The sequence below is a fragment of the Pagrus pagrus genome (assembly GCF_965226575.1).
Source record: "Pagrus pagrus genome assembly, chromosome: 10".
NCBI classification, from domain to species: domain Eukaryota; kingdom Metazoa; phylum Chordata; class Actinopteri; order Spariformes; family Sparidae; genus Pagrus; species Pagrus pagrus.
The window spans coordinates 34,399,793-34,460,740 of NC_140194.1; the positions used below are offsets into that span (position 1 = coordinate 34,399,793).

Sequence of the window (60,948 nt, forward strand, 5' to 3'; positions counted from 1 at the left end):
ATGTTTCCAACAGAGTACAGCGAATCAGGAAGTCCACCAAACCTGAGCAGTGGCACTATGTCTGCACCACGCAAAATCCAGCAGATCACGCCACTCGATCTGTATCTGCAGCTGAGCTCCCTAACACGACTTGGCTCACTGGGCCCCCTTTCTTGTCCCTACCGGAAGGAGTGTCCACTTCAGAAGAGGAGTCATATGACCTTGTCATACATAGAGTTGATAGAGGCAATGGACACCTCAAGTTTCATTAACGCCTTGCGTCGCTTCTTTGCTCTGCGGGGACCCGCTAAGCAAATCCGTTCCGACTGCGGAACCAACTTTACAGGGGCCTGCAAGGAATTGCAAGTACTCCTCATGGATCCTGAAGAGCCCAATGTTAGGAAGTACTTGAGTGAAGAAGGCTGCGCCTGGGTTTTCAATCCTCCCCATTCCTCCCATATGGGGGGAGTTTGGGAGCGGATGATTGGCATCTCCAGACGGATATTAAACTCCATGCTCATGCAAACCAGCCATCCACGCCTCACTCGTGAGGTGTTGTCAACTTTAATGGCAGAGGTCACGGCGATCATTAATGCCAGGCCGCTTGTGCCTATCTCTTCAGACCCAGACTCGCCTTTTCTTTTGACCCCTGCTTCACTCCTGACACAGAAGGTGTGTACTTACCCTCCTCCTCCGGGAACCTTTGACAGCAAAGATCTCCACCACCAGCTGTGGAGACAGGTCCAACATCTGGCCAATACTTTTTGGAACAGATGGAGACGCGAATACTTACCAACACTTCAAAGCCGTAGTAAGTGGCAGGACGTGCGTCCTAATCTGAAGAAAGGTGACTTGGTTCTTCTTAAGGATAGCCAGGTGAAGAGGAATGAGTGGCCGATGGCTCTGGTCACGAAAACATTCCCAGACCAAGATGGTAAAGTCAGGAAGATTGAACTCAAGGTCACGAGATCTGGGTCAGCTAAGACTTTCTTGAGACCCATCTCTGAGACGATTCTTCTCAAGAGTGCAGAAGACACGGAGTGACTTTAGTTTCTCTGTTGAGACATGTTCGAGTTATTCTGATAGTGGTATTTGTATAATACCAGGCGGGGAGTGTCATGTTCTATGTGAGCTTTGCCTGTATTTGTATTGAGAGTAGCTCATTACCTTGTGTTTAATTCAAGCTTTTATTTTGAAAGGTAGATTTAGTCACATTACAGCATGCAGAGTCTGATCAGGAAAAGCATAGCTTCTACATGCCATGCGGTCTGCTTGCAGCTCCAGCTATCACCTCTTTTCCTCCCGCTGTTTGTGCCTAGGAAATTATCGTTTGTGAGTTGTGTTCACATTTTCAGTTAATTCTGTTCTTACACAGATTCCTGTAGTGCATTTTGAAATATTGCATAAATGTTTACTTTCTTTACGTGTAAATTGTGCTAATGCTAAATTAACAGTAGACTACAACTACAGCTATTTGCATTCTCATTTCTGTGAATATATTATGTTATTTTAGTGACAATACAGTAATTGGTAATTATTTCTTTGTATCATTTCAGTTTTACAAAAAAGTGTTTCATGAGAACGAAGACCTCAGTAAAGGCCATTCAACTTTATTCCTGCCTCTGAGTTTCTCTTGGAGCTTGTTCGCTATCTGTCAATTTGTGTAAAGACACACACTGAGGACAGAATACTATTGGCTTCTCTCAGTGTGTACATAAACAAACTCACTGTTTTGACCACACCCTTGACCTTGTTCTAGCTTATGGTATCGAGATTGAAAATCTAACAGTTTCTCCACAGAATCCTCTTTTATCAGACCATCACTCATCTTGTTGATAGCACTGCAGGCTCATTGCGAACAACACTGGACTCTATTGCCCCTCTTGAAAGGAAATGGCGTTCCACTAATTTGGAAGAATCCCGCTTAGCCTGGAAAGATAGCCTTAAAATATATAGGAAGGCCCTCCGCAATGCCAGAGCAAGCTATTACTCGTCATTAATAGAGGAAAACAAAAACAACACCAGGTTTCTTTTCAGCACTGTAGCCAGGCTGACAGAAAGTCACAGCTCTACTGAACCATGTATTCCTACAACGCTCAGTAGTAATGACTTCATGAGCTTCTTTAATGATAAAATTTTAACTATTAGAGACAAAATCCATCATCGCTTGCCCTCAACTGGCACTATTGTATCTTTAAACACAGGAACCTCAGAAACAGTTGTAAATTCTGACTTATATTTAGACTGCTTCTCTCCCATTGACCTCCACCAACTAACTTCGATGGTTTCTTCATCTAGACCAACAAATTGTCTCCTAGACCCCATCCCAACTAGGTCGCTGAAAGAAACTTTACCTTTAATTAGCACATCTCTACTAGAAATGATCAACGTGTCTCTATTAACAGGATACATACGCTCCTTAAAAAGCCTAATCTTGATCCAGAAGCTTTAGCCAACTATAGACCTATATCCAACCTCCCTTTCCTCTCCAAGATCCTTGAGAAAGCAGTCGCCAACCAGCTATGTGACTTTCTTCATAACAATAGTTTATATGAGGATTTTCAATCAGGTTTTAGAGCACATCATAGCACAGAGACGGCACTGGTGAAAGTTACAAATGACCTCCTAATCGCCTCTGACAAAGGACTTATCTCTGTCCTGGTCTTACTAGATCTTAGTGCTGCATTTGATACCATTGATCATCACATTCTACTACAGAGACTGGAACACTTAATTGGCATTAAAGGACCCGCATTAAACTGGTTTAAGTCCTATTTATCGGATCAATTTCAGTTTGTACATGTTAATGATGAGTCATCCCTGTATACCAAGGTTAGTCATGGTGTTCCTCAAGGCTCCGTGCTTGGACCCATACTAATCACCTTATATATGCTCCCTCTAGGAAATATAATTCGGAAACATCCATAAACTTTCATTGTTACGCAGATGATGCCCAGTTATACCTATCAATAAAGCCAGATGAAACTAATCAGCTTACTAAACTCCATGCATGTCTCAAGGACATTAAGACCTGGATGACCTGCAATTTTCTGCTGTTAAATTCAGATAAAACCGAAGTTATAGTACTTAGTCCTAAACACCGTAGAGATGCATTATCTAATGATATAGCTAGTTTTGCTGGCATTAACTTGGCTTCCAGCACCACCGTCAGGAATCTGGGAGTTATCTTTGATCAAGATATGTCCTTCAACTCCCACATAAAACAAATTTCAAGGTCTGCATTTTTTCATCTACGTAACATTGCAAAAATCAGGCCCATCCTGTCTCAAAAAGACGCAGAAAAGCTAGTCCATGCATTTGTTACTTCCAGGCTGGACTATTGTAATTCTCTATTATCAGGCTGCCCTAACAAGTCTCTAAAGAGTCTCCAGCTGGTCCAGAATGCTGCAGCACGTGTTCTGACAGGAACTAAGAAAAGAGATCATACCGTAGCCTCTCTTCACTGGCTCCCTGTAAAATCAAGAATAGAGTTTAAAATCCTTCTCCTCACTTACAAAGCTGTTAATGGTCAGGCACCATCATATCTCCAGGAGCTCATACTACCCTATCACCCAACTAGAGCATTACGCTCCCAGAACGCAGGATTACCTGTAGTTCCTAAAGTCTCCAAAAGCAGAATGGGAGCCAGAGCCTTCAGTTATCAAGCTCCTCTTCTGTGGAACCATCTTCCTGTTTTGGTCCCGGAGGCGGACACCCTCTCTACCTTTAAGAGTAGACTTAAGACCTTCCTTTTCGATAGAGCTTATAGTTAGGGCTGGCCCAGGCCTGTCTTGGACCAGCTCTTAGTTATGCTGCTATAGGCCTAGTCCGGGGGACAAATGACACACCGAGCTTCTCTCTCCTCCTCTCCTCTCCATCTGTATACATTATGCCTGTATACATGCCCCATCTCCGCATGTCACTGACTTCACTTCTTCCCCGGAGTCCTTGTGCTTTCTAGTCCTACAGGCTCCCATGGATCCTGGCCGCACCCGGGTCTTGGATGCGCCTACTGCTATGGCCCTGCCTGATCATGGATGCGCCTACTGCCATGGCCCTGCCTGACACCCACCACTACTGTCGCTAATATTAGTCATATCTCTGTTACATACGTTCCACTACTATTATTGTAATGCATTACTACATGCTATCCTTACCGTTAACCACTACTACTGTTATCACTAGTAATCACATTTCCATGTGCATTTCACTATTATTGCTGTAATACCTCTTTATATACTTTCATTCCTGTGAACCATCCATTATAATTGTATACATTGTGATCTCGTTGATCTGCTCTGTACATGCGACATCTATTGCACGTCTGTCCGTCCTGGGAGAGGGATCCCTCCTCTGTGGCTCTTCCTGAGGTTTCTTCCGCATTTTTTTTTTCCCTGTTAAAAGGGCTTTTTTTTGGGGCAAGTTTTTCCTCACTCGAATCGAGGGTCGAAGGACAGAGGGTGTCGTCTCTGTACAGATTGTAAAGCCCTCTGAGGCAAACTGTGATTTGTGAATTTGGGCTATACAAATAAAATTTGATTTGATTTGACCTTATTTGTGATTAAAAACTTGTTAGGAAGCATCCAAGTTTTTTTCCAATCAATATGATCTGTGAAACGATTCCAAATAAACAGTAATATTAGGGGTAGCAACAATATCTTTTTGGAATAAGGCACGCACTTTTTTATTATTATTCTTTTGGGTCAGTGAGAAACATATTTTTCCTTCTGGAGAGTCAGTTGAATATGGGACAGATGCATGTCTAGATGAGGATGTACAACTGTTTTTAAAAAGCATTAAAGTGCCTGATGGAATAGCATTAGTGACAACTGAAAATTCTTCAGGAGTGACTTGGAGGTTATGTTGTGACAAAAAGTCTCTGTAAGACAGCAATACTCCTTCCTCATTTAGCAGCTGACTCACCAGCCAAATCCGGTTCTGAAACCAGGTTTCAAAAAAAGGGGACTTATTTCTAACTATGATATCTCTATTGTTCGAAATAATATATCGATGGGGTGAAAAGTTGTGCTTATAGATCAGAGTCCAGGCAAGGAGGACCTGTTAATGAAATACAGATAGTTTAACCGGGAGTTTTTCTACGTTATAGTTACAAGACAGTATAAAATGAAAGCCTCCAAAACGAGAGAAAATATGGTGGGGAATAAAATTCCAGATTGAGGTGGGATTTTTTATTAAAAAAAATGTGCCCAATTAATTTTAAATGTATTGTTTAAAGTTTTAGAATCCAGGAAGTTAAGCCCTCCAGACTCATAATTATTCATGACGATACCTTTTCTAATGTAATGTGTACGATTTTTCCATATGAAATTAAAGAGCATTTGGTCAACAGCTTTGCTAATTTTATTATCTAAATGTAGTGAGATAGCAGCATAAGTTAATCGAGAGATTCCCTCTGCTTTAGTTATCAAGACTCTACCCTTTAAGGATAAGTCCCTCTGTAACCATTGATTTAGTTTTTTTTGAGTATTTTGAATAATTGGAGTAAAATTTAGGGTGGATCTTGTCTTTTGACTCTTGGTGATTATAAGGCCTAGATATTTGACTTCATCTTTTACTGTTATGTTGCAGATAGAGCAAACATTGCAGTTTTTAACAGCTAGCAGTTCACATTTATTAATATTTAAGCATAGACCAGAAGCCTTGGAAAACTCATTAATAATGTTGAGGGCAATAGGTATTTGGCTGGCATCTTTTAAAAAAAGCATAGTATCATCAGGCAGCTGACTAATGAAAATATCCCTACCAGCTATATTGATTCCTTTAATGTTGCTATTAATAATGTGTGTAGTAAGAATTTGTGTACAGAGCAAAAACAAATAGGGCAAAATTGGGCATCCCAGTCGAATACCTCGCTTGAGGTCGAATCGTGGGGTTGCGTCATGTTTTAATTTAATTGAGCTATTGCTGTGACCGTACAAGGTTTTAATAGCCTTCCAAAAGAAGCCACCAAATCCGAATTTTTCTAATGAGTGAAAGATAAATTTATGTTCTATTGTATCAAAGGCCTTATAGAAGTCCAGGAAGAGAATAAAGCTGTCATCAGATACCAGGTCAGAGTAATGAAGGATGTCCAATACGAGTCTGATATTATTTGAGATGTGGCTATTTCTCATAAAACCTGTCTGTGTCTCGTCGATAATTGTATCAAGGACTACTTTAAGTCTATTAGCAAGCATAATAGCAAAAATCTTATAGTCATTGTTAAGTAGACATATAGGCCTCCAATTGTCTGTAAAAAGCACATCTTTATTAGGTTTAGGGATCAGTGTAATGATACCTTGAGTGAGGCTTGGAGGAAGTGTATTGTTTTCAACACTTTCTATAAATACCTGTAATAAAAACGTGGCTAACTGATTTGAAAAGCACTTGTAAAAAATCGGCAGTTAGGCCGTCTGTGCCAGGGGATTTATTGTTTTTATTATTATTGAGAGTCAATAGAATCAAGAGCCTCTTTCAGAGTGAAGGGGACATCACAGTAAGCATTTGCATCAATTATTTTCAAGTTCTTTATAGAAGTTAGGTATGAAGTTGCAACTGCCTCATCATATTTAGAACTATATAAATTACCATAGAAGTTATGGCAGAAGTCAGAAATTAGTTTCATGTTTTCAGAGACGACACCATTAATATTCAACTGGTGGATAGAGTTGATTTTGGAGCAATGTTTTTCAAGTTTAAAAAAATAAGCAGAATTTTGCTCACCTTCCTCTAGCCAATTCTTTCTCGATCTCACAAAGGCTCCTTCTGCCTTGCGTATATCGTCAAGTTTACCCTGAAGGTCTAGCAAAATCAGCCTATCTTCCTGTGAAACATCCTCGGGAGATCTCTGATAATACAAAGCAATTTTAGAGATTAACTCTTCTTCTTCAATTCTCCTAGACTTGGCAATATTACTTCCATACCTTCTCAGGAACTTGCATACTTCAAACTTACATAGCTCCCAGTTAGAATTATAAGCTTTCTCTCTATTAGCTTTATCCCAGAACTGGCAAATTAATTTGTTTATTTCTTTTATAACCGGTTTATGCTCAAGCAGAGAGTTGTTTAATTTCTAATAAGAGGATCTACAGTGGGTAAAATCGGTTGCAGATAATTGTACATTAATATATATTGCTCTGTGGTCAGTTAAAGGCGTGGTAAGGATATTAACTGTAATGTTATTTTCATTAATGGAGTTAGATATTAGCCAGAAATCGCTGCGGGATTGTGTAGTTCCCATTTTATTACTCCATGTGAAGGATTTTTCATTTGGGAATTTTTTCCTCCATACATCTGTAATGTCAAATTTCTCCATCAACATTTTTAATCTTGTATTAGGAGGAGAGGATTGAGTTGGGGGCCACCTGTCAATTGTATTATCAAAAGTTATATTAAAATCCCCACCAAGGATAACAAGAGAGTTGGGATATTTGGAAAGCCAATTAACAATTCTGTTTTCTATCAGGACAAGTAAATTGTCATTCTCTAATTTAGAATTATATCCATACATATTAACAATGATGATGGTAGTATTAACAGATCTAATTACCAATAGAATGTAGTGACCCAAAGGGTCACAATCTGAATGCAGGACATTTCCATTAAAGGTATTTTTAGCTGTAGTGACTCCAGCAGAGCGCTCAGAGCCATGTGAAAACCAGACCTCGTTGCCCCATTGTGACCTCCAAAAATTTACATCAGCAGATGTAGAATGGGATTCTTGAAACAAAAATAAGGCTTTACGCTTGCAATTCTGTCTTAACCCCCTGGCATTAAGGGAAACTAAACACAAAGACAAAGTTGTCAAAGAACAGAAAAAAAGTTATACAAAGAGAAACCACTCACTTAGATGGAGTATATCACTCATAAGGGGAACCAAGTGCTGCATTATTAGCATAAAATATGAGTAGAGTTAAGGTAAGGCCTAATAACAGACCAGCAAAATAAATAAAATAAAATAAAAACACAGCATATTTAACTTACTGTTTGTAAGATCTGCCATCATAATAAAATAAGGTATGTGCAATTAAGGAAGGGGAGATATTAAATGGTTTGAGCCTTTTTCTTTCTTTTTCATCTCCTATATACAGTATATAAAAAAATATATTGAAAAATAAATAGATAAAATAAAATGATAAATATGAATCTGAAAATGAGAACGAAAGAGCTGCCTCTGAGTCGTGTTAAAATAAAAAATAAAAATTCAGATTACAGATTTTAAGGTGTTCGAGTTAAAGAATAAAGGGAACAGCCTATCACAATACTTAGCTATAACTGACAGGATAGTCCTAGGGAGGGAGATTCACTTCGGATCCATTGATGAAGGCACGGCCTCCAATGAAGTGGGCTGCTTTCCCCTCCTTTCGAGCCTTCTCGATCATTGGCCTCTTTTGAGAGATCCTCTGCGAATCTCAAGCCGTTGTCCCGTAGAAAGCGGGATGTCTTCGCAGCTTTCCACACTGCATCTCTATGTACTCGCGATGAGAACTGGATGATCACTCCTCTTGGTTTGGGGGTTGTTTGTTGCCGAGACGGTGCACCACATCAATGTTGTCTACAAGCTTGTTTTTTTGTTCTGGCAAAACATCTTGACAGATTTGAATGGCTTTTTGCCGCACATCTTCCTTCTCCGTCTCTTCTACACCATGGAGTCGCAAGTTCCACCGTCGAGAGTATCTCTCCAAGTAAGAGATCTTTTGTTGACAGACATCCACTCGCTTTTCCTCATAAGAGGCTCGTTTCTCAATCGTAGATATTTTGACTTTCATATCTTTAATTTCCGCACAAGCAACGTCAATAGTTTTTTTTAGCCCTTCTATTTTCATTGCGTTTTCACCGACCATCTTCTCAATGCTGTCAGATCTTGTGTTTATCAATGCAGATAGAGAAGTAACAATGTCACTGGAGTAACCGTGCTCGGTACTTTCGCGTGCATACATAGTCTTTTTCCGAGCCGGTGATTTGCTTGGGGTCACAGGGAGAGGAGGAAACTCTCCAAGTCAACTGTACCGGCAAAAGTCATGGCAGTGGCGTAGTCGTGACAATTGTCTATTAGCACAATACCTCCTTTAGCATTAGCTCCAGGCAATGTTGTTTTGAAGCCTTCCGTGAGTCGACGTCTCGTTTTGGTGGCATTTATGTAGTCTCTTCTGTGTCCGCCGTGCTAGACTTTCTTAATGAAATTTGTTTGCCTGGAAAAAAAGAGAAAAAAAGCTGTAACTCTACTGTTGTAAAAACTAACTTAGCAGAACTCGGTGAAAGCGTGTGCTCACTCGGCCATCTTGGCATGCCCCCCCACGGAGTTGCTCGCCTGGCGCATACACTGAAAAAGTTTCTGACTTCCGGGTTTACTTCCGCGGGCATAGAGCATGCGCAGTTGAGTCACCCCCCATGATGCTCTGGGGCCTCCCATCATGCTCTGGGGCAATGAGAACGAGCAAATTGTGTTCTGGACAAGCGCTGCGCACTCATGAGTGCTTGTGGATGAGTTTGACCAGTAACGACAGATCTACACAATCAAATGATGGATTTATAGCGCACATCAACCGATGATGTTCTCAAAGTCATGGTTATAGACTATCGTATGCATTTGTTTCAGCGAAGTCAATCGGTGATCAATGGATTATCATATACAGGTTATGCTATGTGTATTTGTGTAGTCTGATCTGTCATAAACAACAGATTACATGTTACGGGGCGCGTTTGTGTCGCGGACTCACGGTGCCACAGAGATGGGAGCTTTTCTTTTTTTTTTCACCGAGACGAGAGAGCTGAGCCTGTGGCCAGAGCGACTGTCTGTTTAGTGTTTCATACTGTACACAATGACTCAACTAAATCACACACTTATGGCACTATATTGTACACATGTAAACCACAGTAATTATGGCACATGTTCCACCAAATACTAACAAAGTGATACACCATGTCCAATCTCCCTCTATTCAGGGTCCTGACGCTCCCTTTCAGGTGGAGCTGGTGTGATGTGTAAACAATGTTGTGTGCGAATCCAATGAAGTGCAAATATCTCTACCGAAGTGCAAGTGCCATTATTCATGTGCATTGTTAAGTTGATTGTGCATATATGTATAAAAAATAATCGTAAAATATTTCCAAGGCTCAAACAAATCTCTCCCAAGTAAAAATTGTTTAATTTGTGATTACAGTCTGCAAAACTGAGAAAAATAGTTTGTAAAAGCCAAGTGAGAGTATAACAGATGTAACTGCATGTTGACTGTTGTTTCTTACTTTCTTTAATAGAGAATGCTTTGACATTACGTAAGTAAAATGTGCATTTCTTAATTCATTTTATCTTATATTTTTCTATTTTATTCATCTTTATTATTTATTGCGTTGTAGTTTATACTTGCATCATCATCAGTATGCTCTGCTGCAGATTACATAATTCCAGGCCATCAGACTGAGACGGTTCAAACCGTAATAAAAGTTCGTTATGATAGGATGAAAAGGATATTGAACATCAGTCATCAGACCCTGGTGACACACATCACCGAAACTATCACATGCATGGTAAATAACTTTTCGACTTTTACACAGCAGTGGCACTGGCAGTAAGTGAAAATACGGTCATTAAGCGGGTAATTTAACGCCAAAATACCTTTAGAATTGCATTTAAAAATACATGCCATTAAAATATGAAACTTCTATCACAACTCTGTCTCGAAAAAGACTCACCCTGGAGTCATTTAATTCACTTTTCCGACCACATTTAGCCCCGTTCAGAGCTGTCATTAAGCCAACAGGCATCCTCGCTCCAGAGACACAGCACGACCGCGCTTGGGAGTTCACGCACACAGCTGTGACGTCACCATGGAAAATGAGACTTTGGGGGGGCTTTTCTGGCCTTTAGAAAACTTTTTGACGGTTTAAAAGTCCATGACTTAAAAATATGGAATACAAAGATTAGCAATTAACAGTGGTGACAGCTGGAGGTGTCCTGAGAACAGTTTTACAGGCTTCTCTTTTACTATTACGGCTTATGGGAAAAATGCTTTCTGGGCCCCATGAGATTTTTTGTTGCAATACCACGAGTGGCCACTGGAAAAAATCGGCGTGCCTGCTGAGTTCTTCGTCATATCCAGGTTATATTATAGATCCATGTTCACAGCCTGTAAATTGTCGTTAACTGACGAAAATTAGGGAGATTTCCGGGCGTTTACGGGGCCGAAAATCACACTTTTCATGCAGTGCGAACTATCGATAACCACATACCGGAAAGTTTGAGTCATGGGACCTGTTGCGTTGTCAGCTGCAATGCACGGTCTCACGACCATAAGGGACAACAGCTCGACAACGGACTATCATTTTATGTTTTTCCTTCGTGGAAGCAGCGTCAGGGAAGCATTGTGTCCGACATTACAAAGAGGAGACGGATGGCTCGGCTAGCAGCTGTAAGACGCCCGGAGATCAAGTTTGCCAGCATCCAGAGATATATGAAAGTGTGTTCCAGACATTTTCATTCGGGTGAGTGTTTTGATTGTTTACTATTGGCCATGCTTTAGCGCAAAATCCGAATTTACTCCATAATAATAGCTACCGAGACGGCCAGTTAGCCAGCTAGCTAGCTAACTGGCTGGCTAACTGGCTGTCTCTAGATCTCTAGTTAACCAGCTGGTAGATACATAGATCGATAGACATTACCCCAGACATTTTCATTCGGGTGTTTTGATTGTTTACTATTGGTCATGTTTTAGTGCAAAAGCCGATTTTACTGCATAATAATAGTTACCGAGGGGGGCTGTGTCTGAAATCACTCACTTATTCCCTACTCCCTACTCACTATATAGGGAGTCCAACATAGTGGACTATATAGTGAGCTCATCGGCAGAAAGAAAAAAGCACTTTCGGACACTACTCAGGCGCCGTTAATTACGTCACTGCTGTCGCACAGTTGAAACGTCATACATCAACGCCGGTTGTCACAAACTCCAAGGCTGAACACTCCTATCTGCAGGAGAACCAAGTGGGATGGAGATGTGAGCACCTCCCACTGTTCCTCCCACCTTACAAATAGAGGCCCAGTTGAGGCCCTCCCTCTTTTCCTTTGTCTCCAGACTCTGTGTGTGTGCTGGTGGTGCTCACCTGAGTTTGCCATGCGTGTTTGACTTCATTTCATTGTAAGTAAATCTAACTTATTTCAATGCGTTAAGGTCAATGTTTAAGTTTCAAGGCTTAGTATTTTAACATGCCTAGTTTAATGAGAATCATTTGGTTTGATGTGTTTATGGATAATGAACTTAAAAGATTGATTGTATTCTAATTTAATGGTATTTAGTTGTATTTATCAGGCATGAATTACTTTGTTTCCTTTGTTTCCTTTCTTCCTTTTAGAACCATGGCACTCGGTGACACCACCCCTCAATTGAAACATCAAAACAAATAAACAGAGATTAAAGCAAAGCACTTCTGTGTCCTGGTGGTTTGTGTGGCTCCAGTCTGAACCTTCAGAACAAAATTGGTCCTTCGAGCCGGATACTGAGCCACACTCCACATGTTCACATAGCAACTTAAAATGGCTGATTCAGCTGATTCAAAGACTGTTGGCATTAACCCGGTTGATGGGCTGATCACTGATGAAGTGCAGGCTTCTCCTGAAATTATGGATGAACACCAAGGTGGACAAGACATAACCCGGCCTAATATGGATAAGGCTCCCCCTGTATTGTCTCAAACAACACCTCGGCCATCCTCATCCACTCAGCACATAGAGCCTGCCTTTCCACCTGAACCATCAATTCCCCCTTTGCCATCAGTATCCTACACAATCCCTGAGAACCCACTCACAGAACCCAGTGGCCAAGAGAGACACAGGAGGCATAGACGCCCCCCTGACTATTACGGAGTCCATGCACTGCCACAACGAACATCTATAAAATCCCGTGGCCCACGCAGTGGTGCTCATAGTAAGACGACTGGCTCCAAGTCAGTTTCCAGTCTCCCCCCAGCCTCTCAAATTAGTAGGTTTTCCAGAGGCAGCAATACTTCAGTCTTAAGTGATCTCCAAGCCAGCCTCCTTGAGGAAAAGAAGAGAAGAGATGAGCTGGAGGAGTTGAAAAGACAACAAAAGGAGGATGAAGAGCTTGATACAGAATGTGCATTGATAGACAAGGAAGCCAGAGATGCTCAGCAAAGACAACAGGAAGCACAACAGATGAGAGAGAAAATTGTCAGAAAGGTTGCAACAAATCGACGCATCCGCATTAAGGAGCAAGAGCTTGAGGCAGCCCAGCTTGTTTCAAGTTTTATCAGAGAAAACCTCTCAGATGATCACCCTGCTGCAGCTTCTGCACCAACATCATCATCTCTTCATGACCATGTAGCTTCCACTTCCTTTTATGATCTCCCTCCCTCCAGAATATTTACTCCTGTTCCTGTAAACATGAGATATGCTGAGTCTCAAACTGGTTCAACACCCCCATTATCACAAATTGGCTATTCCAATGCCCCTCAGATTCATCCTATGCCTCAACCCTCACAGCAAATCCTACCCCCTGTCCAGGTTCCCACCTCTACTGTCCAGTCATATATCCCCCCTCTGCCTGTTGATGCCATACTACCGTCCCTCTCTACCCACCATGCACCTGTAACTCTAGGCATGGTCCAAGCCCCTAGTCAAATCCCATCTAGGCATGCAACTGTAGCTTTAAGCTCAGTCCAAGCCCCAAATCAATCTGCATCCATGCTTGGCCCTGCGCAGCCCACCTTCACTGGGAGTTTGCCACCTATGGAGATATCATCCCAGCCTCCACGTTCTGTGCACTCGCAACCCCCCAATGTTATGGATCTGGTCCTGGCCTCAGCCTATGGGATACCAAAGCCCTCACTCCCTGTGTTCAAGAGTGGTAGAGAAAGTGATTTTGCTCTGTTAAAAATGGCCCTAGATAACCTCCTCGACAACCACACCCATCTTACTGAGCAATTCAAATACCAGATCCTCTTAGAACATCTTAAACATCCAGGAGCCCACAAATTGGCCAAATCTTGCATGCATGATATGAGACCATATTCCACTGCCCTTCAAGCGCTACAGGAGAAGTATGGTCAACCAAGGCTGTTAGTTCAGAGTGAGATTGGTTCAATATTGAATTCTCCTGTTATTCGTATTGGTGATGTTGAGGCCTTCGATGATTTCTCTCTCTCTATCCATGCTCTGGTGGGAATGTTGCTGACACTAGAGGGCCCAACAGGACCTGAATTAAGATGTGGCTCTCATGTGGATAAACTCCTCAGTAAACTCCCTGTACAGTACAGAGATGGATTCATTGAGCACTGTATTAACCGAGGCATTCTCACTGGACAGGCAACCAGAACTTATTCCCTCCTCGACCTCTCGACCTGGCTACAGTTGAAATCAAGGGCCAAACGCATATCGGAGAGAGCTGTGGAGTTTCACAAACAAGAAAAACAGCAAAATGGGAAACGCCAGCCCTCCAGATCAGTCTCCTCTGTCTACTTGTTGTCAACATCTGATGAGAATGGCACATCGAGAGCACACTCCAAGGAGAAGGCAAATGTTTATGACAAAGCTACTATTAAACCTAAACCTTACTGTCCCTACTGTAACATTCGAGACCACTTCCTTGGTGCATGTGCAGAGTTTAAGAAACTCACAATATCCGACATTGAGAAATGGATCAGTGAGAAAGGGAGATGCACTAAATGTGGGAGAACGCATAAAATGGACAAATGCACCTTGAAAAGGCCATGTAACACATGTAAAGAGATTCACTTAACCATTCTCCATGATCTCCATATACCTAAATCGGCCACTGTGATGTTTGCATCTTCCCCCTCTGAGCTCCTCTATGTTGACCAACCTAATCGCTCTCGTAAAGTAATGCTGAAGGTTGTGAATGTACTCATACACAACAGGGATAAAACCCTTAAAACGCATGCAGTTCTTGATGATGGTGCAGATAGGTCCATTCTGCTCCCCCAAGCTGTCCAACATTTGGGCCTCGCCACTCAGCCTGAAACCATCTCCCTATGCACAGTAAGACATAACGTAGTGCAATTGGATGGGGCATCTGTGTCCTTTGAAATTTCCCCTCTTAACCAGCCGAATGAAAGACATGTTATTAATCAAGCTTTCACGGCAGAGAACCTTGGGCTGTCTCAACACACATACCCCCTGAAGCAGCTACAAGAGCAATATCACCACCTCAATGGTATCCCATTACAGCCCATTGACCATGCATGTCCCTTGGTTCTCATTGGCTCAGACTATGCCCATCTAATCACGGCCACAGAAGAGATACGGATGGGCCCCCCTGGTGGTCCACTGGCAGTGCACACCCGGCTTGGATGGGCCCTCCAAGGGCCAGCTAATGTAATCCAAACCCAGCAAAATATTTCCTTCACTCTTACCTGCTTCAAAAGTGAACTACTCAGGAATGTGGAAAGGTTGTGGCAGATTGACACTTTGCCCTATGTGAACGAGAAGACAGCCACAAGATCAAAACAGGATAAATTGGCCATTGATCTTCTCAATTCTAAGACGGTGAGAGTAAACATAGATGGTGTAATGCGCTATGCCACTCCATTGCTTAGAGCCCCTACTATGCCTGTCCTTAGAGCTCCAAAGGAAACTGTCCTGCCCCGTCTCTGTGCCACAGAAAGACGCCTATCCAAGGATCCCAAACTGTCTGAGAAATACCAAGAGGAACTGGATAAGCTGGTGCGGTCTGGCTATGTTCGTCAAATCCCCAGTGAACAGATAGACCAACCTAAAGAGATCTGGTATTTCCCACATCACATCGTTGAACACAACAACAAGCACAGGGTTGTATTTGACTGCTCCTTTGAGTATATGGGACAAACTTTGAACAGATGCCTTCTGCCTGGTCCAACACTCGGCCCCTCTCTGCTGGGAGTTCTCCTCAGATTTCGCCTACATCCCATTGCAATCTGTGGAGATATTAAAGGTATGTTCCACCAGGTACGCCTTCTGAATGAAGACAAATCTTTATTGCGTTTTATATGGAGAGGGATGCAGCTGGATCAGGAGCCAGGTGTGTATGAATGGCAAGTGTTGCCCTTTGGGACAACCTGTAGTCCATGCTGCGCCATCTATGCAGCCAACAGACATGTCCAAGATCATTGTGATGGAAATGAGGAGGTTCTTCACTCTGTTCAACAATGTTTTTATGTTGATAACTGCCTCCAAAGTTTCCCATCCTCTCACCAAGCCAAGTCGCTCATTGAAAAGATGCGCCCTCTGCTGGCAACTGGTGGCTTTGACATCAGACAATGGGCTAGTAATGATCCAGCTGTCATACACCATCTTCCACCAGATGCAAAGTCCAAAACAAGTGAGTTGTGGCTCTCAGGAAATGGAGACCCCAAAGAACTGACATTAGGTCTCCAGTGGAACTGCCTGACAGACATGCTGAGCTACAAAACCAAATCAGTCACCTACCATCAACCTACAATGAGGAATATATACAGAGTGCTGGCAAGTCAATATGATCCTCTGGGCTATCTGACTCCCTTCATAACCCGAGCAAAGATCCTGGTTCAAGACCTATGGAAACAGGAAAGAGGATGGGATAACATCATCAAAACAGAAAGCCTGTTGAAGCAATGGCAAGCATGGGAGCTGGAACTGAATAATCTCCCTGACATTCACTTCCCTCGCTGTTATCTACCCACCTGCATCAACTCGGCCACATCAGATTCCCAAATGCATGTGTTCTGCGACGCTTCAGAGCGCGTCTATGGTGCAGTCGCCTACCTTCGGGTTGAGGACAATGTTGAGAACAATCATGTTAGCTTCATCATGGCCAGGTCTCGCATAGCCCCTAAACGCCAGCTTTCTATCCCTCGTCTTGAACTGTGTGCAGCTCTAGCAGGTGCCCAGCTGGCTCATCTCCTCAGTGCTGAGCTCACTATTCCCCAACAGTCTGTGACACTCTGGACTGATTCAACAACAGTCTTGTCCTGGTTGACCTCTGACTCCTGCCGTTACAAGGTGTTTGTTGGAACCAGAATAGCTGAGATTCAGACCCTGACTAACACAAGGAGCTGGAGGTATGTTGACTCAAAGAATAACCCAGCTGATGATATAACACGGGGCAAAACTCTGCTAGAGCTCTCTCAGCAACACAGATGGAGTCAAGGCCCACCATTCCTTCTCTTAAATGCTGACTGCTGGCCAACCAGTCCACTTGTACCAGCTCAACCAGAACCAGTTGATGAAATCAGGAAGTCAATGTTCTGTGGAACAGTGGTGTCAACTGGCATAAACCTTCCTGATTTGAAGAAGTACGGCAGCTGGGATGACTTAATAGAGGAAACAAAGACTATGCTTTATGGGGCGGCGGATTACAGTTCAAACATAGCCCAATGCTACATCGACTCAGAGAGGCACCTTCTGCAAAGAGCTCAATCAGAGTGTTTCCCCGAGGAGATAAATGCCCTTAAAGGTGGGAAATCTATTCCAAGGAATAGCAAACTACTTCCCCTGTCTCCTGAATATGACTGTGAACTCGGCCTAATACGAGTAGGAGGCCGACTCCGAAGAGCAGAGACCCTTGACCACGACACTATTCACCCAATCGTCTTAGATCCCAGACATCATGTCACTAGACTCATTATTAAACATTATGATGAGAAACTATTGCATCCAGGCCCTGAGCGCGTCCTGGGAGAAATGAGACGGAGGTACTGGATTCTGCTTGGTCGTCAAGCCATTCGCCAGCATCAACATCAATGTCAAGACTGTCAGAAATGGAGAGCCAAACCAGTTATTCCCAAAATGGCCGATCTTCCTCCAGCCCGCCTTCGATTGTCAAAGCCCCCGTTCTGGTCCACAGGCATGGACTGTTTTGGGCCTTTCACAGTAAAAATCGGCCGCCGCACAGAGAAAAGGTGGGGCATACTCTTTAAATGTTTAACAACACGCTGTGTACGTCTTGAGCTGCTTGACCGTATAGATGCAGATACATTTTTGATGGCCTTCAGAAGATTTGCCTCACGCAGGGGAAAACCCTTTGAACTCCTCTCTGATTGTGGGACAAATTTCAGAGCAGGAGAGACAGAGCTAAGAAATGCTTTCCAGGCTATGGCACCGGATTTGAAGCAGAAATTAGCCCACACACAGGTGAGATTCCAATTCAATCCTCCATCTGCCCCACATTTTGGTGGAAGCTGGGAACGTGAAATAAGATCAGTTAAAACAGCCCTCTGTGCTGCATTGGGGAAGCAAACAACAACAGACACAGTCCTGCACACAGTACTGGTCGAAGTTGAAGGCATCCTTAATTCAAAGCCCCTCGGATATGTCCCCTCTGACCTTGCCGATCCAGATCCAGTAACACCAAATATGTTGCTGATGGGGCGGCTTGACTCCTCTCTTCCTCAGGCAATCTACTGTTCAAGTGAACTCCTTGGCCGAAGGACATGGCGTCACAGCCAGATCTTGGCAGATCATTTCTGGACAGCATTCATTCGCTATTATCTCCCTACTCTACAAACCAGGCAAAAATGGAAATCTGACAAGGAAAACTTGGATTCAGGTCAGGTTGCAATGATTGTTGACCCCCAGTATCCTCGAGCATCATGGCCCATTGGAAGGATAACTGAAGTATACCCTGGAAAGGATGGAAAGGTTCGCAGTGCCAAGGTCAGTATTCAGGGAAGAGAATACATACGACCTGTTGCCAGACTAATCCCACTTCCTGAAATCCCAGATTGAAGTAAATGTACGTATTTGCTGCACAAATCCGGGGGCGGCTGTCACAAACTCCAAGGCTGAACACTCCTGTCTGCAGGAGAACCAAGTGGGATGGAGATGTGAGCACCTCCCACTGTTCCTCCCACCTTACAAATAGAGGCCCAGTTGAGGCCCTCCCTCTTTTCCTTTGTCTCCAGACTCTGTGTGTGTGCTGGTGGTGCTCACCTGAGTTTGCCATGCGTGTTTGACTTCATTTCATTGTAAGTAAATCTAACTTATTTCAATGCGTTAAGGTCAATGTTTAAGTTTCAAGGCTTAGTATTTTAACATGCCTAGTTTAATGAGAATCATTTGGTTTGATGTGTTTATGGATAATGAACTTAAAAGATTGATTGTATTCTAATTTAATGGTATTTAGTTGTATTTATCAGGCATGAATTACTTTGTTTCCTTTGTTTCCTTTCTTCCTTTTAGAACCATGGCACTCAGTGACACCACCCCTCAATTGAAACATCAAAACAAATAAACAGAGATTAAAGCAAAGCACTTCTGTGTCCTGGTGGTTTGTGTGGCTCCAGTCTGAACCTTCAGAACACCGGTTGTGTCCGTAATAAAATTAATATTTAAAAACGAGTCAAAACACAAGCAGTTTATGTACATCCCGATTATGTATAAATAAAATATATATATTATATACATGTGTGTATATATATACACCATTTTCGCGCCACATCTTTTGTCTCTTTTGTCTTGTACCGTGCGATCAGAGCTGTTAGACCCCACTTACTTACTTCATTCATTCATTGCCTACTTCGTTTCATTTTCATAAGCCTCAGATCTTCCCATAATGCCACCGAACATTAATTTATCGGTGTACTTACTCACCATCATCCACATGATTTTGATGAGGAGGAGAATACGCCTCCAACAAACGAGAAGAAGAGTGAGATTCGCGGCTCTTGCCAATCTTGCGAGACGTCTTCCCATTGTAAGTATAAAGATGAAGGATTTTACATTTATACAAGACATCTAAATCATTAATGTGTTGTCAGTGTTAGTAATTCACTCGTATTGTCAAACTACACCCCCTCCTGTTGAAACAGACACGGCACAACTTTGTTCATACATCTAATGGGCTCTATGCACAGCTCCACTACTTCCTGAATTTAAGGCAGCTCCTTTTTTTCCTGTCTTACATAATTGGACAGACTGATTAATCCAGGTGTAACCGAGTAGTCACAATGATCAGTCACACCTGGATTAATCAGTTTGTCCAATAATATAAGACAGGAAATAAAGGAGCTGCCTTAAGTTCAGGAAGTAGTGGAGCTGTGCATTAGATGGATTGATAAATAGATATACTTTATTCATCCCTTAGAGGAAATTCAGTTGTACAGTAGCTTATAAAAAATACACATGAATAAATAAGTTAAAATAATTTTTATTGCACATTTCATTTTATGACACTGTTATCTATGTTTTTATTTTATTTATTTTTTTTACAGCTTGACCGACCATCTCACTATTGCAGAGTGAACCACCAGATTCCTGTTTTGGCCTTATATTTTTATGGCCAAAGTGACCTCCGCCCGGACTTCCGCCTCTCAAGACCCACAGTGGCTCATCTTGTCCACGTCCTCCGCTCTCCAATTGACCACGGCTGGGGTCATGACCTCGAGGTTCTCGTGTTTTTGTTTTGGCTGGCGAGTGCAACGTCCTACCATGTTGTGTCGAGAGCTTTTGGCATCCCACGCTCCACAGTCCACGATGTCATCCACAGGGTTGCTGACAAAATAATCACAATAAAGAACAGAGTGATCCACTTTCCATCCCCTGATGACCTTCAACATATTGGAGATGGCTTTGCACGCTTGGCTGGATCCCCAGCATTCGCCAGGGTTGTGGGCAGCATTGATGGCTGCCATGTCCGCATAAAGCCACCCAGTGCAGAGGCGCAGTGTTATTTTAACCGCAAACTGTTCCACTCCATACAGTTGCAAGCCGTGTGTGACCACCAGTGCCAATTTTTGGACATATTTGTTGGATATCCTGGCTCAGTGCATGACTCGAGAGTCCTAAAAAATAGCCCTCTGTATGTCTGCAGCCTGTATCCACCTGAGGGGTACTGCATCCTTGGGGATGGTGGATACCCCTGCATGTCCCAACCAGTGGCCCTTGTCACACCTTACAGAGAACCTGTGAGAGGTGTGGTCGCTGGGAGGTTCAACCGGTACCATGCAAAGGCCCGTTCAGTCATAGAACGGGCCTTTGGCATCATGAAGACCAGATGGAGAGCGGTTTTCTTCAAGGCTCTGGAGGTGCAACCTGCATTTGCAGTGAAGGTCATTGCCTGTTGTGCCATCCTGCACAACCTCTGCATCAGAGATGGGGACATACTAGAGCCAGTGGATGAGTTTCCAGATGATGGAGGTGAGCAGCATCAGCAGGACCTGCATTGTGGGGAACAGCTGCGTGGGCGCATCGCTGCAGCGCTGTCTGCACCGGACAACACTCCTCGAGCTCTTCAGGAGCACGACTACAATTAAAAAAACTGTATATAAAAAAAAAAAGAAGTACAAAGTTAAGTTTTTTGGTTAGATTATACATCTTAGTAGTTAAGTTTTAGTTTCAAATGATATTATAGTGTGTTAAAAGTTTAATAATGTAATCGTTGATTTGTTAGTTAAAGAAATGTTAATGTTAGAATTTGCCTTGTAAATATTAGTGAATCACTTTTTGTTTTTGATAATCATTGTTAGGTATTGTATATAGATGAGTTCAGTCATTGCAAATCAGTTTTATAAAAGAACATTTTGTTAACACATCTGTCTTTTCGATATCTATTTTAAATTTTTTCAGTATTTTTTTCTAAAACATTTAACAGCCTCTCCTCCCTGGCCTCAGCTCTCCTGTCACTCTCCTCTGCCCTCTTCTCTTCTCTTGGTTCAAGTTGCAAGTCAACAAATTTGTGAGACATGCATTTACTAATTTATTATTTATTCATTCAAATGAATTTACATTTATATTTTGTCAATTATTTTTTCGAGGAGGTTCAACAGCCTCTCCTCCCTTTCCTCTTCCCTTTTCTCCCTCTCCTCTGCCCTCTTCTCCTGCCTCTCCAACAGTTCTAAGACAGGGTCACGCCGCTGTCTCTTGGGTGGAGCTGGCTCCTCAGCCTCTGATTCCTGCTCCTGCTCTCTCTCACCCTGACCCTCTGGCTCTGGTGGCACTGAATCAGAGGAGGATGATGCTGAGACTGGAGGGTTCTCCCCCCAGGCTGAGGCAATGAGGCAAGGAGGCTGAATAGAAGGCCTCCCACCTATTGCCTCATCCATGAGGGAGAACCACTTCCAAGTCCCGGCAGTGGACTCCCCCGATTCAGTGCCACTCCCAGTTGGTGGCTTCCTCAGCTCCTGCACACATTGCAATATACACACATTTGATGTGTGCAATTAATGCAGTTTTCGTTTATAATGCTAAACACAGCAAAGAAAATATACAAAAAGAGAAAAGTCACTAGAACTGTAGTTAATTATGATGCATCCTAACCTTGTACGTCTTCTTCATGTTCTCCCACTTTTTAGCTGCCCTGGCAGGAGTCACCACCCCAGTCAGGCCCATTTCTTTCAGCACAGCTCTACAAAATGCAATAACAAGTACAGGATGATAAAAACAACAACAATTAACCTATCATTAATGCTGTCAGTATCAAATGCTGATGATAAACAGTAATTTAGTCAAAAGTCTGTGTCATTTTACAGTTGTTCTCAGTTTTCATCTTAATAAGATAACGTTACTGCTTCACACGAATATGACATAACTCACTCCCAACCGGCTGCTGAGGCGAAACATTTGCCTGAAAACAGGCGATCGTTGTCCTTCCTCAGCCAGATCAAGGCTGCCACATCGTCGTCGGTCCCTGCGAGATTAAAATAAATTGACAAGCTTCTCCAGGCCTTCTTTGACACTTGAATGTAATTTTGCTAACGTTACTTATTAATTATAATAGGTTGTAGTCAATTTTTCCTCTAGCTTAATATGAAAAATAGCATTACCTGTAGTACTATGCTCGGTCGCTAGCCATGATTGGTGCCGTAATGGCTTAATGTGCACCCGCCAGTACATTTTTAAATATTTGACAGCATTGCATATTAAGAAATGAACTTTGGAATCAAACGTTAAACGGAAAAATACTTACATTTATAAATTACATTTTCCTCCCGTCTGTCTGCCATTTTCAGCGAAATGCCCGAAGAAATTTTCTGGCAATGCATGATGGGATTTCGCGGTGCATTGTGGGACACAATGAGTGCACTATATCCTGATCACTATACATTCGGACACCACTACAAAATGGCGTAGTCACTATATAGTGCACTATATAGTGATTAGGGGGTGATTTCGGACACAGCCTAGCTCTCTAGTTAACCAGCTGGTAGATACATAGATCAATAGTCATTCACCCAGACACTTTCATTCGGGTGAGTGTTTTGATTAGTTATTGTTGGTCGTGTTTTAGTGCAAAATCCGATTTTACTGCATAATAATTGTAATAACCTCAAGTCATAAGGATGAGCTTGATCCAAAGTTTCAGTTTAACTGAGAGTTTTTATTTCCATGTCCAACTCCCGTCTCTACAGTGGCTACTTCACTTCCCCTAAAGGTGCGTTCACACCGGACCTTTTATTTTTGTCGCTGTCGCTCATGTCGCTCCAAAAAAATCGCTCGGTTGCTCAGCTGCAGTCGCTCGTCGGCACAATTCAACAGATCGCTCTGATAACGTCATTCAAGCGATTCCAGTGAATTTCACGTTGCTCGGAGGCGCTCATTTCTTCCCGTTTTCAACGGTATACGCGGCTGACAACGGCCCAGTTTGACGAGCTGTTGGCGAGAATCGGAGGCAGGAATTGCCCGGTTGGACACCAACTACAGGCGCTCCATCCCAGAGCGCCTGGCCATTTGTCTCCGGTGTGTGTGTGGGTGTGTTTGTGTGTGTCAACGTAAAGCCGGCTTTGCTCTTCCGGACCGGTGGAGTTGTATTACGTTTACATGGTTTCAGTAGTTGTCATAATTACGCCTACATATAGATTACGGCAGCCAGTCAGCGCTGAGCGACAAGCGACTGACGGCCAGAGAGTTGGGGTTTCTCAACTCGAGCGACAGAGCGTTTTTTCGCTCCGTCGCTCGGACGCTGTCGCTCAGAGCCCCAGCGACATTTCGCCTGAGCGATTAATCGCTCAGTCGCTCGTTTGCATTAACTTAATATGTAAACTTGTCGCCAGCGACAAAAATAAAAGGTCCGGTGTGAACGCACCTTTACTGTTACTATCTTGCTACACACTGTTGCTTAGTTACGTTGCTATGGTGACCACCTTTAGAATTCCCACAGAGACTCCCCTTAACTGTCATACACATACACATCACATTCACATTACAACATTCCTCCCCCCACAGTCCAAAACAAGTTTTTTTTTTATTTTTGTTTTTTATTTATATATATATATATATATATATATATGTACATATATACAACTACAAGGTAGGGGGTAGACTGCCCCTCCTCGAGGCACCTCAAAGGGATTATTCTGCCCCTGCATGAACATAGTCTTTGAGATACGTGGGTGCCTTCCTAACTCTAATAGGATACCGGCGCTCTCTTTCAAGACTCTGTTCTGACAGTACTGGCTCTTCTGCCTCTGATGCCAAAATCTCAGGCCCAGTGTAAACTGGTTCCTGTGGTTCCAGGGTTTTTTCTGGCCAAAATTTAGGCTGAGGCGGCCGCGGGGTGGGGGGGAGACTGCGTGTCAACCCCCAACAGCAACAGTGTTGCTGCAAATATGACGAGAGAGGAGGCTGCTTTTAACTTCTGACAGCTCTACATTGCGCTACTTTTAAATATGCTAAAAATGCTAACGGACTTCGGGGTTTACTGACAGACATTTCACTGCACAAATCGTAGGAAAATAGACATCATACATTTAGATAAAATAAAAATCCTTAGGTCAATATAGAATATTTGTGGATAAAATACTACCAGCCGACTTTGATAAGATTTTATTGATTTATTTATTATATCCTGAGCTGTTGTCCGTCTGCACTGTTTCTACCTGTCCTCCTCATCCTCTCTTGCTCTTTTCTTATTAAAATAGTCGCTGATTTTCTGCGACATTATGAGGTCTGTGAAGCATAAAATATGGGTGAAACTTCGTGTTTTTTATGCGAAATAATTCACCTCACCTGTTTCAAACGTGCCGTGGAGTCCTCCTGTCGCCAAGCAGCAAATTAAACCACCGCGGCGCTCTGCGCCAGTGAGGTGCGTTCGCGCTCAGCACAAGGTTTGACCGGAGCGGAGCCCCAATGAGCCCCGCGGGAACACAAGCAGCGCGTCAACGTCATTTTGCCACCCGGAGCTGAAATCAAATGCAACCTTCTGCTGCGGTCGAGTTGAACCGATTTGAAAACAGCGCCACTGAGCTTCCATAGAACTACATTGATTTTCCTGGCTGTAGCGTCTCAGGGAGCGAACTGGAAGGCCACAGGTTCACAGACAAGATGAAAAAATTGTAATACTACAGAATTCAACACCAGACAACATGGCGGCGCCCTGCAGTCAAACAAACAACTAACTGGACTATTGAATCAAAATAAGCAAGTAATCAAACTTTTTGCCACCGCCAACCTTAATAACTCTGACAAACTGGAAGACCTGGAACAATTTTTACGAGGAATACACGATGGGAAAACCACACAAGGGATCCAACGCAAGCGGCACCTCATCCGCCAAACGCCTCATAGATTCACCCACCCAGACTGACACTTCCAGCAACTACCCTGAGGTTAGTGACACTCTCATTTCCATCGAACAAAGACTTTCCGCTCTGGACAATAGGATCGGTCTAATCGAGCTAATACACAAGGAGTTTCAGGAACTTAAACACAGTTTGGAATACAGTCATGACCAGATCGACACACTAGTCGCAGAGAACAAACAGTTAAAAACCTCTGTACAATCACTCACAGAAAAATGCAACACCGTCACCAAAGAATGTACACTCATGAAAGAAACCATACTGGACCTGCAATCGCGATCAATGCGAGACAATCTGATCTTCTCTGTATCCAAGATGGAAAAAAGGGGTCGTAACCGTCGACAAACTGTTTGTAAATGGTCAGCTTTACCACGACAAAGCACTCACACCCTGGCTCTACTAAGGGACATATGTAGGCTAGTAAGACGCACCATAGTCTCTCCGTAGGCATACTGTAAATGTTTGTTTCTATGTCTCACATCTCACTTTCATGTTATTGATGGTACCTTTTTGTTTGTTTACATGTTTTCATGCGCTTCTCTTTTGTTTGTTTGTATGTTTTCATGCTCTCTTCTCTTTGTCACGTGTTCCTCACCCCCCCCCCCTCTCTCTCTCTCACTCTCTCACTCACCTATACAATTCATCTTCATACATTGCTGTGTCAATTGGTAATGTCAAGCATTAAATTTGTCAGCTGGAACATATGTGGCATTGGAAATCAGGCAAAAAAAAAATAAAGTTATGAATCATCTTTCCAAAATACAAGCAGATATTTGTCTATTACAAGAGACCCATTTAACTGACTCTAAAAGTACGGTGTTGAAATCACCTCAGTTCCCCCATATTTTCATATCAATTATAACACAAGACAAAGAGGTGTAGCTATCCTAATTAGTAGCCAAATTCATTTCATCCACAATAATACAATCTCAGACTCCGAGGGACGATTTCTCCTTATTAATATCTCTATTCACGATGAATCCCTCACAATTGTCAATCTATATGGCCCTAACAAAGATGACCCATCTTTCTTCCATGACCTTTTCTCCCATCTCAACAATCTACCCAGCTCTAAATTATTTATAGGAGGAGACTTCAACACCGTGCTAGACCCACTACTGGACAGATCTTCCACTGTAGGTAATAGACCCTCACACTCAACAACCGTCTTAAACCAATATATGGAGGACTATGGCCTTGGCGATAGCTGGAGGCTCCACAACCCGAACAAAAGAGAATATTCATACTTCTCACACGTACATCACTCATCTTCCAGAATTGATTTCTTTCTAATCAGTAACTCCCTCCACTCAGACATTTCAGAAGCACAGATTCATTCCTGTACAATCAGCGATCATGCTCCAGTAACATTTAAGATTAACAGGAATTCACGTCACAAACCGCCCACCAGATGGCGATTCAATACATCTCTGTTGAAGGACAAAGAATTCGACAGTTATCTAAAGAGAGAGTGGACATCCTTCCTGGAATTAAATGACTCCCCGAACACTTCTCTGGGAAACTGGCAAGGCTGTATTAAGGGGCAGGATTATTTCATATTCATCATACAAAAAGAAGATAAACGCAGAATCGGAAATACATTTAGAGCGGAAGATAAAAGAACTTGAGAACGCGTACCCCTACAACCCCACTGAGCAACAACTATGTGAATTACGCAAACACAAATTTGAATGAAATAATCTCATTAACAAAAAAACACAGTTTCTCATTGAAAGACTTAGGCTTAATAAATTTCAGTACAGCAATAAATCCAGTAAATATTTGGCAAATTTAGTTAAACAAAATAAAGAAAAGCTGACCATTTCCACTATTAAGAACTCAGCAGGGAAGCCTCTTCATGACCCAAAGGAAGTCAACAACATATTTATGGATTTTTACAAAAAACTTTACAACTCGGATCATAACCCAAATATTAATAGCATCCATGAATTTTTAGACAATTTACAACTTCCCCACCTCACGCAAGAACAAATCATAACTCTAGACTACTCTTATCCTAAGAAGAACTTTATAATGCACTAAAAAGCATTCCCAATAATAAAGCACCGGGGTCAGATGGCTTCCCTGCGGAGTTCTTTAAGCATTTCTGGAACACTTTCTCACCATTATTCATGAGACTGATAGCAGAATTCGCAACCACCTCTAAAATACCTCCATCCATGAACACCACAATGATTACCCTCCTTTTAAAACCCAACAAAGACCCCGCTTATCCAGCTAACTATCGCCCACTATCACTCATTAATTCAGACATAAAGATCATAAGTAAGGCTCTTTCATACAGAATTGAAGGACTCATCCCTTTACTCATACACCCCGATCAAACAGGTTTCATTAAAGGACGACACTCTGCCACAAACAGTCGCAAACTAATAAATCTAATGCAGCTCTCCAAAAATCAGAAATCAAAAACTCTTATCATATCACTTGATGCAGAAAAGGCATTTGATAAGGTCAACTGGAACTTTCTGTTTGCTACACTACAAAAATTTGGTTTCGGGGAGTCATTTATTAAATGGGTAAGGGCACTCTATTCATCACCAATGGCCACTGTCACTACTAACGGGTTCACTTCACACAGCTTCACTCTACACAACGGAACCAGGCAGGGATGTCCACTCTCTCCTTCTCTTTTTGCACTATTCATCGAACCTCTGGCTGCAGCAATACGTCAAAACAGCCGTATTAAAGGTATTACAACCTCTACTATAGAACATAAAATAATTCTTTATGCCGATGACATATTATTACTGCTTCAGGACCCCCGACCATCTATACAAGCATGTTTCTCAACCATTAAATCCTTCTCTGAACTCTCCAGCTACACAATTAACTGGTCAAAATCCACCATCTTACCACTCGACGCAGATGAAGGGGACGTGGCAACCCTAGCGTCATCTTATCACCTCACCACAGGACATATTAAATATCTAGGCATCAACATATCCCCAAAAGCTGTCAAATTTACTCAATCTAAATTTCATCCCACTACTCAGATCTATACAAGATGATCTCAACCGTTGGACAAATCTCCCCATCTCACTTTCTGAAAGAATAGCAACAGTCAAAATGTCAATTCTCCCAAAAATAAATTACCTATTTTCAATGATACCAATCTTTCCAGATGCATCATGGTTCAAATCCCTCAATTCAGCTATCACAAACTTCTATTGGAAAAACAAAACACCCCGAATCAGACTCTCAACTCTGCAAAAACCAAAATCCAATGGGGGCCTGGAAGCCCCAAACTTCGAATTCTATCACTTATCCAATCAACTCAGATATCTCACTAAATGGTTTAACCCACCGGAAAATGATCCCCACTGTTACGAAACAGAACAGGCTCTTTGCAAAGACATATTACTCTCGGACCTCGCATTCATCAGTCACGTCATCAAATGACATCAGTGTTTCCAGAATACTACCATAGCCTCTACTCTGACAGCCTGGTGGAAAGCAACTCGCATTACTAACTCCACGGGTGTCCCATCACTCCGCTCACCAATCTGGAACAACCCAGATTTTTCAGTAAACAATAAATCACTACACTTCACATTCTGGAAAGAGAAAGGAATCACACATCTCCATCACATCATCGAAAACAATACATTCATTGAGTTTCAACATCTCGTCCAGAAGTTCGGCATACCATCAGTTAAAATCAAGTCATTACATCCAAACTCTCCACAAGTCTCAGCAACCTAACTTACTCAAACCCCATGGACAATATTTTTAGTATCTCAGGACAAACGAAAATCATATCAAGAATCTATATCTTAGTAATTCAAATAATTCGATAAGTCTCCCAGTCTCCAAATGGGAACAGGACCTCTCCATCCAAACAGATGCCGACTTCTGGACTCAGATTTGTAAAAATAACTTTAATATATGCAAAAACATAAACCTGCAACTCATACAGTATAAGGTCATTCACAGAACACATTACACTGGTGAGAAATTACACAAAATGGGATTCATTGACTCAGACAAATGCATGCAATGTTCACGAGATACTCCAGACACTCATATCCACGCTTTCTGGTACTGTTCACCCATCAAACACTTTTGGATTCAAATCACAGAACAGTTATCCCACATACTGGGCTGCCACATCCCCTTTCCTCCCAAACTTATTTTGTATATATCTTCTATATCTTATTCTGTATTTTAGGAGACCTAACAGGATTACAACTACACAATACATCATCCAATATCCTCCTGACTGCTCTCACTATTGCCAAGAAGTCCATCCTTTTAAACTGGAAATCTAGAAGTAGCGTCAACACCCTGCAGTGGAAGAACCTCCTAGTGGATCATATATCCTAGGAAAAAATGTCTGCATCCATTAACAATAACACTTCAGACTTCGAAAAAAGCTGGTCCTCTATCATTAATAAATGAACCTGATCGCCTGTTTTCCGACCCACAAAGAATTACTCGCAACAAATCCAACACTCCAACATGTAACCTCACTCCCCCCCCCCCCCTTTTTTCCCTTCCCCTTCCTTCGTGCTTTTTTTTTCTCTCTCTCTCTCTCCACGTAGTTATTTCCTTATAATCCCATTTTACTATATTAACATCTGTTTATACCTACTTATCAATGTATTTTTTTACTTATTTTTTTATTTATTTGTTGTTGTTTTTTTATTTATTTATTTATTATTATTTCTTTTTTTTTTTTTCTTTTTTTTGCCAGTTCAAAGATTGTACTGCTGCTCCCGAGCTAATTTAATTGTTTTATTTATGTATTTTATTGTTTTTTTAAATTATTTTTTAGTATTATTTATTTCTTTACCACTGCCATCATCTGCAAGGTATTATATACCACTATTATATTGTTTATTACTTAATTATTATATTTATATAGTGGTATTACACACCCCTATTTCCATTTCCCTATTCTTTTATTATCATACTGCAGCAGCTTTACCACTATTTGTAACTCTGCGACAAACAGAATACTCTGTACATAAACAGCCATACCCTTCACTACCTCAACACATAAATAGAATACACATTACATAAGCAACCATACACGCCATAACCATAGTACATTACCAGTGCCCTCTAACTCCTGCTCTCACTAATCTGTCCACTCTGCCTTAGCTGTATCTGGTTTTCTGTGTGGCCCTCCCTTGCCCATGCCTGCTTTCCCCCCCACCGCTTCTAACTCACTATCACTATCTCCAACAGCTGCCCCCTAAACTTAAAAGGATTAAATAAAGGTGATAGAAAAAGGGATGGGTATAGAAGAGAAAGAGAGGAAAGTAAACAATTATTGAAAATTAACTAATTAAAAAATGAATTAACACAAAATTGAACAATTAGCCTCTTGAACAGACCCCCTCCGAATGGGTCTGGGAGTGGTTCTATGTAGGCTAAAGAGCAGGTTGCCCCCACCGGTCGGCCTCCTCCCCAGGGTCTGGAAGCGGCTGAAGAGGGAGAGCCCCTATAACTTTGCAGGGCAAAGATGTTGGTTTGGATATGAGTAGTGGGGCATAGATGGCGTGTGACGAGGGGTACAGGAAGGTGTAAGCTGGGTCCCCCTTTCTCTCCTGGTTCTGTCCCACTCTGCCTGCTAGTGAAGGGTGCACTAAGTCAAGCTGGGTCCTTATCCTTCTGTTCATAAGCAGCTCAGCTGGTGTTGCTCCGGTAGTGGTCTGAGGAGTTGAGCGGTATTTGAATAGAAACCTGGCAACCTTTGTCTCCACACTGCCCTCCCCCATCTTCTTGATGCCCTCTTTAAACACTCACAACACGCTCAGCACAGCCATTGGAAGATGGATGGTATGGAGCAGTGGTCACATGCTTTATGCCATTCTTTTTTAAGAAGATTTTGAACTCTGCACTCACAAGACTCGGCCCATTGTCACTGACAAGCACAGCTGGGATACCATGAGTGGCAAAGATGCTTCTGAGTGTCTCTGCTGTCCTGGCTGATGTGATGGACGGCATTGGATGAGCTTCAATCCACTTTGAGTAGGCATCAATTACAATGAGTGTTGGGACCCATAGATGAAGTCATTCATTGTGAATTTCAAAATGGACTCTGAACTGAACTCAGTGTCCCAGAATTCCCCATTCTTCACACCTAGGTGCAAAATTCAGCTTTGAGCTACTATTGGTCAGGGTGACAGACCCCCCTCTGATCAGAGAGTCAAAACTCCAGCGCCTTCCTTTGTTCTCTCTCTTCTCCACAGGCTCTCTTCTCCACAAGCTCTCTTCTCCACAAGCTTCTCTTCTCCTCCAACTTCTTATCCTCAAGGGCTCCTCTCCATCTCCCCCCCATGGGGCTGCCTGCCCTCGAGATCTCTTCTTCTGGGCCTAACAGCTGCGGAGAGCTGCAAGCTTCATTTGCAGCAGGCCCAAAGAACTTCTCCTCACTGCAGCGACACGAGGTCCTGCCAGTATTCCTGATCAGTTAGCACCAGCAGCTGCGACGCAAAGCTTGCCAGCTAACTTCACAATCTGAGGAACACCAAGCAAGTTAGCACTAAGCTGCTATCCCTGCAAAGGAAAGGAGCGAACCGTTTCCTCCTCTGCCGACTTTCATCAGTCCTTGCACAGCAAGAACAGCATTCAACATTGGAATCCCAACGTTCTCCTGCAACCACCAGCACCTTTTCTTCAAAGACTGGCAACGTTGAACTGGGCTTAGATAGCATAGCATAGCACAGCTAAGCACAAGACTTTAAACTCTGGTTGATGTAATGCAATAAAATATGTGTTCAATTTATGTGTGTCCACTGTTTGAGTGTTATTGTGATCTCAGGTCAGGTTATTGGTAGTTTGCTTTCCTAGATGGCTAATTCGACGTTAGTCGAATGATGCTTCACACAGACTCAGGGTCTTTGCATGCAACTAACCATCGTCTATAACCTGGCATCACGTCTCACACACACACACACACACACGCACACACACACACACACACACACACACACACACACACACACACACACACACATTCCTTGAGCCTGGAGCATATCACACCCACATGTGATATCAGTGACCACCATTGTTTCTTTGTTCTGCCAGACACACACTCACACACACACATACACATACACACACACCTGTATATAGTACGTGTTAGTTAGTGTGTTTTCATCTTTGTGTTGAATAAAAGACTTTTTAACCCACATGTTGTCTATTTAATATTGTACAAGAGTGAATGTTGCCAACCTCTACTCTGTCAAGAGCTCCAAAATCCTTCGACCATTACTAGCTGTTAAGGTAATATTGGTTGTAGTTATTAAGTTAATTATTAATCAGAGTTACAAACAGTTTAGTACCTTTTCTGAGACTGATTTGGTGAATTGGCTATATTTTCCCTTCTTCAAGGGTGGTGCCCCAAGGTGATCTAATGTAAATTGGATCTTATTAGTAATCATAATTAATAATTGTCCCTGATAATCATTAATTATTATTGATAGCCAAATTTAACTCAAAACTCCCTATTACTGTTGCATGAAGCACTACATTATGGTGCCTCGTGTGATGTGAGCACAACATTACCAATTGGATTTTGAGGTCAGGGGTTGTTGTGAGCCGCTCCTCAAGTTTCTCAAGAGACTCGCGATCTGTCAACGGCAGCAGATTTTGTTCGATTCCTAGCTCCTCCTCAGTGACGGACTTCAATCCTTGCACAGTTGTGAAAATGATTTTCATTTGGTCCATCATTATCTGTTGATTTGCAAGAAGATTTCGCAGGAGAGCTAGGAAGGAAAAAAAGATTTTGTGGATAAGTAGTAGGGGTGGAGCTGCACCCGAATACGGTATTCGGAAAGACACAAATAACGTGTTTTTTACAAATACTTATTTCGAACAAATACTTTAAAAAATATTTGTATTCGGGAACAAGAAAAACATCATATCAAAAAGCTACGTTTCCTCATGAGACCGCAGTACATGCCCGGATGAGTGAGTGAGTGACGTTCAGGAGTCGGAGGTCGGGGGGTCGAAACACAGCTGTTCCAACCCCCCCGCCCCCGCAGCTGTCCATGGTGCTGCTGGACCAGGTGATGTTGTTTACACTCTGCGTTGTGGCTTGTCTGTGAAACGCGCGCTGCTCAGGGACTGGGCAGATCTGTCCCACTTGGTTTGTCCCTCACTCCGTTGGGAGATCTTCCACAGAGTAAAAGAAATACACATTGTTTCTCTCCCCCGCTCCGCTCGAGCGCGGCTGAACGCGGCTTGAGTTTAGTAAAAAGACCAGGTAGAGGCCAGAAGCATAATGACCGTTAGCTATAGGCTACTATGTCATATTATTTACAGATCAAGTTTAGTTCTTGGAATTCTGTGCATTAGAAAGAGCAGTTCTTTTAAGTATTATTTGTTTTTATTCTGTCTGTTCAACGTCCTCCAACAAGGACGGGTGGTGGTGGGGTTCATAATGTTCACAATGATATTTTATTAGTTGTTGGTTTAACCATGGATGAGGTAATGGCTGTTATGTTATTTTCTTTTCAATGACATTCCTTGTTACATGTTCATTGCTGGATTTATGGAAAAACATCAACCAATATTGCATATCCATAATTATTATAATGGATAATTAAAGAATACTTACACTATAACGAAAATTAGAAGTGTAACTCAAAAAAATATGTATTTTTACGCCTATTTTGAATTTTACTTGAATACAAATACAAATACAAATACTTTTCCCCCGTCAACAAATACAAATACAGATACAAATATCGGCTGCTCTGCACACCCCTAATTCAAGATCTACGCAGGCAGAAATCAAGCGCACTATGCGCGCACAAATTTGCCGTTCGTACTTGTGTCCCCCCCACTTCTGAAACTAAAGTTTCGCCCTTGGTTAAGTATATTTCTCCAGGAAAGTTTCTTCTGCCTCTCAAGGTTATAATTACAGTTTATAATTCAAGAGAAGGTCCAAACAGTCTGATGGCATTATTTTGCATATGAATTAGCCATGTGCTTCTGTTCCTTCGCAGACCATGTCAATAACACTCGAAGACATAGTGTAATTGGATTCTCTGAGCACCGCAGACAGTTCAGTCCTTTTGAATTCTCCTTCACATCTTTCTTTGACCTCATGACGCTTTCCAACAAGGTCAAGGTGTGGTTTCGTAAACACTAGGAGGTCATTTTTGACTATGCGCGTTCCTCCCAAAACGGCGCTGACGTCCACTGCAGAATTTAATCTTGATATTTTCAACACGTCCTCTATATAAAATCACAATCGAGTAAGTCGACATTAAAAAAAAAGCGTCAAGCATGGAAACGTAATTTGTTACATACTGGTTGAAATAAAATCCTTGGTGACTACAGCTGTGGCTAGTGGTTGTGGCTAACCTTGCATGCCACCATATGCACAAAGGATTGTGCCATGAAAACAGCTCATGGCAGTCTATCACAGATGTTAATCATTAAAATCTGAATCACTTTCACTGTTTGTTTCAATCTCGTAATTTATGTATTTTGTAACGTTACAATCGACCTAATACGGCTTGGCTTGGCTTTATTCGCGGACTTCATGCTACGAGGATACGATAGACGATAGTAATTAAGGTTTCAAACATTTAGTAAATGGGGTAATTTGAATGTCGACAAGATAACATGCAAAAATTAATTAATAAAAAATAGTACCGCAAACATACCTCCAGTCCTCAGTCGACTTCCCGCACGATCCGCTCGATTAACTTAGCAGAGATGAAGGACTTGTAAGCCGTCGCCATTGGCTTCTCTGATGCATTCACAGGCAGTGGGAAACTTCACTGCTCTATGCAGTGGGAAACTTCACTACTGTTATGGCCTCAAATTGAAAGGAAACTTTAATCAAATGTTTCAATGCAAAAATGCTACAGATTGAGGTAATTACTCCCATATTAAAAAATTACTTAAAATATAGTTTTAAGCAGAGTGAAGAATACGAAAACTGCCTATTAAAAATGAAATAATCTTAATATTCTCAGTCATGCAAGCCATGGGATGGTTTTGATTAGTAAAAACGAGTTAAAATAGTTTTTTATCTTTAAATAATTTCAAATCATAAAGGGATTAAGAAGTTATACATGTATTAATAATCATTATTTATTCAGTTCCAGGAAATCAGTAATTCCTGCCTGCCTTGAACGCAGCAGTGTTTTTGGAGGGAGTTTGGAGGTGCAGGTGCATTGAAAGCTCCCCTCCCCCACCCTGACTTGCACCTGACCTGACTGTGAACTTTCAGAGGAGCATGTAGTATGGCACTTATTCAATCTGAGATACAGAGCAGCACAAGTCTGAACTTTTTAAATGCTGTTTATCTTTAATAGGGATTTTCACATATTTTATACCAGATATGTATATTTAAATTACTATTGAAAATAAAATAAAAAATACAATTAGAATTTTTCTTTTCTATTAAATTGTGTTACTTGTAAAAAATGACATCATGGAAGGCTGAATATTGAGACAATATTTAGGAAAGACTGATATTTTAGCTCTGGCAGCTCATTCTGACAAAGGACTTGTCTCTGTCCTGGTCTTGCTAGATCTTAGTGCTGCATTTGATACCATTGATCATCACATTCTACTACAGAGACTGGAACACTTAATTGGCATTAAAGGACCCGCATTACACTGGTTTAAGTCCTATTTATCGGATCGATTTCAGTTTGTACATGTTAATGATGAGTCATCCCTGAATACCAAGGTTAGTCATGGTGTTCCTCAAGGCTCCGTGCTTGGACCCATACTATTCACCTTATATATGCTCCCTCTAGGAAATATAATTCGGAAACACTCCATAAACTTTCATTGTTACGCAGATGATACCCAGTTATACCTATCAATAAAGCCAGATGAAACTAATCAGCTAACTAAACTCCATGCATGTCTCAAGGACATTAAGACCTGGATGACCTGCAATTTTCTGCTGTTAAACTCAGATAAAACCGAAGTTATAGTACTTGGTCCTAAACACCTTAGAGATGCATTATCTAATGATATAGCTAGTTTGGATGGCATTAACTTGGCCTCCAGCACCACCGTCAGGAATCTGGGAGTTATCTTTGATCAAGATATGTCCTTCAACTCCCACATAAAACAAATTTCAAGGTCTGCATTTTTTCATCTACGTAACATTGCAAAAATCAGGCCCATCTTGTCTCAAAAAGACGCAGAAAAGCTAGTCCATGCATTTGTTACTTCCAGGCTGGACTATTGTAATTCTCTATTATCAGGCTGCCCTAACAAGTCTCTAAAGAGTCTCCAGCTGGTCCAGAATGCTGCAGCACGTGTACTGACAGGAACTAAGAAAAGAGATCATATTACTCCTGTATTGGCCTCTCTGCACTGGCTCCCTGTAAAACCAAGAATAGAGTTTAAAATCCTTCTCCTCACTTACAAAGCTGTTAATGGTCAGGCACCATCATATCTCCAGGAGCTCAAACTACCCTATTACCCAACTAGAGCATTACGCTCCCAGAACGCAGGATTACTTGTAGTTCCTAAAGTCTCCAAAAGCAGAATGGGAGCCAGAGCCTTCAGTTATCCAGCTCCTCTTCTGTGGAACCATCTTCCTGTTTTGGTCTGGGAGGCGGACACCCTCTCTACCTTTAAGAGTAGACTTAAGACCTTCCTTTTCGATAGAGCTTATAGTTAGGGCTGGCCCAGGCCTGTCTTGGACCAGCTCTTTGTTATGCTGTCCGGGGGACAAATGATACACCGAGCTTCTCTCTCCTCCTCTCCTCTCCATCTGTATACATTATGCCTGTATACATGCCCCATCTCTGCATGTCACTGACTTCACTTCTTCCCCGGAGTCCTTGTGCTTTCTAGTCCTACAGGCTCCCATGGATCCTGGTCGCGCCCGGGTCGTGGATGCGCCTACTGCCATGGCCCTGCCCTGATCGTGGATGCACCTACTGCCATGGCCCTGCCTGACACCCACCACTACTGTTGCTAATATTAGTCATATCTCTGTTACATACGTTCCACTACTATTATTATAATGCATTACTACATACTATATACTATCCTTACCGTTAACCACTACTACTGTTATTACTAGTCATCACATTTCCATTATGTGCATTTCATTATTATTGCTGTAATACCTCTTCATGTACTTTCATTCCTGTTAACCATCCATTATAATTGTATACATTGTGATCTCGTTGATCTGCTCTGTACATGCGACATCTATTGCACGTCTGTCCGTCCTGGGAGAGGGATCCCTCCTCTGTGGCTCTTCCTGAGGTTTCTTCCGCATTTTTTTTGGGGGGCAAGTTTTTCCTCACTCGAGGGTCAAAGGACAGAGGGGTGTCGTCTCTGTACAGATTGTAAAACCCTCTGAGGCAAACTGTGATTTGTGAATTTGGGCTATACAAATAAAATTTGATTTGATTTGATTGTAGTGACACTGAAGGTCAGTTTCTAAGCCTGTTGACTGGCATCCTATGGTGGCATCCCCTCCCCCACCCTGAGTCCTCTCTTAACAGCCTTAGCTTTGAAGTCTGTCTTCTCCCTCTCACTAAAGAGATTTCTGATGCTGCTCGGGAAATTGCCTTCATACAGAATTGGGGGAGCATACGTCAGTCCGACCACCCAAAAGTCCGACTACCCATTAATCCGAGTTACTTTACAGTGTTAGGGTTAGGTTAAGGGTAATGTAATCAAATAATGCCCTAATTGCATATTTAAATATACATTCATGGAAACCTCCAATACAAAGGATGTTCTTATTCATGTCAGTGATCAACCTGTGAAGTTTCATGGATATATCTCTTAGTTTAAATTTTTGCCCTATTCACCTCAATTATACAGGGGCTAATATTGTGGTGGCCATATTGGATTTCCAGCAAAAAATTAACTGGGTTGTCCATATAGGTTGAAATCCTACTGTGTTATAGATATTTTTCTGGTGGCCAACCTTTTATAACATTGCAAATGCAGCACCCCGGGTGGATCATCTTATTTGTCCTCCAACATGTCAATCATTCTAAAGAAATGCTCACGTCACGCTGTCATGCATGCTCTTTCCTGGCTCGTTTCCACTAGCTGCACGTGCACTTTGATTATTTATGTGTCCCATGAGATGTCTGCGAGGACTTTTACCCCAGTTGGTGTGACAGTGGAGCATTACCGGCAGCCCGGTGGATGGTGCAGCGGGGGCTCCACCGGCCGGGACCGCACAGTAAAGCCGGGGGCATGGAGGGGGTGAAAAGGGAGGCTATACAGTAGGATATACAGTAAAATGTTTTAATAAAAGTATTTCAAACATGCACAGAACAGTAACACTCTTGCATAAAAGATATGCCCCAGTGGTCAGCATAATCCGACTCGAAGCAGACTGGTGCATTGGTGTGCAGATTAAGAGGAATAACAGAGAGTTTGTCATCCTGAATGTGTACAGAGTGTTTTGAATAGGAAAGCTAAGTAGCTTTAGAAAGCTCTAATCATTATGGGACAAAAATATTTTTGTATGACACTTATAGGTGAGCAACATAAAAATCTGGCTAAATCCCTTCAATCCTGTTTTTTCACCTTCAATACCCCCTGTCTCTTTGGCTGCAATGCGGCCCCCTTTCACCCTAGAAAAGGGTAAATTTGCATGGAGGTTGTCTTGGGGCCCCTACACAAGAATACAAAAGCAAAATATAAGTCATTTAGAAAAAAGGTCCTTTTCAAAAACCCAATTCAAAAGGGTGTTACACCCTCTGACATACTGACAAATTTATAGTAGTATTTAATTTATAGAGGTCGTGGAAGTCTGAGCTTTTGATATGTTGTTCTGTAGCCCCAGATGAGTAGATAAGCATTGGTTTGGCTTTGATTAGACATCTACTTTTTGGTCGGCGGGCCTTCAAACTTTCACATTTTTAAACCAAATGAGGCTCACCATTCCAACAAGCTGAATGACTTGAAACTTGTTATCCATTCCAAAAGCTCACCACTGCTGGCCACTAGGAAAGCGAAGAAAGCTCCAATTATGGGACCAAAATGTTCTTGTATTACAATTTTAGCTGAGCAACATACTCAAATCGTATTCATTTAGGATAAAGTTTTCCCCCTTTGGCCCTAGAGACCCTAAATTTTGCACGGTGGTTGACCCCCCAATACAAGTGTGCCTAAGGATTTTTCATATTGCAGGTTATACTGGTTTACAAAATAAATATGTAATGTTGTGTGAAAAATACCATTTGAAAAGTTGAGTGAGGATTTGAAATGTTTTTTCAAGACACAAGAGCACAAATTTAACCGAAAAAGTGAGCACAGCGCCTAAAAACTCTCTCTTTTTTTTTTTTTCCCAACATCGCGTCATATTACGTCACGATAGGGAGTTGTATGCTAGCAGCTGCCATAGCTTAAGCTGTGTCCAAATTCAGGGGCTGCATCCTTCGAAGTGCGGATTTGAAGGCCAATTACGTCACAACGCTGCGCGAAGGCTGTCCATATTCGAAGGCTCCTCCAAACGCAGCCCACAAATGCAGCCTGCTTCTCCCGCTTTTTGGAGGACGGACCGCTACTATCCTTCGCAGCCTCCCATATCCCAAGATCCTTTGCGCGCCGCTGCTCAGTCCCGAAAAAGAAGAGGGAAAATTTGAACAATGGCGACATCAAGTGGCGCAGATATGACATATAAATGTAAGTATTGGGTTTATACTCGGTTTTTACTCATTTGAACATCCAACGCCAGATATGTTAAACTTCAGGGGACTTGGAAAACCTCCAAATTTCAACTTTCAGTTAAAATACGTGACGCTGGTGATGCATTAGCACACGGCATAAATTAGCATTGTGCCGTTTGAAGTAAAGCCTTAAAAGCCTTCACTTTCAAAATGTTCAGCCGTTCAGAGGTTGACTCATATCTTATTGTGACGAGACTTCATGTACATAAATGGACCAAGATGAACAAATTTAGATTAGGCTGTGATCCCTGCTTTATTTCTAAACTGTAAAACTGTAAAGTCTAGTTAAACGTTTGGATTGAATAAAGAGCTAAGTTTAGGATTATCATCATCATCATCATCATTATAATAATAATTATTATATTTTTGCTATATCAGAACCCTTTTGTCTGTTGACATTACATAACACGTGTTTTACATTTCATTTTGTTTTAGGGAGCAAGGAGCAAACAGAGACATTTATAAGGGTCAGAGGCCAAAACGACCATTTATTTACAGGGGCCAAACACTCCGCCGCTGTTGGATGGAGGTAAGGCAATAATAAATAGCCCATTTGTCAGTGTCCTGATGTCACTTTTTTGTAAATCTTTGCATCCCTGTGTTAATGTGATCCTGTGTTTACCTTTTCTTTTGCTTCTCTCTGTGTTTAGAACAATTCTAGAAAAAATGGGCCTGCAGGGAAAGGTCGAGCCCCTGCAGGCAAAAAAGAAATGGGACAACCTCAAAAAAATATATAAGGTAGGTGCAAGTGTGAATGATGATGTGGAAACTACATTTTATTTGTTTTACCCATACAATTTAATAAATACTTTGCGGAAAAATGCTGACATGATTGATTTCCACTGCCTTAGGATTGCAAATATCCAGCAAGTGGAGAGGGGGTCAGCGGGAAGCCAACCGCTGCCACTTGGCCCTGGTTTGTCCTCATGGACGAAATTTTGGGACAGAGGCCATCCATTGCCCCCCCTGTATTGACTTCGTCGATGCCTGAGGACACACCAGGGCCGAGTGCAGCGGTTGTCCAAGAGGAGAACGAGGAGGAGGAGGAGGAGGAGGAGGAGCAGCGTCAGCCACGGCAAGGCAAGAGGAGGAGGGAGGATGACCTGCTGGACCTAATAAGGGAGGATATGAGGCTGCAGAGGGAGGCAGAGGAGAGGAGGGAGCGAGAGAGCAGACAAAGAATGGACAGGTTATTCTCCCTCCTGGAGCGGATGGTGGAGCGCTAATTTTATTTTATTTTGTTGTTCATTTATTTTGTTCAGGCTGTTAGTTAGTTTAAATTAGTTGTTTATAATTAGTTAATTGTTAATTGTTTGTTAATTGTTTGTTAATTGTTAGTTAATTGTTAATTAGTTAATTGTTCACCGCAATCATTGTTTGTTATTTATTTCATTAATTAAATATTGTCACCCACGTTGTCTATTCCATTTAGTATTCACAAGGTTTTTCAAACATCAAACCTTTCTTATTTCACTTTCTGTTCCATATTGCACCTTCAACATGCTAAATATAGTTGTTATTCACTAATGGGTCAATGTTTACACAAATGAATGTACACATTTGATAGATTTGAAACAAAATAGACTTTTATGCAACATAAAAGCATTAAACATTAACACATATATAACACAACATTTATAACATATTTATAACATATTTATTGTTGTTTTTCCACCCGACTGAGAAATAGAAAAAAAGGATCAAACGAAAAAAAGTTAAATTGTTCCAAAAAAATCTCCCCACTGAGCAGGAGTCCCTGGCAGTGCTGATGGGATGCCACAATAAAGACCTGGTGTCAGTGGGACATCATCTGGGGTGGTATTCAGGGTGTTTGGGGGGTGTAGTCTCCACTGTCCACCACATCGTCCATCAACAGGGTTTGCAGGGCTGACTTGATCGACGGCTGCCATGCCACTGAGAATTTTTTAAGAAACAGGCAAGAATTATGATTTCATAATGTGATCATAATATAATAATGATGACTGATTGCGACGAACACAACTATCTACCAAACACTTTAAATTGGAATAATGCCTTTAAGATTATTTTACTTACCAACTAAAGATAGTCGTGGTCGGGGATCACCTCCTCCAGGGCAGACACCTCCGCAGACAGCTGGTCCCGCCATGGAGCACCACTGGCTGCCTCCAACATCCCCTCCCCCTCATCCTCCGGCATGTCGTCCTGCTGCTCATCCTCTGGGGGCATGATGTCACCTGCCCCCAGGCAGATGTTGTGCAGGACGGCACAAGCTGTAATGACCTGAAATGAAAAAAAGTATTCATTAATTTTGATTTACTCTTCTTCAGTACTCAAAAACAAAAAAAAAAAGAATCCTGTTGAGTTATGACGTACCTGGGGCACAAAGGTGTGGTGCACCTCCAGCGCTTGCAGGAAGATGGACCTGAACCTGGTCTTCATCATTCCAAAGGCACGCTCAATGATAGAGCGTGCCCTGGAATGATGGAGATTAAAGCGCTGGGGGCCCACACCTTGTACGGGTCGCTTGTAGGGAGTGATGAGGGGGAGGGGATGTTGGAGGCACGGGTACCCGCCATCTGCGAGGATGAAGTGCCCTGGAGGAGGGTAGATAGCCCGCCTGTACAGTGGGCTGTGCCGGAGTACTCGGGAGTCGTGCACCGACCCCGGCCAGCCCACGTACGTGTCTACGAAGCGGCCCTGATGGTCACAAACTGCCTGCAGGATGATGGAGGCGAACAGTTTCCTGTTCTTGTAGCAGTGACCATCAGGGCCGCTTGGTGGCTTGATCCTCACATGGCAGCCGTCGATCGCTCCAGCAGCTTTTAAAAAAGCTCTGTGTCTTGCCAGCCCTGCAAACCCCCGAGTTACTGCCGCCAGGTCTTCAGCGGTCTTTGGGAGGTGGATGACCTTGTGGCGAATGGCCACCACCTCCCCAGTAACTCGGTGGACGATCCAGTGGACGGTGGAGCGAGGCATCCCAAACACCCTTGAGACCACCCTGTATGATGCCCCACTCGCCAGCCAGAAGAGGAACACCAAGGTCTCTATTGTGGCACCCCATCCATGTCTTCGATCCTGTTTGAGAAGATTCAGCAGCACTGCCAGGGACTCTCTGCTCAGCCGGAAATCCTGCCTGGTGTCCCCATCCTCGAAAAACCTGTCGAGGACGGGAACAGCCAGGTTGATCTTGCAGTACAGGGGTCTGGTCTGGATTGGGAAAGGAAGGGCAGAACAGGAGAAGAAAAATGGTTAATTAGACAATAGCTACATAATTTTAGTTAATAAGATAATTCTAGTTCATTTTAGAGCTTTGGTAGATAATGCTGAATCTGATTATCAATCCACTTATCAGTCTGTCTAGGCTTCTCAATCTGGTTTTGATGATTCATGACAAAATATTTTAATATTAAATTAAGGTCAGGGTTCTTTAACTATTAATCAATTGTCAATGTTATAAGGCATTAACCATATGTGCCGTTCTACAGTTATACATGTCTAGTATTAACGTGGTTGTATTGGTATGTTAATGACCCCCGACTGTTAGCTAGCTAATAATGATTATAATGATAACATTACTGTGGGTTCAAATAACAGGTTTACCTCTCCACGTTCCCCTCTCAATCGGAGATACACCAGCCGCCGACGGCGCCGACGGAGCCGCATCTCCTCTTCCTCCAACATGAGGAAGATAAGGAATAAAACTAAAACTTCAATTTCAAGCATCTTTTCTTCTTTCTTCTTTCTCTTCCAACTTTCTTTTCTGTCTTTCGCGGTCCTGGGCGGCAGAATTCGTGACGTAAGGGTAAGGGGCGGGAAAATCTGGTGACGCAACCAGGAAATGCTCCGAAGGCTAGACCGTCCAATTTAACAACGGTTGACGCGGCCGTCGAAGGACTCCCCGAAGGATCCAGCCTTCGGAGTCCACAAAGGCTGGGTCCTTCGAAGGATGCAGCCCCTGAATTTGGACACAGCTTTAGTGTGTCTCCAAGTGTGAGAGCAGATGGCTATCAGTCAGAGCGGCCATCTTATCGTGAGTCACTGGCTGTGTCCAAATTCAGGGGCTGCAGCCCACGAAGTGCGCATTTGAAGGCCAATTACGTCACAATGCTGCGCGAAGGCTGTCCAAATTCGAGGGCTGCTTCAAACGCAGCCCACAAATGCAGCCTAGCCTTCCCTCTGTTTGGAGGACGCATCGCTACTATCCTTCGCGGCCCGCTATATCCCAAGATCCTTTGCGCACCGCTGCTCAGTCCCAAAACAGAAGAGGAGGCAAGAGAAAATGGCGGCATCAAGTGGCGAAGACATGACATTTAAATTTAAGTAATGGGTTTATACTCGGTTTTTAGTCATGTAACATCCAACGCCAGATATGATAAACTTCAAAACCTCCAAATTTCAACTTTCAGTTAAAATACGTGACGCTGGTGATGCTATGGTAAATATAGTTGTTATTCACCAGTGGGTTCATGTTTATTTTGTAATGTTAATGATTCAATTTAGATATGACACATTTTATTGTTAATTTTTATACACACACAAATAAATGTACACGTTTGATAGATTTGAACCAAAACAGACTTTAATGCATCTCTTCATTCACAATCGTGACGTAAGGGTAAGGGGCGGGAACATCTGGTGAGGCAACCAGGAAATACTCCGAAGGCTAGACCGTCCCATTTAACAACGGTGGACGAGGCCTTCAAAGACCTGTCCGAAGGACCCGGCCCTCGTGGACCGCGAAGGCTAGGCCACTGAAGGCTGCAGCCCCTGAATTTGGACACAGCCAGTGTGTTTACAGCAGGTTTGGATTGCGTTATCATGGACATGGTAAATTATTGAGTTTGTGGTGGTTTCACAAACTCCAGCCTGTCACGACACCGAGCCCACCGGTTTCCTAACAGAAAAAAAACGGTGCTATCTTCCGTGCCTGGGTGCGTGTTGTGCAGCCGAAGAGACGGGGCTTGACCTCTGCGTCAGCTACGAAAAACTCGGTTGTGTGTCGCTCACTTTAAACCAGAGGATTATCACTCCAGCGATCTGACGGAGTTCAACTGGGATTCCGAAGCAATAACTGTGCGACCCCCCGCCCCCCTCCCAACTCCCGGTGCGGTGCCTTCGGTGCCGACAGCCTCATCCGGACCGCTGTCTGTCAGCAGCTGCTGGTGCTGCCGCCCCGGCAGGAGACAGTCACGGATCAGACAGAGACTCAGCTGAACGTGAACAGCCACTTGTAAGTCTTGTTTTATAACATTTGCTAAGTACCCATTTACTGGACGTACATAAGAAGCAACATGACATGTTTTTGTAGAGCAGCGCAGCTAGCTTGCTAATAAGTGAGCAATGCTAGCTAACGCTAGCTAGCGTTAGCAACGTTTTTTGCACAACCTATCTTATGAAAAGGCACTCGGTTTGCCAATATAAGAAGTGTCAAGTTTAGTTACAGCCCAGTGACCCTGTTTGCACAGTTAAAACATTCCTAATGTATTTTATGTACTATATTTTGAAGGATTTGGGAGACATCGGCAGCAATGAGGCAGGAGAGATGACAGTCAGTGCTGCAGCAACAGGCTTTCCCTGGCTCCTCAGTGCCCCACTGCGGCTCACAGTGTAGCCTCAGACCTTCTCATCGTGAAACAGGTAGTGTAACATAACTCATATAGAGAATGTCAGCATTCACACTATTGTTCTTCTGGAATTTATTATTCCATATTCCGTACGTTTTTCGGCTCGTTTCTCCTCCTACAAATTTTGAGCTACAGAAACCATTCAACTATCAAAATCTTCAGCTCGTTAAGGACATTACTGCTTGTATTTTTGGCATTTCAATCTTTTATACTTTTGGAAATATTGAGCTTTTTCTGCAAAAATTTCCCCATTCATCCTTATGGGGATTTTTTCAAATTTCATTCTGCTACTACTTCAGCATACGTTCAGCTATAGAAACCGTTCAACTATCAACATGTTCAGCTTTTTAAGCTCTTTCAGCCTTGTACTTTTCAGCTTTTCAGCTTTTTCAAATATTCAGCTTTTTCAGAAAAAAAATTAATATGGAAGCAAATGGGAAAATCTTCAAATCCTCTTCAAAACTCATCCACTTTCAAGCTCTTCTGCTCCCTCATACTTTGAGCTAGAGACACCATTCCAACTTTAAAATAGTCACAGGACCTTGAACTCTTTGGCACGTATTCAGCTTTTAAAAATCTTTTACGGTTTTGAAATTAGCACAGCTTTAGTTTTAAGGATTTTTAGCTCGTCTTCTGGGTTTATAATGGGTGTGTATTGCGTGAGCTAGAGTGGGTGACATCATCGCTAGAGTGGAGAGCAGCTGCAAAAACTTGAGAAAAAACTCTCTTCAGCTTGATTTGGGTCCCACAGCTTTTACTTCACATAGACAATATATACATAGAAATGTAGGAAATCTTGTTGGCTTTCAGATGATGTTCTTATTTCAGATGTAGGACTTAAACTTTTGGCTGTAGAATCCCTCGAGCGACAAGCACTCCAGCAACTCCCCCATAAGCTGCAGTGTTAACTTTGAGCCTAAATTTCTGGAGTGGAGCAGACGGTACCGGTTTTGTCTCTCGCTCTGGCTCCCTCATTTTTCACTTTACAGAAATAAAAAAGACATCACATGGTTCAGCAATGTCTCCTGTTACTCACTGTATACATATTTTGGCCATAACCATTACACTTTTTTCTAAACCTGCAGGAGTTTGGGAGGTGTTTTCCCATTTATTCTTATGGGGGCATTTTCAACTTTGGTTCTGCTACTGCTCCAGCATATGTGCAGCTACAGAAACTGTTTGGCTGTCAAACTGTTCAGCTTTTTAAGCTCTTTCAGCCTATTACTTTTCAGCTTTTCAACCTTTTCATCCTTTTCAAATATTTAGCTTCATGTTCAGCTAGAGAAACTGTTCAACTATCAAAATGTTCAGCTTCGTGTTCAGCTAGAGAAACTGTTCAGCTATCAAAATGTTCAGCTTTTAAGCTCTTTCAGTTCATTACTTTTCAGCTTTTCTCCCTTTTCAGCTTTTTCAAATATTCAACTTGATGTTTAGCTAGAGAAACTGTTCAGCTATCAAAATGTTCAGCTTTTTAAGCTCTTTCAGTTCATTACTTTTCAGCTTTTCTGCCTTTTCAAATATTCAGCTTTATGTTCAGCTATAGAAACCATCCAACTATCAAAATGTTCAGCTTTTTAAGCTCTTTGAACCTATTACTTTTCAGCCTTTGACTTTTCAGCTTTTGAAAAAAGTCAGCTTTTTCTGAAAATTCTTGACCATTCATTCTCATAGTTTTATGCATTTTTTATGCATTAGGCAAGTGTTTTCCAGCACATTCAGCAGATTTCCGAAATCACTTCAGCTGTCAGCATTCACGCTGTATTTTCGCAGGAAATAAAATTTTTCTAGTTATATATGCTATCTATATGCATACAGGCGGTACAACTCCAACACTATCTGACCTCCATTTTTAACACACTTGAACACATTCTGTGACAGAGCTGTTGTATGGGATTGCAGGTTGGACAAGGGTATATGTAGCAAACCAACCATTGAATGTATTAAGTTACATAATTGTATAAAGATTGTCCTCTTATTATCCTAGCTTTCCAGGCACAGCCCAAGATGTGTCATGGTGCAAAAATAATAGGTAATTTTCTTTTTTCAGGGCTACTGACAAGTTCATTGTGTGCCAAAGCCAGCTTATGTCTCTATTTACTAACTGCTCAGCCCTTCAGAAACTGAAGTAAGTAACTCCAACGGAAGGAAACATTGAGACGCAGGAGGGAACTTGTGCAAAAATAAAGCAGGTAAGGGTCTTCTTGTGATTTCTGATGAAAAAATATCATAACTTGTATTTCAGTTTGTATATCTTGTGTTATTTATGTACTGTAATCTTCTGCCTTTCACATATGTCTTTCATGTCTGTCAGCATTTTTGGCTCCTCATGGATTCTCTGAGAGTGCGAGAGTGCAGCACTGTCCTGTCCTCGTCTGCTGTGGCTCCCCTTTCCAGATCCCTCCAGAATATCAACAAGGAGGAAGCTGTTGGCATATTCACTGCACAGCATTCATGATTTAATACAGGACATTGATAACTCTGAGGCTTTTCATACTCATAACACTGTTTTTTTTTTTTAAATGGGTCAGATGGTATATTTCTTTTGATTATTAATGGATAATAACCGTTTTTTACAATCTGGACCTTATTTCTAGCATAAAATATGATCATTTACTCACCCAGATAACTTTGGTGTCATTACAAGTCGAAACAATGACTGACGAAATTAGATCCAGCTGAGAGCCGCGTATATCTGTATAATGCGAGTACACAGGGCAGTGCAATGTAGCCTCTAAATAACACATTATCTGCCGCAAAATTCGTTAATTTCACCAATATTTTGTTATGATACACTACTGCTATTCCCCTCTGAGTCCGGGGTTAGCTGTTGGTCTGTAGGTTGACCTACTAACCTCTGATCTGGATGATGTCATCTCCGACTGCGGCGTGGCTTGTTGCTATCGCTAATGCTACGGTTCGTTTCTGCGTGTTTCCGACTTGTCTGAACAAAATGAGCAGCTGGACGAAGTTCAGCTTCCTCTCCGCAACCTAGACTTACTAAAGCTCTGGCTATTTGCACTAAAAATGGGCCCAAATGCCGAAGCGGAATGATTATTATCAGAATGAGCCGGGCAGCGGTCGGAGATGATATCCTCCAGGTCAGAGGTCAGTAGGTCAACCTACAGACCCCAGGTGTTGATAACAGCTAACCCCGGACTCAGAGGGGAATAGCACTAGCGTATCATAACAAAATATTGGTGAATGAACAAGTTTCGCGGCAGATGATGTGTTATTTAGAGGCTGCATTGTGCTGCCCCGTATACTCATTATATGGATATACGCGGCTCTCAGCTGGAACTAATTTCGTCGGAACGACTTGTAATGACACCAAAGTTATCTGGGTGGGTAAATGATCATATTTTATGCTAGAAATAAGGTCCAGATTGTAAAAAATGGTAATTATCCTTTAATAACATTTGGCACATCTGTATAATAGTTGCAATGTTCGTTAAGTTAACACTTAGTTTACATGTGTTGTACAGGATGTGCTTAATTGTGTTAACTTTAATTCATGAACATAATTTATGAAGGACATGTTTGTTAGCAGTCTTAAGTTGCTGCTGCTGCTGCTGCTGCTGCATGCAGGTTTAACCATCAAATGCAGATCTGACTGTACCCTTCTGTTAAAGAAAGAAAAACCGATATAGGCTAGGCCCAGTGGACAATCTTCCTGCTGTATGCAGTGTAGTGGTATTCCTTTATTTTCTTTCTCTCTTGCACTTAATGGTATTTTTAAGATATTTATGCTGTTGCAAAATGTTGTTGTGTTATCGTGAGCACTGTCTATGAGAACCTGGGCAACCTCATAGAGTGTTTTGAGACCCTCAGGTCAGACACACCTTTGACAGCACCATGGTGAGGGAGGCGTCTGGCTTCCCAGGTGAAAAAGTATTATACTTAAATATATTAAAAATATATTTGTAGCATACAAAGGTTATTAAAAATATACTTGTACTTTTTGTGCTTAATTTGTAGTATATTTAATATATACTTTTAGAAAGTGTACTTTAAAATATATGTGATTAAGTTCATCTTTAATATACTAAAATTAAACATACTAATTATGCAATAATTAAAGTTGTACTTTATTGTACTTATTAGAAGTGTACTTCATTGTAAGTCTAATGTAAATTGTTCTAAAGTATACTTTTAAAAAGTATACTTTATTTCAATGCACTTATAGTAGTAGATTAATATTCTTCTTGAAAGTGTACTTATTTTTGTGTCATTTGTAATGTACGGTTAATATACTTTATTAAAGTACACTTAATTTGCACTTCTTTGGAAGCAAACTTAAGTACACTTATTAAAAGTGTACTTCACTGTAAGTCTATTTTAAATTGTTCTAAAGTATACTTTTACAAAGTATACTTTATTTCAAAGCACTTATAGTAGTAGATTAGTTTTCTTATTAAAAGTGTACTTATTTTTGAGTCATTTGTAATGTACGGTTAATATACTTTATTAAAGTGCACTTAATTTGCACTTCTTTGGAAGTGAACTTAAGTACACTTATTAAAAGTGTACTTCACTGTAAGTCTATTTTAAACTGTTAAAAAGTATACTTTTACAAAGTATACTTTATTTCAAAGCACTTATAGTAGTAGATTAGTATTTTTATTAAAAGCATACTTATTTGTAATATGTAGTTAGTATACTTTATTAAAGTGCCCTTAAATTTAACATCATTGGAAGTGAACTTAGGCACACTTATTAAAAATGTACTTTAATTGATAACTGGGAATGAAATGAAAACAAACCACTGTTAGAACTATTTAATATACATTTTCTGAAGAAGTACGGCTTAAAACAAACTCAACTTCATTTGCACTTTTTTAAGTGTACCTAAATTAATTTCCAATTAAGTGAAACTAAAGTGCACTTTAATAAACCATACTAACTGTGTATTACAAAAGACTTGAAATCAGTATGCTTTTTTTATGAATACTAATAAACTACTATAAGTACTTTGAAATAAAATACACTTAGTAAAAGCATATTTTAAAACAGACTTACATTAATGCACAAATACTTGATTGTCAGAAAGATAGAAGTTTATTTAGTCTATGGAAAAAACACATTGTTACAGTACATTATAGTCAATCTGAGCAGGGATTTTTTTAAAATATTGTTTGGAAAGAAAGGCGCCTAATTCAAATAGCAACGTTTGCATCTTTGCCGTCCAATCAGCGCACTGCGCTCAGCTCCGCCTCCTTGAGCTCCACCATTCACGGCCCTTCATTCTGGTCACGTTGCTGTTGAATGACATTGACCAGCTAAAGTCTCCGTCGTGAAGCAAAGCAAGCACAAGCCTACTTCTGATTCACAGTAAGTACATTCAATGTTTTTATTTTCTGATTGAATGGTCATACAGTTTATACTTCCATTCGTCACACCGGCTAATTTTATGATTTCGTTGGCGAGTCATTACGTGATTCAGCAACTTCAGTCATCGTAGCTAGCCAGATAACCAACGTTAACGTTAGCTAACGTCAGTCTTACAGCTACTGTAACTGTAAGTTAACCTATTATTACTGCTCTTGGTAGCGGCAGCGTTACGCCTGTGTGTATGTGCTTCAGTAGCACAGTGTAATATTAGCTACATAATGAAGAGGAGCAGTGCGTGTCTGTGCGTGTAGAGTCTCTCTGTGTGTGTGTAGTGGAGCGGGCAGCAGGTGAGGTTGGAGCAGACATTAGCAGAGCAGAGGAAGAGGTTAGCCGTGCATGTGCAGTTCAGTATGTGGCCAAATAAACGCACAAGCTTCTCCAGACCACGTAATGTCTCTCCTATTGTTTTACCAACTGCTGTCTGGCAGCAAAGTAAAGTGAAGGGTGTTAGCCCTGAAGCTAACCGGCTCCAGCCCAGGAGGAAAACGGACTCCCCTGCGCTCTCCCGTCCGGTCTGGGACCGTAGGTCAACACGTGTTTACCTGTTCACATTCAGTGTTAAGTTGTTTTGCTTAGTACACTTGTACAGTCTACTGGTTTAGCCTACATCCCAGCAAACATTTTCTCGACCTGCGTCTAGATGAAGACGTCCAGTCAACGTCGCGTCACGTCGTGACTTTAATTCGACTGTTTTTCAACATCATAAAATAATATCATGGCAAATATGACCTAATTAAATATGCATTTTAGAGCGGTTTAACTGAATAAACACTGCCAGAAAACGCTTTCTCGACCTGCGTCTAGATGAAGACGTCCAATCGACGTCGCGTCACGACGTGACTTTAATTCGACTTTTTTTCGACATGTGAACATTAGGGGAATACGATCTCAAAGAAAACATATTTAACTGAAAAAACATTGTCAAGAATGATTTCCTCTATCTACTGCTGTGTCGAGATGCAGATATCCAATCATGTCGGGACGTCTGATTAACGTCGGGCAGGCAGGTTGATTTGACGTCTATCTGAGGGGCTGAAATGACCAACGTCATTTAGACGTTGTTTCAACGACCTATCAACGCACGAATGTTAAAAACTATTCGAAATAATGGAAATATGTTCGTGAATTTAAGAAAATAATGTAGTATCATATTGGCAATGTGGGCTGAAATGTTTGTGATTCTAGCATCCATCTAGGAACTATTTTTCCTCGCGTAGTCAGCGCACCTAGTGGTTTCCTACGCATGCGCAAGAAGAACTTTGCAGTGTCAGTTGACGAGGAGGAGACACAGACACCTGTGAAAGGTGAGTTACTAAAAGTACTGTAATTTAAAATGAAACCGTGTTTGGTAAGACATTATACGTTTATCAGTTGCATGTTAGAGTTTTGATTTTGTTGCTGCATCGTGTATTGTTACAGATAGCTGTTTTTTTTTGCTTTTATTCGTAACCGAGCGGCGGCTAGCAGCCGAGTTAGCTGCCGTGTGAAACTAGCCCTGAGTTAGCTCACAGGCTACGTGAGGTGCTCGATGCTAAACCGAGCCGAACATCTGTGCAACTATCGGTTTAGCATCGTTACAGAACCAAAACACTTTAAGGGGCCGTCCAGACGGGCGAAAACGTTATTTTTTCTCCGTCTTCCTCGGCATTGTTTCAAGAATATTTGCATCTAGACGGATCAACCGAAAACGCTGTAGTTCATATGCCAGGCCTATAGGTGTCGCTTGACATACACCAAAAACGGGACGGACCATACGGTCCATACCAGCTCCCGAAAACTATCTGGTCCACGGACATTGATATGTGGCCAGAAATCGTCTTATAACCGGGGTCTAACCGTTGACACATGCTGATAGTTGTCTGGTGTCGCTACACGACCGCAACGGCAGAGGGCGCCAGCTTATTGTAGAGACGTGACTGACAGTGTGGCTGGTTATCTGTCAATCACAGCGTAGGTGTAGAATGGTCATACTTTGTGCCATCTTCTTCAAATTTGAAACAAGTGTTCACTGATAGTGTGGCTACAGCCCCATAATGCCATTGACATGCTCAGATGAAGCCACAAGCAGTTATTCATCCTTACAGTTTTTTTTTATTTTAGGCGTACTAAAATTTTTACATTTTTATTGACTTCAGAGGTTAATCAATGTCACTATCTCTCTACATATAAAAGTAATCTATTTGTGTGTCTCTGTCCCTCGCATAGGCCTGTTTTGATAACTATTTGTCCAATTTACCTCACTTCACAGGTTTATTGTGAGACGCACACCAGGTGAGATACACACACACACACACACACACACACACACACACACACTTGAATGGGGGGGCTTGAATGAATATGAATATTTGGATACAGCCTCAGAGCCATCCGCCACTGTTTTATGCTGTGATGATGCTTGGACAGAGGTGCTAATGCATAACAGCAGCAACAGTGAGGAATATCTTCAAATTCATTCTTTTAGAGTAAATGTATTCCGAAACTGTAGCACATGTTTGAAATGAAATGGAATTGTCCTTTAAAAGAAAACCTCTAATGTGCTATTGTGCTCCCTGTGTGTACAGCCAGGCACCTGCATGAAAGAGAAGTTATGCTTAGTGTTGCATCTCTGTGTTGTGCCTTTTAAAGCCACAAAGATGTTCCATGTCATCAAGTGTAAGAAACTAAGATTGATATAATTGAAATTACTGAATGGGCTTCATGTGCATGTGGCTATCCTGGGCTAAGCTGGGCTACCATAGCACAGACTGTTAATGCCTACTGGCTTTATTAGGAACCATCAGATTCAGGCTACTGAGTGGCTCTAAGAAGTGGTTCTTTCATTACTCTTTCAACTCCCAAAACAATTTGTTCTTGCCATCTATAAAGTGCATTTAACATCTGAATAGGCGCTCTTGTAAAAATGTTTATTTTTTTCTTATGCCCTCTCTCCAGCTGCTGTGAAGAGATGGAATCCAAAGGCCACAGATGCAGAAATAGAGAGTGTGATTCAGAACCAACTTAAACATGCCCCACCAAGAAGCGGGGGCAAGGGGCAGACCCCCAAAGGACTGCAATAAAAAGAAAGTCAATAAAACATTTGTTCCCATAAACATGTTCGTTTTTTATTCAATTATTCAATATATAGATAACTCGTTACATATATCTGGTCCTGAATGCTGTCTTTTTTTTCTTTCTTTTTTTTTTTACCTGAGATTTGTCCATGTACTACTTGTATTTTACAGTATGGGTGAACATTATTCGAGTATTTTTAACTTTATCACAGCTGAGTTTATTTACTATGAAAGTTTTAACCAGGTTCACCATTCCTGTGATATTTTAAGTTGGCAAATGTGAAATTTGCTGGTGTTGTCTATTGGACTTTTTGACCTCTTTGCATTTTAAGGATTTTTTTGCTGAAATTGATAAGTTAATTTAAATAGTTGCAGATTAGAGCATTGAGAATTGCACATGTAGACTATAGGCTACAGCACAAGAGCTGTGCTTGTAATAGAATGTATGGATGTGGTAATGCCAGTTATGTAGGCACTAGTTGAAACTCGATTTAGGTAAACATATTTTTAAATGCAATACATTACATGTGTATTTTGACAAAGGTTGATATGGCGTCAAAACGACGTTGAAACGACGTGAATTGATGCCGTCTAAGAGCCGTCGAAATGACGTCGGTCATGAAAACGACGTCAGAAAAACTTTCATTTCAGCACCTCTGGTAGACGTCGAATCGACCTGCCTGACCGACGTTGATTAGACGTCAAAAAGACGCCACGTAGAGACGTTGAAAAGTCGTCTATACGACGTAATAATTGAAGTAGCCTGCTCTGTGAGCCGTTTTTATGTCGTCGAAACGACGTGAATTGATGCCGTCAAAATGACCGACGTCAGAAAAACTTTCATTTCAGCACCTCTGCTAGACGTCGAATCTACCTTCCTGACCGACGTTGATTAGACGTCAGATAGACGTCACGTAGAGACGTTGAAAAGTCGTCTATACGACGTAATAATGACATTGATTGAAGTAGCCTGCTCTGTGAGCCGTTGATATGTCGTTGAAACGACGTGAATTGATGCGGTCTAATAACGGTCGAAATGTGGTCGGTCATAAGACCGACGTCAGAAAAACTTTCATTTCAGCACCTCTGCTAGACGTCGAATCGACCTGCCTGACCGACGTTGATTAGACGTCAAATAGACGTCAAAATGTTTGCTGGGATGTTAACCGGTCGTCTAGCTGCTTAGTTTATGATTTCGATTTAAACTACTTCCAAGAAATCAGCCAACCTGAAGCTTACTATGAAAGCTGTTCATGTCTGCAGATACAGTATAGGCATGTCAGTACAGTATCTGAATGCAAAAACGACAAAATAAGGTGACCTCTATTGATCCTACACCAGTAACTTGTAATAGCAGCTCAAGAGTCAAAAGTAGAGGAAAAGATTGATTAATTGATAAATAAAATCAAAATAAATAAATGTATACATCATATACGCCTCTCACTGACCACAGTTGGATAATTGCACAGAAGTGAGCACATCTTTGTAATATAAAGATAAAATGCTATGTAGCATTAATAAAAAAATATAGCCTGTAAATGTGGTAATTGCACAGAGTTTGGAATTTCACAGGACCTACACACTTGTTCAGCACACTATGTCTGTGCTGTGATTTATAGTTGTAACCACTGTTATTATTTCCATGTTGTCTTCAGATGAGCACTAAACCAAAGAGCCACAAAGCAATGGGAGTAGGGGAGGTGGATGGTGAGACTGAAGACATTCGCCAGCTCTGGGGTTTGGCCTGCTGGAGGAGGCAACAGACCAGCCCAGAGGCAGCGCAAATGGCATGATCTCTCCCAGAAGGTAAAGTACAGCAAAATATCCACCTATTACTCATGACCATGCAGATCACTAGATGAGAAAAAGTCATTCTGATGGTGCGGATTGTATTAATCTGACCATGGACTGTACACTGAGTGTCTCCATCCAGGCTGAATACAATTCTGATTGTTTCAGATTGAGAAAAGCCCCATGCAGGCCCGTGGACAGACCACCCTCTTTAGAGTGTTCATGGCCTCTAGTTGTGGATTTCACACTGTTAAGGTGAGCTTTAGAAAAATTGCATCTCGCATGTCTGTTTACATTGCTGTTATGCTGTTGCTGTTACAGCACATGTCATAATACTGTTGTTTTAGCAGCCTGCCACTCAGTCTCCTGCTGATGTCCAGCCTGTGGTCTCAGTCTCAGCCCTTGATGCAACTGATAATGCAGCCCAGCAGTCTTTCCTGCGCCCCCTCCAAGTTTAGCTATGGTGAATATTGTTGCAGTAGTTAGTTAGTTTTTTGGTACATACATTTTGAGTTTAAACAAACTGTGTCAATGTTTCACATGTAAAAGTTTCAAAAGTCAGTTTAATGTTCATCCCTGTCATTACTAGCTTGTCTGCGGTGCACAGCTAGCAGGGTAGTGCTAGCACAGCTATTGTTTCTTTTTATTTTTTCCTTTTATTATTGTTTTTTAGTTAACTTGTTAAAGAGTATGACTAAAAAGAATTCTCTGGGGTCAGATGGTCCAAATTTGAATAAAAATGTTACGATGAAGAGAAACTGTTTGAAAATGTTGTTTAAGAGGTTGTTAAAGATGTACTTAAATGTACTTTATTATGCACATTTTCCCTGTAATGCCGTGCATGTTAAAAATAAACTTTTTGTCTACCTCAAGTATGTTCTAATTATTTTTTATGTTTACTTAAAAGTAATTTGAAATTCAAATTAATTATAAAAAATATATACTTTCTGTGTACTGTTGAAGTGTACTTTAATGAAATACATCTAGTATACTTTCTGCACACATAATTAGTGTACTCACAGTATATTATTTTCGATGTGCTAACAATGTACTTAGTATACTAATGATATATCATGAGTGCTACTTTAGACATACGAAAGTACAACTTAGTCTACTTATCTGTACTATTTTGAGACACCATTAAGATGAACTATAATATACTTAAGTACAACTTTTTAATTTTTATTAAATTTTTGTAAATATATTTAAAATGCAATGGCAACACATTATGATTAAATTAGAAATACATTTCCAGTATATTCTAAATTTATTAATAGTAATCTGAAAAGTGGATTAAAGTATACTTTAAATCGAACTAAAGAACATTATAAATAAGTACAGTATTAGTAGAGAAAAGTACTTAAGTATATTTAAGTTGATCTTAATGGTGTCTCAAAATAGTACAGTCAAGTACACTAAGTTGTATTTTAGTATATCTTAAGTAGCAATAATGAAATATCATTAGTATACTAAGTACGTTTTTAGTACTCGAAAATAACACACTTTGAGTACAATAATTTTGTGCTTATGAAGTACACTAAGTGTGCTTAAATTTAGTATGTTAAAGTATACTTTTTTTTCGCCTGGGTTCCTGAGGATGCTGCAGGATTAAGATTTTGTTTTTTTCCTGCAGCTGTTTCATCAAATCACGCCTCATGTTGACATGATGTACCAACAGCTCCAGAAGAGGGACATTGACATGGTGTTCATCAAACGTGCCCTGCAGAACTTCACCAGCAGTGTTCAGGCCATCAGGTAAGATAATATAGAGTAATTATAATAGTAGTTATGCACATGTTCATTACTAAATGTCAGCATGCTGTGATGGTTATAATGTATAGGAACTCAAAAGTAATGAGCCACTTTAGTCATCTGCATTTGTGTGCATAAGTAAGTTTAGCACATCGAGAAATAGTGATATTTTTTCAGCCATTTCCAGAAAGTTGTGCAATACAGGCAATTTTTTATTACTTACTAGTATTACTGGGTTTTTTTAAAGACAGTAATTATTGATAATGGCATTGACATACTGTAATCATATTCTCACACTTTTGATCTGTCTCCCTTCAGGGACCAAAGCTCCTCTCAACAGCAGCAGCAAGAAGCACCAGGTACCACAAGATCAAGGAGAGCCTTAGGAACAAGAGTAGCAGAGGCTGTCAAAAGAGGTATCTGCATTCATTACTGACCAATGATGTAGGCATACTCAAGTGTTGGAACCAAGTGATAAAGTCACAATCTCTGTTTTTACAGAGTTAGATTCAGTAATGGATGGTAGTCATTTTTTTTTACTCACCCATTACTTGTCCATTATACTCACACAAGGATACAGTAATAAGTCTGCATGAATAATAAAATGCATACTTTGGAACTGTGAGACAGTAGATACAGTAGATCATGGCCACATTCATGCCAACACCAGTAGAATTTTTTTTTTTACAATTGTGTGTTACTGATGTAGTGGTAAATTTGAATATTCCTTTTTACTTGAGACGCCTCCACACCCTGCTTTCCCCAAGGTATCAGATCTCTTTTCGTTTGCTACACATTTGTGAATTTTAATGTCTAGACCTTGTAATTGCATTTCAAGTTTCGGAGACACCCAACCTCTCACTTACTCATGATATACTCAAACCCTTTTGTATTTTAAATTGTGTTGATTAGACCTCTTAATCACACTCCAGGATGTCAGTGCCGATACCTGTGAAAGACAAAAGTGTGAAAAGACACCCTGAGTAGGGGGCCGACCCCACAGCAGACAAAGGATGTAAAACACACCCAAGGGGTGGGCTTTTCCTCAGGTATAAATGTTCAAGTTTCCTGATGTTCAGGGTCTTTCTTCATTTTGAACCGTTCGCATGTTGATTGACCTTTTCTTTGCAAAGAAAATAAAACTTTGTCGGCCGGCAAGAATTCTTTACTTCATTCCTCACCAAGAGCAGAAAATTTCCACGACACTGACTATACATTTTTATCATTTTAACAGATCTGTGAAACAATCCTGGGCCATGCCAAAGACAGGTTCTCCTTCACCAGCTACCTTGTGAGTGCCGTGCTGCTAGAGGCAGAGCTGTTTGACCGGCATCTGAAAACATTCCCTGAAGAGGCTCTGAATACCACCGTGAGGGCATACCCCATGCTACACAAGGAGAGGCTCAGGACTGAGCTTTCTCTCATCTACGAAAGTCCAGACTTCATGGGCTGCTGCAGTGCACTGGCTCTGTACCAGGTTCTACAGAGCTACAACCTCCAGGAAACCTTCTCTGAGACTGTGGCGCTGTTGAACATCCTCATAACCACTCCAATGACAACAGCTGAAGCTGAGAGGTGTTTCTCCACCTTAAAGAGGATCAAGACATTCCTGAGAAATACAATGGGACAGGAACGTCTGAATGCATTGGGCCTGCTTTCCATGGAGAGGGAACTTGTCAGGAACATGCCTGATTTCAATGAGAGGGTGATTGATCGCTTTGCTTGCTTGAAAGAGAGGCGAGCTAAATTCCAATGCAAGTGATGAGTGAGTGTGTTCTTAAATGGTGAGTTGTGTTATGTTGTACTCTCCAAATGTTGAATTGTAAATAGTTGTATTGATTGCATATTGCCAGCCAAATATAAACTGAATATGTTCTGGAAAATTTTGATTAATTACAGTTTTGATGATAGTGTAATTTGATTTGATTATCGCTATGGCATTCATGATGGCTATAAATTGTAGACTGTGCTAAATGTGATTTCATGGGCAAACTATTAGATGACAATGTATCTGTTAATGTGTGTTTTATTGTGGAACCAAATTTATTGTATTTGAGACATTTAAATAGCCTAGCTATACAAAAAATACTGAATAGTATGAACATTTTATGTCTGGTGTTGCCATCTAGTGGTTGAACAGGAAAACCAAATTAATCAATGAAATGTGACACTGTAAAGCTGGCTATCTGACTTTTATTTATTATTATTTTACCCATTGAATGGGTCATCTTAGACATCATTGCAACTTTTGCCTAGTGGTGGTGAAACCGAATCTTTCTGAAGCACTGAACCACTTTGACACAGTTGCCCGGAAAGTGATGCACTGCTTCGAAGCATTCGATACAGTCAAAATAGTGACATCTGCTGGCTGTTGAGGGGAAGAATTGACGTCATGACTTTCACGAGTCAGTTTTTAATAAAATGTATGTTCTCTCACCAAACTTGTGTCATAATGTTACTGTAGTCAATCTAAATATTCTATATATTCTGTCATTGGTAAGTATCAGTACTCCGACATGTATTAGATAATCAATACTAGTTTTTTTATTGCATGATACATGGTAGTAATCTGTACGATGTTGTGATGTGAGCATATCCGTAGCTAATGCGTATACGGTAAGCTAAGCCACCAGTCTCTGACCAACTCTGCACTGACTGTCCTGACACCACAGCTCAATTTCTCTCTCCTCTGGCCATTAATTCTCCCCCTGGTGTCTCTCTGCTCTCTAATGTGCATAATGGACTCATAGTTATACGGTTGTGGTCTGTCGTATTTGTAATTATACACATGTAAAGTTTCCTCGGGGTCAGAACCAGCACCACAATCCATTGTTTTCCTATTGTTAAAATCGACCGCTCTACCTCTGCCTACGTCACTTCCGTTAAGGGTCTTTCGATGCGGAAGTAAAATTTTCTCCCAAAAACGGAAGTTTTATTTATAAATTTATATTTATAAATATAATTTTAAGAAAAACTTGTTCCTACATTATATTTCTAAGCATTGGTTTAAGGGGGGGGGGTCTAACCTGCAATATGCTCTTTAAGTCTTTTAGAATGTGAAAATTTATAAAAAATAAAGGGGTTTATTTGAAGACCCCACATGCACCGGGATGACCTTTCAAGTTTCTGAAGGTTGTAAGGGCTGGGGACTTTACAAACTGCAGAGGCCATGTCAGGATTTCAGCCTTCTCGGACAAAGCTTTGATCATTTAT

General features: G+C 41.4%; 3 protein-coding genes and 2 long non-coding RNA genes across 5 annotated transcripts; 4 read left to right on the forward strand and 1 right to left on the reverse strand.

Moving 5' to 3' along the window:
* Positions 1-40,614: 40,614 nt before the first annotated feature.
* LOC311263614 (uncharacterized protein) lies at positions 40,615-41,371 on the forward strand (the record flags this gene model as incomplete). Its single annotated transcript, XM_084363804.1, has 3 exons — positions 40,615-40,674; positions 40,796-40,883; positions 40,997-41,371. Exons 2-3 carry the CDS (start codon positions 40,812-40,814, stop codon positions 41,369-41,371), a joined length of 447 nt encoding a protein of 148 aa, XP_084219930.1. The 5' UTR covers positions 40,615-40,674; positions 40,796-40,811.
* A 1,211-nt stretch (positions 41,372-42,582) lies between these two features.
* Positions 42,583-43,847, reverse strand: LOC311263618 (uncharacterized protein; the record flags this gene model as incomplete). Its single annotated transcript, XM_084363808.1, has 3 exons — positions 43,728-43,847; positions 42,645-43,334; positions 42,583-42,600 (listed from the first exon to the last, which is right to left on the reverse strand). The coding sequence occupies exons 1-3, from the start codon at positions 43,806-43,808 to the stop codon at positions 42,583-42,585; spliced, it is 789 nt and encodes a 262-aa protein (XP_084219934.1). The 5' UTR covers positions 43,809-43,847.
* A 1,288-nt stretch (positions 43,848-45,135) lies between these two features.
* On the forward strand, positions 45,136-48,329 carry LOC311264402. Its single transcript, XR_014623461.1, has 4 exons — positions 45,136-45,357; positions 45,634-45,764; positions 47,799-47,940; positions 48,063-48,329. It is a non-coding gene; the product is annotated as an uncharacterized lncRNA (long non-coding RNA).
* Positions 48,330-51,019: 2,690 nt separating this feature from the next.
* LOC311263368 lies at positions 51,020-56,815 on the forward strand. The gene is made up of 4 exons (XR_014623343.1): positions 51,020-51,079; positions 55,848-55,998; positions 56,152-56,238; positions 56,334-56,815. It is a non-coding gene; the product is annotated as an uncharacterized lncRNA (long non-coding RNA).
* An 838-nt stretch (positions 56,816-57,653) lies between these two features.
* On the forward strand, positions 57,654-60,534 carry LOC311263367 (zinc finger MYM-type protein 1-like). Its single transcript, XM_084363373.1, has 3 exons — positions 57,654-57,738; positions 58,054-58,094; positions 58,970-60,534. Exon 3 carries the CDS (start codon positions 59,120-59,122, stop codon positions 59,495-59,497), a length of 378 nt encoding a protein of 125 aa, XP_084219499.1. The 5' UTR covers positions 57,654-57,738; positions 58,054-58,094; positions 58,970-59,119; the 3' UTR covers positions 59,498-60,534.
* The last annotated feature ends 414 nt before the right edge of the window (positions 60,535-60,948 follow it).

Bases quoted from the DNA above. Each gene is read 5' to 3' on its own strand.
- LOC311263367 (XM_084363373.1), top strand. From the start codon at position 59,120: ATGCTACACAAGGAGAGGCTCAGGACTGAGCTTTCTCTCATCTACGAA.